General features: G+C 45.4%; 1 protein-coding gene across 2 annotated transcripts; it reads left to right on the forward strand.

Annotated features, from left to right (window-relative positions):
- Positions 1-9,344: 9,344 nt before the first annotated feature.
- On the forward strand, positions 9,345-46,824 carry LOC141272094 (uncharacterized). Of its 2 annotated transcripts, XM_073682404.1 has the most exons (8): positions 9,423-9,472; positions 9,599-9,717; positions 29,394-29,543; positions 29,673-29,852; positions 29,934-30,057; positions 30,141-30,235; positions 32,802-32,895; positions 45,615-46,824. In XM_073682404.1, the coding sequence occupies exons 3-8, from the start codon at positions 29,466-29,468 to the stop codon at positions 46,772-46,774; spliced, it is 1,731 nt and encodes a 576-aa protein (XP_073538505.1). In that variant the 5' UTR covers positions 9,423-9,472; positions 9,599-9,717; positions 29,394-29,465; the 3' UTR covers positions 46,775-46,824. The 2 variants fall into 2 exon arrangements, with proteins under 2 accessions (XP_073538504.1, XP_073538505.1); XM_073682403.1 differs by lacking the exon at positions 9,599-9,717 and having other exon boundaries at positions 9,345-9,472.
- Positions 46,825-72,089: the final 25,265 nt, after the last annotated feature.

Genomic DNA, 72,089 nt, shown 5'->3' on the forward strand with positions numbered 1-72,089 from the left:
AGGATGATGACATGGTTGTCATGGAATAAATCTGTTTTATCTTCCAGTATTCCACTGTTCGTTCTTACCATTTTTCATTGTTTTACATGTTATGCAATGTTGTAACAAGACATTCTTGGCACTTCCTTTTATAAAACTGTTTTGTGGTGAATACAATACTGTTCAGGTTGTTAATAAATGTTAATTTTATGGTTAAAACAAAAAATTCGACAATTTTTTTCCAATATAAGACATACCCCGAAAGTAAGACATAGTGGGGCTTTTGGGGATAAAAAGAAAGTAAGACACTGTCTTACTTTCGGGGAAACACGGTAGCTGGTCCACGCTGGCTGTTGGGCACACATATATTGGCCAATCTATGCGCTAAGTGCTTTCCTTTACTGTAATTTTTCATATTAACATTACAGAATTTTTAAAAAAAATATTTCATGTGCACATTTCATACCACTTTCTTATGTTTCTATTGCAGTAATGCAGTTTCAATGTCTTAGAACAATCACTCTTAGCAATTTAAGAGGCAACTTTGACTCTTTTATAGTATACAAAGAAGCTCTGTATATTATGTCAGTGTACAGATAATACAGGGATCACCAGTGACATTACACACAGGAGCTCTGTATATAGTGTCAGTGTACAGGTAATACAGTGATCATCAGTGACATTATATACAGGAGCTCTGTATATAGCGTATACTGTACAGGTAATACAGTGATCACTGGTGATATTATACACAGAAGCTCTGTATATACTATATAGTGTAAGTGTACAGATAACACACTAAAGCCCCCGTCTCACATAGCGATATCGCTGCTGAGTAACGGTTTTGGTGACTCACCAGCGACCTCACCAGCGATGTCGCTGTGTGTGACACTTTGCAACGATCAGGCCCCTGCTGTGAGGTCGCTGATCGCTGCAAAGTGTCCTGGACCATTTTTTGGTTGTTGGCCTCCCGCTGGCCAGCACACATCGCTGTGTGTGACCAGCGGGGCCAACGATCTAGCTGGTAACTATGGTAAACATCGGGTTACTAGGGGCACGCGCGCACTTAGTAACCCGCTGTTTACCATGGATACCACTCTGCTACGGTAAGCGGAGGCTCCCGCGCACCGTAGCAGAGTGGTATCCATGGTAAACAGCGGGTTACTAGGGGCACACGCGCACTTAGTAACGCGATGTTTACCATACTTACCAGACTGCTCCTGCTTGCAGCAGGCTGGTAACGGGAGCAGGACATCGTGGAACGATCCTTTCCACGATATCGCTGCTCCCCTGATCGCTGGTGAGCCTGCCTGTTTGACAGCTCACCAGCGATGTATTAGCGATGCAGCAACGATCCCTGACAGGTCGTATCGTTGTCGGGATCGCTGCTGCATTGCTTAGTGTGACGGGGCCCTAACTCACAAGTGATATCTCTAGTTGAAGATATTCATCTTTGCTTTTCTTCATCCAGTGCAGACAGCCATCACTTCTTCCAGCCTGGACTCGTCTCTGCAGAAAATAACACACAGTTATCTAGAGCACATTCCCCAACTTCTACACTACTCAGCTGAATACAGACATGCGCACACCATTAATATATGATTAATTATTATGCAACCCACCATTCCAAATGTAAATTGTGAATTTTGGCCCACTCATCTTTGCAAAATTGTTGTAATTCAGCCACATTGGAGGGTTTCCGAGTAAGTAGCATCTATTGACAGGCGTTAGATGCTACTTTCGCAAGCACCGCAGCCATTTTGCTGAAGCTAAAAAAATTCTTTGCTCCAACAAAATGGCGCCCCCACATGATCAGTAACATCTAACGCTGCCGATAGATCCTACTGTGCACGCGTCGTGGTTATTTTGTTAAAGCAAAAAATAATGTAGCTCCAGCAAAAAAGGACGCAGCGCATGTGCAGGAGCATCTATCGGCAAGCGATAGCTAGATGCTACTGCGCATGTGCGGGTGCCATTTTGCTGGATGTAAATTTTTTTTCTTAACCCCACATAGTATATGAATTATGGAAAATAAGAGGCAGGTCACTGAAGGATCAGTGACCTGTCAAAAGTGCATGCCGATGAATATGTAAGCAGAGCATCACATCAAGCCCAGAGGCCTTCCCCCGAAGCACCAGAATCTCATTAACTGAAAACTGCAATCAAAGATTAAAAAAGAACCACAGGACGTATTTCATCAATCTAGGTATCATTTTAACTAGTGTAACGGCGCCTACCTGACAGTGTGAGTAGTTTACTTAGCACAATCCTGCTGACAGGTTCGCTTTAATGACAGGCAAGATAATTTTTTCCTGAAATTGTGTGCCCTTTTTTCTCCACACATACCTTTGATCATTGTGGCCAAAGAGTTCTATTTTAGCCTCATCAGTCCACAGGACTTGTTTCCAAAATGTATCAGGCTTGTTTAAATGTTCTTTTGCATACTTCTGACGCTGAATTTTATGGTGAGGACGCAGGCGAGGTTTTCTTCTGATGACTTTTCCATGGAGACAATATTTGGGCAGGTGTCTTTGAACAGTAGCACAATGTACCACAACTCCAGAATCTGCTAAATCTTTCTGAAGGTCTTTTGCAATCAAGCAGGGGTTCTGATTTGCCTCTCTAGCAATCCTACAAGCAGCTCTCACTGAAATTTTACATGGTCTTCCAGACCTCATCTTGACCTCCACTGTTCCTGTTAACTGCCATTTCTTAATTACATTTCGAACTGTTGAAAGGGCAGCTTGAAAACTTTCTGCTATCTTCTTATAGCCTTATCCTGCTTTGTGGACCTCCACCATTTTCAGAGTGCTAGGCAGCAGTTTAGAAGGACCCATGGCTGCAGTTTTTTTGGCACAAGGTTAGAGGAGGCTGGTTTTATATAAAGCTGGGGAAATTGCATCACCTGGCCTTTCCAAACAATGATAGTGAACAAGCCATAACCCTAACAGGATAATTAAGGTCTAAACCTTGGTCAAAGTTATCTGAGCACAAAAGTTTAGGGTCACCCAATTTTGTGTTTTCCATGAAAACTCATACTTTTATTTATCAAATTAGTTGCAAAATGATTAGAAAATATAGTCCAGACATTGACAAGGTTAGAAATAATGATTTTTATTAGAAAGAATAATTTTCTCCTTCAAACTTTGCTTTCGTCAAAGAATGCTCTCTTTGCAGCAATTACAGCATTGCAGACCTTTGGCATTCTAGCTGTTAATTTGCTAAGGTAATCTGGAGAAATTTCCCCCCATGCTTCCTGGAGCCCCTCCCACAAGTTGGACTGGCTTGATAGGCACTTTTTGCATACCATACGGTCAAGCTGCTCCCACAATAGCTCAATGGGGTTGAGATCTGGTGACTGCGCTGGCCACTCCATTACAGATACAAGCTGCCTTCTTATTCCCTAAATAGTTCATGCATAATTTGGAGGTGTGCTTTGGGTCATTGTCCTGTTGTAGGATTAAATTGGCTCCAATCAAGCGCTGTCTACAGGGTATGGCATGTCGTTGCAAAATGGAGTGATAGCCTTCCTTATTCAAAATCCCATTTACCTTGTACAAATCTCCCACTTTACCAGCACCAAAGCAACCCCAGACCATCACATTACCTCCACCATGCTTGACAGATGGCATCAGGCACTCTTCCAGTATCTTTTCAGTTGTTCTGCGTCTCGCAAATGTTCTTCTGTGTGATCAAAACACCTCAAACTTTGATTCGTCTGTCCATAAAACTTTTTTTCCATTCTTCCTCTGTCCAATGTCTGTGTTCTTTTGCCCATATTAATCTTTTCCTTTTATTAGCCAGTCTCAGATACGGCTTTTTCTTTGCCACTTTGCCCTGAAGGCCAGCATCCCGGAGTCGCCTCTTCACTGTAGCCGTTGACACTGGCGTTTTGCGTGTACTATTTAATGAAGCTGCCAGTTGAGGAGCTGTGAGGCGTCGATTTCTCAAGCTAGAGACTCTAGTGTACTTGTCTTGTTGCTCAGTTGTGCAGCGGGGCCTCCCACTTCTCTTTCTTCTCTGGTTAGAGCCTGTTTGTGCTCTCCTCTGAAGGGAGTAGTACACACCATTGTAGGAAATCTTCAGTTTCTTGGCAATTTCTCGCATGGAATAGCCTTCATTTCTAAGAACAAGAATAGACTGTCGAGTTTCACATGAAAGTTCTCTTTTTCTGCCCATTTTGAGAGTTTCATAGAACAAACAAATGTAATGCTCCAGATTCTCAACTAGCTCAAAGGAAGCTCAATTTTATAGCTTCTCAAATCAGTCAAACCATTTTCAGCTGGGCTAACATGCTTTTGCAAGGGTTTTCTAAACATTCATTACCCTTCTTACACAGTTAGCAAACACAATGTACCATTAAAACACTGGAGTGGTGGTTGTTGGAAATGGGCCTCTATATACCTATGTAGATATTGCAATAAAAACAAGACGTTTGCAGCTAGAATAGTCATTTACCACATTAACAATGTATAGAGTGTATTTCTGATTTATTTAATGTTAGCTTCATTGAAAAAAAAGTGCTTTTCTTTCAAAAATAATGAAATTTCTAAATGACAAACTTTTGAATGGTAGTGTACTTCATACACAAACACCTTTGCTACATACACATCATACCCAATCAGCTCTGCTTTAAGTATATTATACATATACAGCTCTGCTACATGCACATCATACAAATAGCTTTGTTCCATACTCATCATACACAAACCGCTCTGCTACATGCACACCATACACATCATACACCCATAGCTGTACTCTGTAAACATGAAACACACACAGCTCCACTCTGTACACCTCAGTCATACATGGCTCAGCTCCATACACATCATACATTCATAGTTGTACTCTGTAAAGATCATACACTCATAGCTCTGCTCCGTACACATCGTACACACACAGCTCCGCACACATCATATACACACAGCTCTGCACACATCGTTCACACAAAGCTCCGCACACATCGTTCACACAACTCCACACACAGCTCCGCACACATCGTACACACACAGCTCCGCACACGTCGCACACACACAGCTCTGCTCTGCACACGTCGCACACACACAGCTCTGCTCTGCACTCATCGTTCACACAACTCCACACACAGCTCCGCACACGTCGTGCACACACAGCTCCGCACACGTCGTATACACACACAGCTCTGCACACGTCGTATACACACACAGCTCCGCACACGTCGTATACACACAGCTCCGCACACGTCGTACACATACAGCTCTGCTCTGCACACACAGCTCCGCACACATCGTACACACACAGCTCCGCACACGTCATGCACACACAGCTCCACACACGTCGTACACATACAGTTATGCTCCGCACACGTCGTACACACACAGCTCCGCACACGTCATGCACACACAGCTCCACACACGTCGTACACATACAGTTATGCTCCGCACACGTCGTACACACACAGCTCCGCACACGTCGTACACACACAGCTCCGCACACGTCGTACACACACAGCTCCGCACACGTCGTACACACACAGCTCCGCACACGTCGTATACACACAGCTCCGCACACGTCGTGCACACACAGCTCCGCACACGTCGTGCACACACAGCTCCGCACACGTCGTTCACACACAGCTTCGCACACGTCGTGCACACACACAGCTCCGCACACGTAGTATACACACAGCTCCCCACACGTCGTACACACACAGCTCCGCACACGTCGTGCACACAACTCCGCACACGTCGTACACACACAGCTCTGCTCTGCACACGTCGTTCACACAACTCCACACACAGCTCCGCACACGTCGTGCACACACAGCTCCGCACACGTCGTGCACACACACAGCTCTGCACACGTCGTATACACACACAGCTCCGCACACGTCGTATACACACAGCTCCGCACACGTCGTACACATACAGCTCTGCTCTGCACACACAGCTCCGCACACATCGTACACACACAGCTACGCACACATAGTTATGCTCTGCACACGTCGTGCACACACAGCTCTGCACATGTCGTGCACACACAGCTCTGCACATGTCGTGCACACACAGCTCTGCACATGTCGTGCACACACAGCTCTGCACATGTCGTGCACACACAGCTCTGCACATGTCGTGCACACACAGCTCTGCACATGTCGTGCACACACAGCTCTGCACATGTCGTGCACACACAGCTCCGCACACATCGTACACACACAGCTCCGCACACATACAGTTATGTTCCGCACACACACAGCTGCGCACACATAGTTATGCTCTGCACACGTCGTACACACACAGCTCCCCACACGTCGTATACACACACAGCTCCGCACACGTCGTATACACACACAGCTCCGCACACGTAGTTATGTTCCGCACACACACAGCTGCGCACACATAGTTATGCTCTGCACACGTCGTACACACACAGCTCCGCACACGTCGTATACACACACAGCTCCCCACACGTCGTGCACACACACCTCCGCACACGTCGTATACACACACAGCTCCCCACACGTCGTACACACACGTCGTACACACACAGCTCCGCACACGTCGTATACACACACAGCTCCCCACACGTCGTACACACACGTCGTACACACACAGCTCCGCACACGTCGTATACACACACAGCTCCGCACACGTCGTGCACACACAGCTCCGCACACGTCGTGCACACACAGCTCCGCACACGTCGTGCACACACAGCTCCGCACACGTCGTGCACACACAGCTCCGCACACGTCGTGCACACACAGCTCCGCACACGTCGTGCACACACAGCTCCGCACACGTCGTGCACACACAGCTCCGCACACGTCGTGCACACACAGCTCCGCACACGTCGTGCACACACAGCTCCGCACACGTCGTGCACACACAGCTCCGCACACGTCGTGCACACACAGCTCCGCACACGTCGTGCACACACAGCTCCGCACACGTCGTGCACACACAGCTCCGCACACGTCGTGCACACACAGCTCCGCACACGTCGTGCACACACAGCTCCGCACACGTCGTGCACACACAGCTCCCCACACGTCGTGCACACACAGCTCCCCACACGTCGTGCACACACAGCTCCCCACACGTCGTGCACACACAGCTCCCCACACGTCGTGCACACACAGCTCCCCACACGTCGTGCACACACAGCTCCCCACACGTCGTGCACACAGCTCCGCACACGTCGTGCACACAGCTCCGCACACGTCGTGCACACACAGCTCCCCACACGTCGTGCACACACAGCTCCCCACACATAGTTATGCTCTGCACACGTCATACACACACAGCTCCGCACACATAGTTATGCTCTGCACACGTCGTACACACACAGCTCCGCACACGTCGTATACACACACAGCTCCCCACACGTCGTATACACACACAGCTCCGCACACGTCGTACACACACAGCTCCGCACACGTCGTATACACACACAGCTCCGCACACGTCGTATACACACACAGCTCCGCACACGTCGTGCACACACAGCTCCGCACACGTCGTGCACACACAGCTCCGCACACGTCGTGCACACACAGCTCCGCACACGTCGTGCACACACAGCTCCCCACACATAGTTATGCTCTGCACACGTCGTACACACACAGCTCCGCACACATAGTTATGCTCTGCACACGTCGTACACACACAGCTCCGCACACGTCGTATACACACACAGCTCCCCACACGTCGTATACACACACAGCTCCGCACACGTCGTACACACACAGCTCCGCACACGTCGTATACACACACAGCTCCGCACACGTCATGCACACACAGCTCCGCACACGTCGTGCACACAGCTCCGCACACGTCGTGCACACACAGCTCCGCACACAGCTCCGCACACGTCGTGCACACACAGCTCCGCACACATAGTTATGCTCTGCACACGTCGTACACACACAGCTCCGCACACATAGTTATGCTCTGCACACGTCGTACACACACAGCTCCGCACACAGTTATGCTCTGCACACGTCGTACACACACAGCTCCGCACACGTCGTATACACACACAGCTCCGCACACGTCGTACACACAGCTCCGCACACGTCGTACACACAGCTCCGCACACGTCGTATACACACACAGCTCCGCACACGTCGTGCACACACAGCTCCGCACACGTCGTGCACACACAGCTCCGCACACGTCGTGCACACACAGCTCCCCACACATAGTTATGCTCTGCACACGTCGTACACACACAGCTCCGCACACATAGTTATGCTCTGCACACGTCGTACACACACAGCTCCGCACACGTCGTATACACACACAGCTCCGCACACGTCATGCACACACAGCTCCGCACACGTCGTGCACACAGCTCCGCACACGTCGTGCACACACAGCTCCGCACACGTCGTGCACACACAGCTCCGCACACATAGTTATGCTCTGCACACGTCGTACACACACACAGCTCCCCACACGTCGTATACACACACAGCTCCCCACACGTCGTATACACACACAGCTCCGCACACGTCGTATACACACACAGCTCCGCACACGTCGTGCACACACAGCTCCGCACACGTCGTGCACACACAGCTCCGCACACGTCGTGCACACACAGCTCCGCACACGTCGTGCACACACAGCTCCGCACACGTCGTGCACACACAGCTCCGCACACGTCGTGCACACACAGCTCCCCACACATAGTTATGCTCTGCACACGTCGTACACACACAGCTCCGCACACGTCGTATACACACACAGCTCCCCACACGTCGTATACACACACAGCTCCGCACACGTCGTACACACACAGCTCCGCACACGTCGTATACACACACAGCTCCGCACACGTCATGCACACACAGCTCCGCACACGTCATGCACACAGCTCCGCACACGTCATGCACACAGCTCCGCACACGTCGTGCACACACAGCTCCGCACACGTCGTGCACACACAGCTCCGCACACGTCGTGCACACACAGCTCCGCACACGTCGTGCACACACAGCTCCGCACACGTCGTGCACACACAGCTCCGCACACGTCGTGCACACACAGCTCCGCACACGTCGTGCACACACAGCTCCGCACACGTCGTGCACACACAGCTCCGCACACGTCGTGCACACACAGCTCCGCACACGTCTTACACACACAGCTCCGCACACGTCGTGCACACACAGCTCCGCACACGTCTTACACACACAGCTCCGCACACGTCGTGCACACACAGCTCCCCACACGTCGTGCACACACAGCTCCCCACACGTCGTGCACACACAGCTCCCCACACGTCGTGCACACACAGCTCCCCACACGTCGTGCACACACAGCTCCCCACACGTCGTGCACACACATAACTTTGCTATATCCCTCACATAAACTTCAGCACAGCAGAGTCCTGCATACACTGATGCACCTGATCATGTGACCCCTGACTCCTCCCCTCCTGTGACATCATCACAGGTCCTGTAAACAAAGAACAGCCATATATCTGGTGTGCGGCTCTGCAGGTGGAGGTATGTGGAGATTCCCCATTATAGGGCGCAGGGGAAATTAACCCTTTCATTGCTCAGTCTATAGGTGTTTCTGTGTTGCTACTTTCTGAGAGACAACTTTTTTAATTTACTTATCCTGTGATGTAGATATTTGAGATGAGCAAATCAATGGGCAGGATGCTGGTCCAGAGGCCACCTCAGTGCCGGATCAGAACCTTGTGAAGCTGCAGTACCTGCCGGAGTCCCTGTTGCCTCTATTTTTATATGTAAGCCTGGCGCCATTTCATCTACATGGCATGATGCACAAATATGACATTGGGGAAATTAGATGTACTTCAGCTTACCTGGAATCGGAGGGTCGCACGGCAGCTTTGGAGGCAGGAACTAATTCAAAAGGAATGGAAGTCAGGATGATAAATCAATCCAATTTGAATATATTTAGATTGTTTGTCACAAAAGGTTACGCAAAGTGTAAACAGGTAGTACAGTAACGTTTTAGGCCGCTATGGTCTTTAGTCATAGCATAAAGATAAGTGCAAAACTAGGGACTTAAAAGCTGTAAGGCAACCAATTCCCGGGACAAACAAGATCATATGATTAAATTGCCTATATCTGATCAAATAGCATAGAAATCCGGTAATTAACATATGAATTAATAGTGTAATAATTTTGATGGCCAACGGGCAGGTCCTTGAGAGGAGTTATGTATCACCGAGGTTGGTAGCTTCAATGATGTAAACCCGGGAAAAGCATGTAGTGCTGAGAGGGTTAATTGGGCTTATCAAGGCCCGGTTTTTACAAGCAGTCATAAGAATTGGGAGGGATTGGCTGCTCACATATCCCCACCCCAGGGTGTGTAAATAAAATGGAGACCCAGTGTTTGAGGCTGGAGGTGTGGAGACCTCTAGAGTGTTTTGTGCTAAAGGACACTGACCGTGATTTGGCAAACCTGCCATATTGTATGGACTGTTTATTTTCTGTTTTTTGTTACTCTGTGCCAGGCAAGGCTGTCTTTTATTTACTTCTAAAAAAGTGTGGTTTATAAAGTTACAATAAACCTGCCTTGGGCGTTTTTAAAGAAACTGTTTCCTGTGCCTACCTATATCGCGGCTGAGTGAGTACCAAAACCGTTCCAGTTGATGGAGAATGCAGGCACGAATAACAAGGTGACTGCTACAGGAAACCGTTTATGTCCTGGGTGAAGGCTTCCAGCCAGCAAGGGACGTCCAGCAGCATGGAGAAGCTGATAAAGCAACTGGTGCAAGCTAATCTCCAGCAGCATCAACAGCCGCACAAGCAGCAGATGGAGCTCCTAGCTGAGGTGATTCGTGGCAGGGCAACCACCCCACCCCCAAGTCCAGGTGATGACACACGTCAGGAAGTCGGTAAGGAGAGCGTTACAAAAGATGACCCCAGGTGATGACGTCGAGGCGTTCCTGACTGTATTTGAAAGGGTGGAGAAATTGCCTCTGGAGCAGTGGGTGGAGGTTCTGGCGCCATATTTAACAGGCGAGCCGCAGAAAGCCTATTATGACTTGGCCTTGCAGGACGCAAAAGAGTACGCCAAGGTAAAAACTGAGATCTTGGCGCGCTTGGGAGTGATTCTGACTGTCAGGGTGCAATGGGTGCACCACTGGGCCTATTGCACTGACAAACCTCCCCGGTACCATATGTTTGATCTCCTACACCTGGTCCAAAAGTGGTTGGAACCTGAATCTTCCTCCCCAGCACAGATGGTGGAGAGGGCCGTCTTGGACAGGTTCATCCACTCCCTTCCGAGGTCTGTGCAATCCTGGTTTGCCCAGTGAGATCCCCGTAATGCCGATGACTTGGTGGAAAGGTACCAGGCGGTGGAGAGTTCCTTGGGAAAGCCAGGGGTCGTAGCATCTTCATACTGGGGTTCCCAAAAGGGGGCGCACACCCAAAAGAGGGGAACTAGACCCACATCTGAGGGGCATCCTAGAGCCCAGGAGGGGTCTGAGTTGCTTCCAAGGGTCCCGCCAAATAACATAATATGTTGACGATGTCACACCTCAGGTCACATAGCTGCCCGTTGCCCCATGACAAATGAGCCAATGGACTACAGGATGACGCTGTTCGTACTTTGCATGTTTTGCCTGTAGTGCTGTCCCTCAACCAGGCGAGGGACCGCAGGCATGCCTCGTGTCAGTGAATGGAGTGCAAGTGACTGCTCTGTTAGAGTCGGGAAGTTTGATAACCCTATTAAGGGCCACAATTCCTGATCGACTGGTTCTGGGGAAAAAGGTCGGTGTCCGTTGTATCCATGGGGAAGCTAAGGACTACCATGTGGCCCAAATGGTCATAGACACAAACTGTGGCGCCAAGTCCCATGAGGTGGGCGTAGTCAAGGACCTGTTGCACCCTGTTATAATAGGGCGGAACTTTGCCTTGTTTTGGGACTTGTGGGAGAATGGGAGGAAGCCGGGTTGTCCGGACAACAACCAGGTCGCACCCAAAGAAATCTCATCGCAGGCCGCAGCCGACGGGTTTCCCTTTTGTGTGCCAGTTGGGGATAAGGATGAGGCTGCACCCCCGGAAGCCAACATCCCTAAACTGGAGGTGTCCAGAGGAAACTTTGGACCCGCCCAGCTCAGGGACTTAACTCTAAAAGGGGCGTTTGATAATGTAACTGTTCTTAATGGTGTTGCTCAAGAGCCGGGGACTGACACCCGATATCCATACTTTGCCATAAATGCGGAGTTACTATATCTGGTCACCAAGCTCAGAGGGGAGGTAATCGAGCAGTTACTAGTGCCATGGCCATACAGACGCAGGGTGTTAGATATGGCCCATACACATATGTTGGGTGGTCATCTGGGGGTAGAGAAAACCCAGGAAAGGGTCCTCCAGAGGTTCTATTGGCCTGGTTGTCACCGAGAAATTGTAAATTATTGTAGGTCATGTCCCACCTGCCAGCTGATCTCCTTGGTGGCTCACTTCTGTAGCCCCTTAATGCCCTTGCCGATCATCGAGATTTCTTTTGTTCACATAGCTATGGATCTAGTGGGACTCCTTTTCAAGTCCGCCAGAGGACATCAGTATATTCCGGTGGTATTGGACTATGCTACACAGTATCCAGAGGCTGTGCCAGTACGTAACTCCTCTGCCAAATGTATAGCCCGGAACTTGGTCCACATCTTCTCTAGAATGGGGTTGCCTAAGGAGATCCTAACAGACCAAGGGACCCCATTTATGTCAAGGGTGATGAGGGAGTTGTGCAGGACCCTGCAGATCACACAACTCAGGATGCTGAGTCTACACCCTACAGGAGTGTGATCGAACATGTGCCGCAGATGCAAGAGAGGATTGCAGAGGTAATACCCTTTGTGAAAGAATACCTCAAAGCACAAGAGGCACAGTTGAGGGTGTATAATAGGTCAGCGAGGGTAAGACACTTCAACCCTGGGGATCAGGTACTGGTGCTGGTACCTACGGTGGAGAGCAAATTCCTGGCTCAGTGGCAGGGTCCCTATGAAGTAGTGGAAAAGGTTGGTGATGTTAACTATAAAGTCCACCAACCAGGGAGAAGGAAGCCCTAGCAGGTGTACCACATCAGCCTGATTAAGCTATGGCGAAAGAGGGAGCCCGTGGAAGCCCCGTGTTTGGTGGCGAAGTCTGAAGCCGATGTGGGAGAGGTCAAGATGGCAGAGTCGCTGTCACGTGCCCAAAAGCAGTGCCACGAGTTGCTACAGCGGAACAGGAACCTGTTCTCGGATCTACCAGGGTGTACTCAGATCATACAGCATGAGGTGCTTACGGAGCCTCATGTCTGAATAAACTTGAAGCGATACCGAATTCCTGAAGCTCGCCGAGAGGTAATCTCGAAAGAAATGAAGTGCATGCTGGGTCTAGGAGTCATTGAAGAGTCCAAGAGTGGCTGGTCCAGTCGCATATTCTTAGTGCCGAAACCTGATGGAGAATGGCGGTTCTGCAATGACTATACGAAACTCAACGAGGTCTCGAAGTTCGACACCTACCCAATGCCCAGGGTAGACAAACTGATTGAAAGGTTAGGATCGGCCAGGTACATTACCACCCTTGACATCACAAAAGGATATTGGCAAATACCCATGTCCCAACATGCCAAGGAGAAGATGACCTTCTCAACGCCAGGCAAATGTTTCCAATACACAAGGATGACGTTTGGGTTGCAAGGAGCCCCGGCTACCTTCAAGAGAGCCATGGACTGGATCCTAGCTCCCCACAAGAAGTACGCAACAGCCTACCTGTATATCATCATGATCTACAGCCAGGATTTTTTTTTTTTTTTTTCACTCTGACAGTTTTTATACTTTTATACTTTGTCCCACTATGGGACTTTCACTTTTTTTATTCTGATCGCCTGCATGGCACAGGGATGCCTGCATAGCACAGGAATGGAGCACCATCCCTGTGCCATGCAGGCAGTCAGCGCTGCACAGTGAGAAGATAGTTTGGTCATGCACTGCGCATGACCAAAAAATCTTTCTGCTGTCTGGTGACCCGGATGTTGTCATGACGACATCGGGTCGTCATGGCAATATCCGGGAAGCCGCGGCAGACAACGCTGGAGGCCGGAAGAGGAGGTGAGTATCGCGATCACCTCCCCTTAGCCACTGCAATGCTGCGATCGACTTCGATCTCAGCATTGTGGGGGTTAACGTGCCGGGAGCGGTCCTGCACATTGTCACAGCTGACACCTGGTACTATCAGCTAGCACCCGGCAGCGATCGCTCCCGCACAGCCTGTGTGCGCGCGCGATCGACATGACATATTAATACGGGTCAGGCTCTTGAAGCCCAGGGCACAGACGCGTATTAATACGTCATGGGCTTTAAAGGGGTTAATTCCTCTGTGGCTTTGGTTTTTATTTTAGTTAACAACTACCTGCCTGTATGTTCTTAGCCCCATAGTTAAAAGTAAGTCAAATCCTGGATAACCCCAATATTAAAATTGGATTATGCTTTACTTATTCCGCTCCGAAAACAATTGTACATTTTTGGATTTATTATGCATAGGTAATTTAGTTACCAACAAGAGAGATACCGTCTCTTACCATAAAGAAAACCTAGGTAATGCCATATTACATACGACTTTGTGTCACCCACTGCACATTGTTAATAGTGCATCAGTGGGTGAACTGCTTTGCATGAAACATAAGGCTAAGTGCCCACGATGCAGAAATACTACGGAGCGTTTCTGCATCTCCCTGGCAGAAAAAACGCATGCGGATTTTACATGCGTTTTTTCTGCCAGGTAGAAGCGTTTCTGAAGCGTTTTGAACATGCGATTTCGCATGCGGGTTGTCAAGCGCTTTTCCAAACGATTTTAGCATCACTTGGAAAAGTGCTTGACAACTTGGTCACACTATATAAATCCATGCAACCGGTATGGATTTATATAGTGTGACCAAGTTACAATGCTGCATCAATAGTAAAAAAGAGAATAAAAATGGTGAAAAAAAAGCATTATACTCATCTTCCGATGGCCAGTGGTCTCCTTCTCCGGTGCGTCCGGTGTCTCCGGCTGCTTGCGGTGATGTAAAAGGACCTTCCATGACGCCATGTATTCATGTGACAGGTCACGCGACTGCCAACGTCAGAGGTCGCGTGACCTGTCACATGATTAAATGACGTTATGAAAGGTCCTTTTACCACCGCGAGCAGCCGAAGAGCCAGCAGCACCACCGGGAGCAGACGGGGCCATCAGAAGGTGAGTATATGGTTTTTTTTTTAATTTTAATTCTTTTTTTAACTAGAGGTACTATGGTACCCGGGTCTGGAGGAGAGTCTCCTCTTCTCCAGACCCGGGTACTATCCGCGCATTGAATCACATAATATCCGTCTGTGTACGTGTAGTCATGCAGATGTTATGCGTCCAATGCAAGTCAATGGCGGCTATTTCGCCATGATTCCGCAAAATTAATGGTCGTGCTGCGGATTTTTTCGCAATGATAATCCGCAGCGGAAATTTCCGCAGCATGTGCACAGCACATGCGGATTATCATTGGGAAACATGGCAGACAACTTAGCATGCATTTTTAATGCGTTTTTGCGGCGGAACTGCAGCCGAGGAAACGCATTATATCCGTATCGTGGACACACAGCCTAATTGTTCAACAGAAATTACCTTCAGAGAGGGAAGCAGAAAAGCATGCAATTAATTTTTACAAACTCCAGTACAATGAAGAGGTTGTTCCCTGTCATTTAAAGTTAATCCCCGAATGCATTCTATTATGAAGAAACAAACCGAACCATACTCCTCCCCCCCCCCCCCCCCCACCCTGGTCCACTGACGAATCTCACCACTGCTCCCTGTGTGTGGCATTGGTTGCGGCGCTGATGTCATGTCACCAGCACGGCAGCCAATCAGTGAGCTCATCAACTGTGACAAAACACCCTGCTCAGAGCTGCTGAGCTTAGTGATTGGCTGCCAAACTGTAAACGTGACTTCGGCAGACAGAAGGAGCTAAATACATAGCCAATAATAGAGAGCATACTGATATGAATTTCGCCAAAGCTGATATTTTTTACACCACTTTTCCGTGCCTCACATTTTCTACGGCTTATAGTCAACAATATAATAAAATATGACAAGTTATGCAAAACGATCAGTCTTTTTGCATAAAAAAAAAAATTTGCATCCCTTAAATACTATGCATGACATAATTTTGCAATATTAATGATAGTGGGCCAGTGGTTCGGTTGTTACCACTAAAACAATTCATATTATGATTACCGTATTTCTATTTCATTAGATCATGTAGTAAACTGGATCGTGTTATCTTGTCTGACACTTGGATTGGTTGCATTGCAGCTTTTAAGTCCCTATTTTTGCCCTTAATTTTATGTAATGACTAAAGGCCATAGCAGCCTTTAACACTTAAGCTACTGTGCTACATATTTACGAAACATTTTGTAAAATGCTTTTAAATCAGAAGAAATAAAAATTGGAGTGACTTTATCATATCCTGGACGCTGGCATTCATTCTATTTGGATGCCAAAAAGAGGAAGGAAAGAGGTTGTGCATGATATATATGCACTGGCCATATATTACCATATGGTAAGACAAATTTACTGGGATAGAAAAGAGAATAAATATATAATAACACAGACAGACAAAGCTGTGATACAAAAAAAATCCACTTTTTTTTTAAACGCTGAAATCAAGCACAAGGCTAAAATACACCAACGTGTATCATAAAGAACAGGGCGGATACTGCACAACAAGTATAATTATCCAAAGCTCCCACACCCCTGCCTAGCATTGCATTGACATGCATATAGAAAATACTCACAATTCATAAAACTTAATGGGAGCCGGCTATCGCCGACGTTAAACAAGAATGGAAGCAAGCATACAACTAAAGTGGCTACAAAAAATATCTACACACCCCTGTTAAAATGACAGGTTTTTGTCAAGTAAAAAACCATAACAATAAGAATAATTTTAGAACTTTTTCCAGCTTAATTGTCCCCTATAATTTGTACAATTCAATTGAAAAAAACAAAGTCTTTTCTTGTGGAAAAAGATAAATAATCAACCAAAAAAATGTGGTTGCAAAATTATGCACATCCTTACGCTAATACTTTGTTGAAGTACCCTTTAAATTTTTCACAGCATTCAGTGTTTTTGGGATCGGAGTCTATTAGCATGGCACATGTAGAATTGACAATCTTTGCCCACTCTTCCTTTTTGAGATTTTGAGTTTTGGAAAACTCTTCAGGTTCAACTTGCAGATTTTCCATTGGATTCTGGTCTGGGCACTGCTTAGGGTCGTTGTCATGCTGAAAGGTAAAATTAGTCTTCATTTTTAGCAGAAGTATGAAGGCTTTGATGCAAAATTGACTAATATTTCAAACTGTTCAAAATTTTTCACCTTGGCTAAAGCCATCCAGCTGCCAAAAAACAGCACCAAAGAATAATTCTGCCTCTACCACTCTTCATTGTGGGTATTGTGTTCCTTTGGTCATGTGCAGTGTTGGCTTTGTGCCAAACATACTTTTGGAATTATGTCCATAAAATTCAACTTTGGTCTCATCAGACCATTACCAACCAGAAAGAATTAAACCACCCCTTAAAAATTAATTTTTATTAGATTGTATTAAAAGTTTAAACTAAATAGTACATAAACACTATCCTTAAAATAGGTATCTGTATATGTATATTGGGGTAGGGTGATGGGGTAAGTATAAAGACACAGGCAAACTTTCCCTTGGATACCCTAGTAAGGCTGTGCCCTGCCTACCAGCAGGTGGGACCATGTTAAGGAGAAAACCTTAGTAGGTATAAGGGCAAGAGAAGAGACAACAATGTGTCTCACAGTCCACAGATGTCCAAGCCTCCTTAACATGGTCCCCTGATGAACCCTACACCAGGAGGGGGAGAAACTTGTTGGAAAGGAATTACTGATACCTCTGGTACTAAGGATGTGCATTTCTGGATATATTGGCTACAGGCCACATCATCCCATATCTGGAGACTATTTGGTCTGGGTTAACGCTGAATCTATGGACAACAGATAAGTCCTTTGTTTTGACTAGTTGTAACATTATATAATACACCATCAGTGTCTATTTCTATTCCAGTACGTTTATAGTCCTATATCTTGGCTGCTTTGAGTATATAATGCTTTAGTTATACCTTGATACCTTGCTAATACTGTAACATGGGACCTAATTTTTGGCATATTCAATGGTATCTGTAACGGGTCCGGGAGGTGGAACCTCTGAGCTGCAATACAAAGGGGAAGTCCTTGTAAGGAAGCGGGTGACTCCCAGGGAAGGCAAGCAGGTAGTCACAGCAAGTGACGGGGACAGTCTCTGGGTAAGCAGGCAGGTGGTCACGGCAAGTGACGGGGACAGTCTCTGGGTAGACAGGCAGGTGGTCACGGCAAGTGACGGGGACAGTCTCTGGGTAGACAGGCAGGTGGTCACGGCAAGTGACGGGGACAGTCTCTGGGTAGACAGGCAGGTGGTCACGGCAAGTGACGGGGACAGTCTCTGGGTAAGCAGGCAGGTGGTCACGGCAAGTGACGGGGACAGTCTCTGGGTAAGCAGGCAGGTGGTCACGGCAAGTGACGGGGACAGTCTCTGGGTAGACAGGCAGGTGGTCACTGTGAGTGACGGGGACAGTCTCTGGGTAGACAGGCAGGTACCTTCAACCCAGCGGGCAGATAGACACGGCAGGTACTGGCAGGTGCTTCCGGGTAAGCAGGAGGATAGCCGCGGCAGGTGCTGGCTGGTGCTTCTAGATAAGCAGGTAGATGAACTCAGCGGGTGCTGGCAGGTACTTCCAGGTAAACAGATAGATAAACTCAGCGGGTGCTGGCAGGTGCTTCCAGGTAAGCAGGTAGATGGACTCAGCGGGTGCTGGCAAGTGCTTCCAGGTAAGCAGATAGAAATCAGGCTGGACTAGTCAGGCTAGCGGAGGGACCTGAGGGCTGAAGCAGAGGTGAAGACACAGTGCGACAACTGTTGCTCGGGCACCTCCATTTTGGAGGAGGTACCTTAAATGTGGGAAGTCCTCTGGCCATTGGCCGGGGACTTTTTAGGAAGACGCGCGCAGTCCCTTTAAGAGGGGGGGGGAGTGCGCGCGCGCGCGCCCTAAGCACTCTGCTGGAGGAGGGACGCGTGCCGGCCACAGCAGGGAACGGAGCGCAGGGAGAAGCTGCGCCAGGAGCCGGGGGGCGAGAGAGATGGTGTCCCTGTCTGACATGGGGCAGGGACGCCGCTGCGACGACAGAGAGAGCAGCGCTGGAGGGGCCCACGTGAGGAGCGCGGAGGTGAGAGGGACGGCGTCCCTGCCTAGCAGAGGGCTGGGACGCCGATGCTACAGTACCCCCCCCCCTTTATGCCCCCTCTTCTTTAGGCCAGAAAGAAATTTATCAAGGATAAGCGGGGCATGGATGTTCTCCCGGGGCTCCCATGTTCTCTCCTCAGGACCAAACTCCTTCCAATCCACTAGAAAAAAGGTCTTTCCTCTTACCCTCTTGGTGGCCAGAATGCTGAAACTCGTTTTCAGCGGAAACCGGAGCAGGAGGCATACCTGAAGACTTGAAAAAGGAGTTAAGTACCACGGGTTTGAGGAGAGATACATGGAAGGAGTTGGGGATCCGCAAGTTGGCCGGGAGTTTCAATTTATAGGCCACCGGGTTGATTTGTTTGATAACTTCCAGTGGGCCGATGAACCGGGGCCCTAACTTGTAGGAAGGAATCTTGAGCCGGACATATTTGGACGAGAGCCAGACCTTATCTCCAGGACGGAATTGGGGCGGATCCAAACGTCTCTTGTCAGCCTGTCTCTTCATCCACTCGGAGGACTGAAGAAGTGCGGATCTGGTACTCTCCCAAATGGTGGAGAATTCACTAACAAGAGATTCCGCGGCCGGGTTGTCCACCGAGGCGGAGACGGGAAACGGGATCCGGGGATGTTGGCCGTAGACTGTAAAAAACGGGGATTTGGAAGAGGATTCGCTCTCGTGATTATTGTAGGAGAATTCGGCCCACGATGTGAAGAGGAAGACCATGGAGACGGAAAATATGGTGAATAAAGTCCTTAGCCAACTCAGATGCAGACGGAAGACCCGGCAGGGGAATGAAGTGGGCCATTTTAGAGAAGCGATCAGCGACCACCCAAATGACCGTACAACCAGCAGAGACAGGGAGATCCGTTATAAAGTCCATGGCTAGATGCTGCCACAGGGCAGCAGGTACGGGAAGAGGCAGAAGGCGGCCGGCTGGCAGATTTCTAGGAACCTTGTTGCGGGCGCAGGACGCACAGGCTGAGACAAAGTCTATTACCTCCTTGCGCAGGGTAGGCCACCAGTAATGCCGGGCAATAAGCTGCAGGGTCTTCTTTTGGCCAGCATGGCCAGCTAGCTTAGACGAATGTCCCCAGTGCAGAACCTTCTCACGATCAGGTACTGTCACGAACGTCTTACCGGGTGGAAGACTATTCAGATCCAAGGGAGCCACTTGCATTACCTTGGCGGGGTCGATGATGTGCTTGGGCTCCTCCTCTAGATCGGAGAACAGAAAGGATTGGGACAAGGCATCGGCTGTGATATTTTTGTCTGCCGGGCGGAAATGAAGAATGAAATCAAAGCGGGCAAAGAACAAGGACCACCGGGCCTGGCGCGGGTTAAGTCTTTGGGCACTCTGGAGGTAAGCCAAGTTTTTGTGGTCCGTATAAATTATTACCGGGTGAAGAGCCCCCTCGAGCAGGTAACGCCACTTCTCTAGTGCCAGTTTAACGGCTAACAATTCTCGGTCTCCTATAGAATAATTGCGTTCAGACGAGAAGAGCTTGGAGAAGAAGCCGCAGGTTACCATTCTCCCGGATAGCGACTTTTGGGTGAGCATCGCTCCGGCTCCGGAGGAGGAAGCATCTACTTCTAAGAAGAATTGTTTGTTGCCGTCCGGACGGTGCAGCACAGAAGCGGAGGAGAAAGCTTGTTTCAAAGAAAGAAAGGCCTCTTCAGCCTCGGGCGGCCATTCTTTGGGACTAGCGCCCTTACGGGTGAGCGCGGAGATAGGGCTGTCTGGGAGGAGAAGTGCGGAATGAAGAGGCGGTAGTAATTGGCGAAGCCCAGGAACCGCTGAATAGCCTTCAACCCCTCCGGTCGGGGCCACTTCAGGATGGCAGAAAGTTTCTCAGGATCCATTCGTAGGCCGGTCTGGGAGATGACGTAGCCCAGAAATGGAAGCGAGGTCTGCTCAAAGAGGCACTTCTCAAATTTTGCGTAGAGGTGGTTTTGCCTGAGCCAGAGCAGGACCTGAGGAACGTCCCTCCGGTGTGTGGGAAGATCCGGAGAGAAGACCAAGATGTCGTCCAGGTACACTACCACGCAGAAGTAGAGAAGGTCACGGAAGATGTCATTGACCAATTCTTGAAAGACGGCGGGAGCATTAGAGGCCGAAGGGCATTACGAGGTATTCATAATGGCCATCCCGGGTGTTGAATGCCGTCTTCCATTAATCTCCCTGACGGATACGGACCAGGTTATACGCCCCACGGAGATCCAGCTTGGTGAAGATTCTGGCACACCTCAGACGGTCAAATAATTCAGGAATGAGCGGAAGGGGGTATTTATTCTTCACAGTGATCTGGTTAAGACCTCTATAGTCTATACAGGGACGGAGTGAGCCATCCTTCTTTTTAACGAAGAAGAAGCCTGTTCCCGCCGGGGTGGTTGATTTCCGGATAAATCCCCGGGCCAGATTTTCCTCGATATATTCAGACATGGCCCGGGTCTCGGCAGCGGACAACGGGTAAATACGCCGACGGGGTGGAGTAGCGCCGGGTACCAGGTCGATTGGGCAATCGTATGGTCTATGGGGGGGTAATGTCTCTGCTTCTTTCTTGTTGAAAACATCAGCATAAGACCAATAAGGAACCGATAGGCCGGGAAGATTGGCTGGAGTAGGAGAAGGACGAGCAGGACGAACAGGAACTGAACAAGTCTTATGACAGTCCTACCCCCAGCGAAGGACTTCTCGGGTCTGCCAATTCAGCACGGGTGCATGTCTCTGGAGCCAAGGAAGGCCTAACAAAAGGGCGTGAGAGAGTCCAGGTAGAACATGGAACAAGATGCTCTCAGAGTGCAGCATTCCCACCTGCAGAGTTATGGGTTCGGTGATGAGTTGGATGGTTAGCGGTAAGAGCCGTCCATCCACGGAGGTGACAGATAAGGGTACAGCCAAAGGTTTAGTGGGAATGCGGTATTTCTCTACCAGGGACTGGGAAATAAGGTTTCCGGCAGCTCTAGAATCGAGTTGAGCTAGTTCAAAGTAGCGGTTCTCCCCGCAGATGATAGAGACCGACAGCATCAGAGATGGAGAGGGTTTACTCTTGTCTAGGACGACCTCTCCGAGCGATCCTAGACACAGGCGTTTCCCGGCCTCTCCGGGCAGGAACGGATCCGGTGCTCCTTACTGCCACAGTAGAAACAGCTCCCCTCGGCACGGCATGACTCTTGACGGGTTTTGACCATCTTGGTCGACCTGCATGGGCTCTGGCGAGTGCGCCCGGGGAGTTACAGAGGAAGAGACGGGTCTCTGGAAAGTGGGAGCAAGACGGGGAAACCTCCTCTCACGGGTGACCTCTTTGGTACGCTCCTGGAACCGGATGTCAATCCGGGTGGCAAGTGTTACTAAGTCATCCAGAGAGGTTGGAATGTCCCGACCGGCGAGTTCATCCTTAATCCGGCCGGATAGGCCTTCCCAGAAGACAGACACCAGGGCCTCGTTATCACAGGCAAGCTCGGAAGCAAGGGTACGGAACCGTATGGCATATTGGCCCACGGTGAGACTCCCTTGGTGGAGGCGTAGCAGAGAGGAGGCGGATGAGATCTTTCGTCCTGGTTCATCGAAGACTTTCCGGAAAGCCGTGAGAAAGGCTGGCAGGTTGGACACCAGGGGGTCTCCTCTCTCCCATAGGGGATTTAGCCAAGCCAGTGCCTCCCCAGTGAGATGGGACATGATGAAGGCCACTTTGGCCCGGTCGGTGGTGAATTGGTGTGCCAAAAGTTCGAAGTGCAGGGTGCACTGGTTAATGAAGCCTCGTGCCAGGCCGGGGTCACCACCAAAGCGGGGCGGATAGGCGGGGACCGGGAAGGGATGCCATGGTATTGATGGGCAGCGACGCTGCCGGGGTAGGAGTCGTGTGACTGGAAGCAGGTCCCGATGAGGCAGTCAGTGTGTCCAGGCGGGAGTTAACATTACGCAGGTGGCTCAGGATGGACTCCTGTTGGGACCTCTGACGGGAAAGTTCATGGCATAGGTCCGGGAGCGAGGGAGCTTGGGCGCCACCGGGTTCCATGGCCCGAGCAAACTGTAACGGGTCCGGGAGGTGGAACCTCTGAGCTGCAATACAAAGGGGAAGTCCTTGTAAGGAAGCGGGTGACTCCCAGGGAAGGCAAGCAGGTAGTCACAGCAAGTGACGGGGACAGTCTCTGGGTAAGCAGGCAGGTGGTCACGGCAAGTGATGGGGACAGTCTCTGGGTACACAGGCAGGTGGTCACGGCAAGTGATGGGGACAGTCTCTGGGTAGACAGGCAGGTGGTCACGGCAAGTGACGGGGACTGTCTCTGGGTAAGCAGGCAGGTGGTCACGGCAAGTGACGGGTACAGTCTCTGGGTAGACAGGCAGGTGGTCACTGCGAGTGACGGGGACCGTCTCTGGGTAGACAGGCAGGTACCTTCAACCCAGCGGGCAGATAGACACGGCAGGTACTGGCAGGTGCTTCCGGGTAAGCAGGAGGATAGCCGCGGCTGGTGCTGGCGGGTGCTTCCGGATAAGCAGGTAGATGGACTCAGCGGGTGCTGGCAGGTGCTTCCAGGTAAGCAGGTAGATGGACTCAGCGGGTGCTGGCAAGTGCTTCCAGGTAAGCAGATAGAAATCAGGCTGGACTAGTCAGGCTAGCGGAGGGACCTGAGGGCTGAAGCAGAGGTGAAGACACAGTGCGACAACTGTTGCTCGGGCACCTCCATTTTGGAGGAGGTGCCTTAAATGTGGGAAGTCCTCTGGCCATTGGTCGGGGACTTTCTAGGAAGACGCGCGCAGTCCCTTTAAGAGGGGAGGAGTGCGCGCGCGTGCGCCCTAAGCACTCTGCTGGAGGAGGGACGCGCGCCGGCCACAGCAGGGAACGGAGCGCAGGGAGAAGCCGCGCCAGGAGCTGGGGGGCGAGAGAGATGGTGTCCCTGTCTGACATGGGGCAGGGACGCCGCTGTGACGACAGAGAGAGGAGCGCTGGAGGGGCCCACGTGAGGAGCGCGGAGGTGAGAGGGACGGCGTCCCTGCCTAGCAGAGGGCAGGGACGCCGATGCTACAGTATCTTTGCGCTATAACTTGGTGTGTTGACTACAGGGTCTCTTGAGGCCTTTCTTTTGAGGTATATCTTCATGGCTTATACAACTAATAGCACTATTGCACTTTCTCTTTTTGAATTATGATGGTCTATTGTGCTGCCTTTTAAAGATCAGTGCTTAAAATTTGAGTGATATAAACCTGTACATATTAATTGACTAATGACACTGATTACATCCACTAGTGTGTATTGTACTTTACCAATCCCCTTGTTTCATATGGGAGAGACTATCAACATATTGTTTTTTCTATAATCATCTCAGCATGGTGTAGCCTTTTCCAGAATCTTTCTGGTCAGTAATACATGTATCTACCCCACTTTCTATATTTTACCAGAATTCTTTCTGGCCAGTAATACATGTATCTACCCCACTTTCTATATTTTGCCTTTGGCATTAGGTTGTCTCATCAGACCATAACACATTATCCCACATGTTTTTGGGAGACTTAATGTACGTTTTAGTAAAATATAGCCAAACTTATGTTTTTCTTTACAATAAAAGGTATCCTATTTGCCACCCTACCCCACAGACCAGACATATGAAGAATACGGGAGATTGTTGTCACAAGCAGTTCACGACCAGTACTTATCAGAAAGTTCAGTAGCTTCTTTAATGTTGCTGTAGGCCTCTTGGCAGCCTTCTGGACCAATTTTGTTGTCATTTCAACAATTTTTGAGGGACGTCCAGTTCTAAATAATGTCACTGTTAAGCCAAATTTAAGCCACTTCTTGATGACGTCTTCACAGTATTCCATGGTAGATCTAATACCATGGAATTTTTTTGAACCCTTCTGACTGATAACTTTCAGCAACGATATCCTTTTGCTGTGTTGTAAGCTGATAATGAACCATGGCTTTTGGTGTTAAATGCAACTAAGAAAATGTCAGGAAAATTCTAATAGACCAGCTAAACTCTATATGGGGTTAATCAGAATCACTGTAAGGGATGGCAGTGGTGTACTGACTACTATTTAAAGGGGTTATTTTTTTTTTTTATTAAATGCTAACTACCTGCCCATTCTGCCTGCCCCACATGCAGACCACTCTTGCATGTGATTCTGCAGCTTTCTCTAATGTCACGTTAACAGAGCAGCTGCTTCTCTTCCACTCTGCTGACAGGGCATGATTGGCGATGTCATACTGAGTAACAGCCATCTCCCTGTACCTAACTGCAGGGAGCCAGCTGTCACACCCCATCGTGAAGCGGCAAAATTGCAGGCAGGAGCTGTCCATGACAGAACAGGCAGGTAGTCAGTTCTTAGGCCCATAGTAACAAAAATAAACTAATCCCCGATAACCCCTTCAACATGAGTTTACATAGGATTGGCTGTTTATGAATACAATCACATCCCCAATAAGATTAAGCAACCACATCATTTTAGTTTTGTACTTTTTATTTCCCCCTGAAAATGATTTCAGTTTGTTTCTCAGTGGATTTGTACAGATTATGGGTGACATTAAAAGTGGAAAATATTCTCAAATGATTCTTCTTGATATGTTTTTTTTTTTACTTGTCAAAAACCTGGCATTTTAACAGTGGGAAATGTAAACTTTTTTATATCCCTTGTACTTAACAAGATGAGATAAGTTGGCACTTAAGACAAATAAGTAGAAGATGCAAGGTGGCTGCGTAAAGAGGAGGTTGGGCCCAAAATGAACATTACACATTGTTACCTTATGTGACTTTGTCATGGCTGAATTTGAAGTGTGCATGCTGTAGGGATTTGTACACACTGAGCCGTGTTGGAGGTAGGCACAGGTTCACACAGTGATGCAGTCCGCGGGTTCAAACAAACTGGTGGTTTATTTAGTGTCCATACACCAGTGAGGAAACAAAAGTAACAGCCTTTTCCTGGCACAAAAAGGAATAACAGAACAAAGCTCAAAATAACAAGTCCATGCAGCACGGCCTCAGCTTTTTAAACAAAGTGCTTTTCTCTGCCTCCTGCAGAGTCTGAGACGCACGTGCAAGGTCTGCTCACCTTGCCCAACACACACAGACAGACTGAGACAGGCGCAGCTGTCTTAAATCAGCCTTCCAAGACCTGGACTGAAGGTAAGTGAGCAGCTGTCACCCCCCCACCCCACCCCACCCCCAGCTCTTTCAGCTGCTTGTAAAACCTGGCTCTGTAATCCGGGCCCATTAAATTCCTCTCAACACTATGTGTGCTGGAGCCTGCTTCTCCGGGTCCTACATCACCGAAGCTTGGCACTTGGGGTGGCACATACCTCCCGTCCACGACCGGTCCGGCAGCCACCTTACAATGCATACACTTTATATAACAATAATTACTATCAATTACCTGCAGCCGAGCAAAATGGAAGTGTTTCGTTTAGTGAACAGTCAGGATGTCCTCCCCATACAGCAAGCCGGCGACGTATAGACACTCAATCATGGCACAGACACACACACTTGGATAGAAGTCATACTGGAGAGACCTGTGAACCACTTCCTAACTGCTGGAATCCAGGCAATTTTTTATTTGTAGGTGTGACGCAATGTCATGATTGCGACATGACTCATGCATTCCCCCCATTCATCAGCCACAGACAGCTTGCGTGGCAGCTGGACCAGGGTCCTTCAAATTGATTTGCTTATCTCGAGTAGATACATACATTCCAGCAGTGAAAGACGGCAAACATGGAAACATACTGCACACACAGTAGTCGTTTCCCAAAACATCATGCCCTAACAGCACAACCCCCACACACAGTAAGATTCCATAAGAGGCCTTAGATAAAATGGAGGAGGCTCTAGCTCTGTCAGTGATCTCAGATTTAATGGAGGAGGCTCTCTCTGTCAGTGATCTCAGATTTAATGGAGGAGGCTCTATCTCTGTCAGTGATCTCAGATTTAATGGAGGAGGCTCTATCTCTGTCAGTGATCTCAGATTTAATGGAGGAGGCTCTATCTCTGTCAGTGACCTCAGATATAATGGAGGAGGCTCTATCTCTGTCAGTGACCTCAGATATAATGGAGGAGGCTCTATCTCTGTCAGTGACCTCAGATATAATGGAGGAGGCTCTATCTCTGTCAGTGATCTCAGATATAATGGAGGAGGGTCTATCTCTGTCAGTTACCTCAGATATAATGGAGGAGGCTCTATCTCTGTCAGTGATCTCAGATATAATGGAGGAGGCTCTATCTCTCTCAGATATAATGGAGGAGGGTCAAAATAATTAACCCAATTGGTAAATATAATTTCCGGCATGATATTTACCAATTTGGTTAATTATTTTGATTGGAGTTTTCCAAACTCGGCGATACCACATATGTGTATTCTTTTTTAAGTTTTTTTATTATGTTTATTTTCAATGGGTGATTTGAACTTTTAGGGTTTTTCATATTTTTTCATATTTTTTAAAACATTTTGTTTTTACTTTTCACTGTAATCGTTAGTCCCCCTAAGGGACTTTAACTTGCGATTGTCCGATTGCTTGTACTTTATATGGCAATAGCACAGTGTTGCTACATATAGTAAAAATCACAGTCTCCTTTGAAGCCCGGCCACATTCTGGGTTTCAAGGAGAACTCCGTAATGACAAGCATAGAGATCTTCAACAGATCCCCGGCTGTCATAGTAACCCATCGACTCTATGTTAACTGTTAGCATAAACACTGTGCCAGCATGGGTGGATAAAATGGCGTGCCCCCATGCCGACTCACTGTTAATGTTAACAGGTTCACAAACGCAGGCGGCGCTTGTTGGAGGAAGGTCCTGGCCGTAACACACATCCATTACCTGTCGTGTATGGGGTGAGCCCGCTCCATACAGCCGCTGCTGACTAGTGCCATACATGTACGGTGGATGTCAATAAGGGGTTAAATATACTTTAGATAAACTTTAAGATGCTCTCACTTTGCCTTAAAATGGAGGACCTTATCTTTCTGTCTTCTTCAGCTCTATGAGAGTTTATATTTTGGTCGTATGTGTTACTGGTACTATTTTAGTGAGTGTAAAAAAAAAATAAAAAAATAAAATTATAATTTTTTAGTGAGACAATGTGATAAAAAAAACAGAAATACTTGCTTTTTTTCTGATTTTGTAATGGTGTTCACTAGGCAGGATAAATAACGTGCTCATTATATAGTTTAAGTCGTTACAGACCTAATAGTACCAAATATGTGTAGTGTATTTATATTGTTACTTTTTACAATAAAACCCAATTAAAAATATGTTTTTATGCATTGATGCGCATCCTTATTGTAAGAGCTATAACTTTTTTTAATTTGAGAGTTGTGTGAGGGCTTATCTTTGGGGTGACAAGTTGTCGTTTTATTCTTATGACTTTGGGATTTATGTGACTTTGTCATAACTTTTTATTCAATATATTTTGAGGACATTGGACCAAAAATCATCCATTGTGGCATTACTGGGTAAGATGAATAGCATGTTCGTTTATATCAACACAGCAATGTTAAGTATCTATATTTTTTTTTAGAACCGATCCTCTCAGTTTTACCTCTTAGATGCCATTGTCAATAGCGAGTACCACATCTAGATGCTTGACATAGGAAGGATGTCCCCTTTCTATCTCCATTGCCACCCCATCCCAAGAAGTGATCATGGACTGCAGTGGTTACCATGACAATCTGGAGCCTAACACAGACCTCTAGGTCTTCTAGTTATGGAAAGTGGGGTTGCGATGGCAGTATAGAGGAAGTACCTTCTCTATGTCAATAAATGTGGCCGTCGCTATTGAAAATGGTATCTAAAAGATTAAACTGACAGGATCGGTTCTAGCACCATCCCAGCATTTGCAGCAGGACGTCCGCTGTATGTAACGGCTCCTGAGCCAGCACAACGCAACCTATGATTACTTTGTTAATAAACTGCAGTACTTATGCAGTGCAGTGTATGATCTCTGCCTGTGTTATATCATATTAGACCATGCTTTAGGACCTAATGGAACTTCGTACAAGGTGGACCCAAAGACTATTGTTAAATCTCCAGATACCATAGTAATCTAGCAGCACCCCACAATCATGTTTTGGGGTAATCCATCCCTCTGTTAATCTTCTGAGATGGGATTCTTTATGAGTTTCTATAGGTTCATCTTCTTCCCATTCAGGTCTCTACAATATTGGATCCTCTCAGTGGAGATCTTCTACATAAGAGAATTTTCCTTATTGACCTATCAAGGATGGATATGAACAGGGACAAGATGGCGGAAAGTATATTAAACCTCACCCTAGAGATTCTTTTTCGGCTTACTGGAGAGGTGAGAGATTCTGATGACGTCACATTACATCATTCTTATCTATGGGAATAACAGATGGACAGAACTGGAGCGGTGAGGACTCTGGAAATGTCTGTATTGAGATTTGTTTATGTGTTTCTTCATAACCAGGATTACACAGTAGTGAAGAAGACCTCTAGTGAGCGCTGTCAGGTTCCTGTGTCCAAGGAATGGACAAGACCACTGAGCTCAATCATGGGGCCTCCACCTCATCCCCTGATTCATGAGGACATTAATGACCAGAAGATCTTAGAACTCACCTACAAGATGATTGAGCTGTTGACTGGAGAGGTGACACTGTTGGGAATGCTGGGACATTATACCATAGCTATGAATGGAGAGGGGGGTGACTGTATCATTGTATGTTGCCAGGTTCCCATAAGGTGTCAGGATGTCGCCATCTATTTCTCCTTGGAGGAGTGGGAGTATTTAGAAGCACACAAAGATCTATACAAGGACGTTATAATGGAGGTTCCCCAGCCCATCACATCACCAGGTAATATACAGGACTAAATACACATGTCCTAAAATTATATGTATGTAAAGAATTATTTCAGTCCCTGTATATGTTTCCTACAGTTCTATCTAGTGAGAGGACAACACCAGACAGATGTCCCAGTCCTTTTTTTCCAGAATGTTTAGAAGAAAATGACAATGTTCCTCAGGATGATCAGGTAGATGGAGAGCAGGTATCATGCTACTTCACCCTATGATATTTAAAAGACTGTGAAGGTCTTGTGTTCAGTCTTGTTTTATCCACCATAATTATACATTGGTCAATTTATTAGAGACATCCAACAGTTGCGCAAATTACCGCTGATTACAATGCTGATGAGTGACCTATAAAGGCATCTGAAAGTCATTCTTTTTCTTTAGCATGGATGGCTATAATGGCAGACAATCAGTGCCGTCTAAAAGAAACAATTAAGCAAAACTTTGATCTCTGATCATTGTAACATCATTACCTGGTCAGATGAATCCAGATTTCTCTGGCACCATGTGAATGAGAGCATCAGGAGATTGCATAAAGATCATGAATCCATTAACCCTTACTGTCAGGCTGGTGGAGAAGTAATGGTGTGGGAAATCTTTTATTCCCACACTCTGGCTCCTGTGATACATGTGTGGGGGTTTTGGATCTTTGGGCTAACCTTAACATTGTCACCAACCAACTTCATCACTCCTTGGCAGCTTATCTGGTAGAAGAAAAAAGGACCATATCACAAAGGTCATTGATTAGTTCTAGAAACAGGACAGCAAGGTTTTTCTTAATTTTTTTTTTCAGAGTCCCTAGATCTTAATCCTAAAGAGCGTCAGTACCTTTTTTAAGTTTGTGGCAACTGTGAGAAGTTATCCTGTCAACATGGGCCTATGTTCCTGCAGAACGATCTCAACACCTGGTAGAATCTATGTTATGACAAATTGTTGCGGTTCTGATGGCCAAAGGAGGCTTGATGTGCTATTAGATTGGTGTCTCCGGGGTCGAAATGACCTGCAGCAAGAGGAATGGCAAGGAGGAGGGAGTGATACAAATGGAACCTCAAAATGGTGCACGTGCATCCTGTGGGAGGAGGCAGAGGGATATTGGTGGGGATATGGCTGCCAGACTGGATCATTATACCCATAGGGCGCAGAATTCTACTCCCAGAAGCCAGAGGTCGGCAGTGTCCATGCATATGCCCCTAAACATGTCCCCAACAGGGTCTACATATACAGATTTTGCACAAGAGTAGGATGAGGAGGATGATGGTTTCCCTGAGTGGGCCTCTACTTCATAGGTGCCTCCTGGGGCCAGAAGATCCCCTAGGGGAAATGAGAGTGCTCCTGTAAGAATATCCTTGAGTCTGCCTCTTTGATGGACATTCTCAATGCGGTCAATATGTGCAATTCCACTCTTTCTACACTAACAGGCCAGGAGTGCTTCATTCAGGAAACTATTTTTATAATCGGTAATGATGTTCAAAAAGTGGCTGTCACGGGTGTATCAGAGGTGACAGACAGTCGCCCTGCAGTTGGCTGCAGGAGATCTCTACGTTCGGCATTACAGACATCTTCTTAGATGAGAGGCTGTCTCTAGAACTTAGCAGCTACCACCCTCTTGTTAATTAGCTCTCTGGCCTGGGTGTATAAATGCCTGGTGTCTGAGATGGAGGTGCCGGCTATATTAATTTCTACTTGTGAGGCTTTAGCAGGAGCAGTGCTTCGTCCTCTTTAGAGCTTGAGGCCGTGTGCACATTTAGAGTCGTCTAAAGCTAAGCAATCCCCCCTGTTTGTCTACCCTTGTTGTCTATAGAGTTTAGCAGAGATCGACTAGTGCTCATCTCCTCCCATCCTTAGCCTTAGCCATACGCCAGGGAAAGTCAGGGCGAGGCATGCATGCAGCGATTGTTGCAGAGCCAATATAGGGATGGTAGTTGAGACAGGGTGACACTAGACCAGACTAGGAGGTCTCCACTTCCCCCTTTCCCTAGTGTCTGGGCTCCCTTTCCCTAGTGTCTGGGCTCCCTTTCCCTCTGTGTTGCACTAAGTCTTTTCCACACCAGGCGTTACAGTGGTGTAGCGCAACACGGCTGTAGAGGGTCGAGTTAGTGAATTGGAGGACTCTATGCCTCTTGTCCGGAGAGACATTCAAAATCATACTCAAGTGGTGGCGGCTCTGATGGCTAAGGTCCATGACTTGGAAAATCACCTAAGACGTAATAGGATAATGCTGGTGGGGGTACCGGAAACGGTGGAAGGGAGATATCCTGATAAAAGTGGCTCCTGTACACCTTTGGCAAAGAGGCGCTCACTCCTTTGTTTGCAGTGGCGAAATCTCATACGATCCCTACAAGACCTGGGCCACTCTACTACAAGGATCAGGACATAATACTAAAGAAAGCACGGGAGAATCAGGATAGCAGGCTTGGCGGGCAGAGGGTCTGATACTTTCTGAATTTCTCAGTGGAGGTCAAGCATAAAAAATTGGTGTCTCTAATAAAGTGGCCTTTCAGTGTATGTTTTATACTTGGTGGAAATGACGGGATTAAAGCTGAATATAGACATTAGATGTCTGAATCTTCTCACAATTTTCTGGCTATGGAGACTGCAGGTTAGACTTAAGATCCAATAGGTTGAATTTATACAGGAGACTTGCCGCTACTGCTGTCTAGTCGTCATGCCAATTAATGACCTTGTCTGGGCTTCGAAAATTATTTTATGTGACTTCTAGATCTGTGATTTTTATAATATTTGTTTCAGGGTACAGATCTGTTCCACATTAAAACTATAGAGACATATGTGAGTGAGGGTGATGAGTGGTGTAAAGAGGAGATCCTTACAGATGACCACATAGGTGAGTAGCAACCAAGGTACAATTACTGAATTTTTGGGGTATGTTGGGTTTTTTTTTCACAGGAATCTAAAGGAAAAAAAAATCTGATAAAGAACCTGTATAAAAATGCTTTCTATTAATTCAATTTTGGTGCACAGTTTCAATTGGGAAAATTGACACACATTTTGTAACATTTTGTAACAAGCAGAACAAATGCAGCTGAAATCGATTTTCATTCGGTTTTGGCCATACAAACAAGTGACTGCTGCAGCTAATCTCTGACTGTAGCGGAGGGGCATGTTGGTCTCCATTTTGCAACTGTCACTTGTGTATCAAGCTGGACGAAACCAGCAGGGTATCAAGGTAGTGTTAGAAAGTGGTGTGTTAGGGATATCAATGAGGCGAGTATGCTTTATTTTAATGCATGCTGGATGGTTTGTAAAAAAAAAAAATAGAAGCATACAACTCTCTTAATGTTCCACAGATTCCAAAATATTGCGATGATGCGATTTGTTAATGACAATCGGCTCAAACTCTGCTGCGAGCGTGAGCTAAGTGTCTGTGCTCTGTGTTCCAATGCAATGGTTAATTAAATCCATACTTTAATAGGTTGAACTTGTATGAATGTGGCGATACCAAGTAAAGTTTTTTTTTCCTTTTAATTTTAAACAGTGGATATGTTTTTTGTTTTTTTTTATGTTATATTTCAAAAACCATAGGGACTGCATTGATCACTTGTACTATATATCGCAATACCTACAGCTGAGCCTTATGGGATGAATAAGATGACAATAATGGGGTTCTTCAGCAGACCCTTAGCTGTCTCAGTAACCCATCAGTCCCTCACAATCGCGTTGTGGGGGCTGATGGAATCGTATGCACGCAAAGGCATCCTCAGCTGTTAAAGGGAAAATGTAAAAAAAAAAATGTTTTTTCAACAATTAAAATGTAAAGTATTAATGTTTTGATTTTTTTTTTAAAATATCATTTGCTTTTAATGAAGTAAAATATGAAAAATAATTTTAAAAGTTTTGGCATTTCCACTTTTAAACACTAGGGGGAGCAGCTGCTGGAATTTGCCATGAAAGCCTAGTATACAACTAGCTCACATTACGACTGCAGTAAATGTGGGCTGGACGAACTCTCATGAGTGTGATTTCGCTGCTCTCCTCCCCTTCTTGGTGTTTGCAAAAAGATAAGAAAGAATTAAGTGTAGGATCACAGTGCGGATCCATTTTGTTGGTGACTGCCAGTGATACTGACAAGTAAAGTGTCACCGAGGATGGCCGGCAGCACCGATTCTTTTAGATGATGCTGCTAGCTGTATCATAAACTGAAGTTAAATACATGGAGTGTATCACACACTGGGATTATTCACAGCACATGATACACTACACTGAGCCCTGTATCTAGATACGTGTAGTGTATCACATGATGGAATTAGATACACCGGTCTGGGGAGTATTGCACATGACGGGATTAGATACACCAGTCTGGGGAGTATCGCACGTGATGACGGGATTAGATACACCAGTCTGGGGAGTATCGCACGTGATGACGGGATTAGATACACCAGTCTGGGGAGTATTGCACATGACGGGATTAGATACACCAGTCTGGGGAGTATCGCACGTGATGACGGGATTAGATACACCAGTCTGGGGAGTATCGCACGTGATGACGGGATTAGATACACCAGTCTGGGGAGTATCGCACATGATGACGAGATCAGATACACCAGTCTGGGGAAGTAGCTCACATGATGACGGGATTAGATACACCAGTCTGAGGAGTATCGCACATGATGACGGGATTAGATTCACCAGTCTGGGGAGTGTCGCACATGATGACTGGATTAGATACACCGGTCTGGGGAGTATCGCACATGATGACGGGATTAGATACACCTGTCTGGGGAGTATCGCACATGATGACGAGATCAGATACACCAGTCTGGGGAGTATCGCACATGATGACGGGATTAGATACACCAGTCTGGGGAGTATCGCACAGGCTGGGATTAGATACACCGGTCTGAGAATCAGGGGCATACCTAGAGGGGGGCAGCCGTAGCATGTGCAGGGGGCATATTTATTAATTGTGCAGGGGGCATATTTGTTAATTGTGCAGGGGGGCTATTAATTGTGCAAGGGGGCATATTTGTTAATTGTGCAGGGGGCCTATTTATTAATTGTGCAGGGGGCCTATTTATTAATTGTGCAGGGGGCATATTTATTAATTGTGCCGAGGGGCATATTTATTCAGTGTGGTGGGGAGATTTAATCTGTGGGGAGTGTATGCGGACACAGTATGGGAAGCGAGGGTGATGGGATGTGTGCGGACACAGTATGGGGAGGGGGGGTGTGTGAGGAGGAAATATTAGGAGGCAGGGGAAACGTGTAAGGAGACTATTTAGAGGAATAGTGTGAGGAGACAGTATGGGGGAAGTGTGAGTGGGGACAGAGTAGAGACTGAGTAGTGGGTGGGCGATAGCATGAGGGGGCAGTGTAAGGTCACAGCCAGGAGGGAACAGTATGCTAAGGAGGGGGAGTGTGATGAGGGGGCATAGTATAGAGAATGAGCCCTATAGGAGGGACACTGTGAGAGAACAGCTTGAAGAGGGGACCCAGTTTGGTAAGGAGGGGTTGGTGTGGAGGGCATGTACCATAAGAGGGACAGTGTGGGGATGATATTTTGTGCAGAGAATATAGTGAGGGGTAATTATTCATTCAGTGGCTCAGCGTAGGGCAGATATTTTTATTCAGGAGCATTATAATGATTATAATAATCTTTCATGGCATCGTGTGGGGGTGTGCTGCTGAAGACCGGAGAAGATGGAAGTTTGCAGAGACGGGCTGTGGATGAGAAAAGTCTTCATGACGTCTGGGCAAGAGGAAGAAAAGAAAGAGAACGACTCCAGAGACAACATCATCTATCAGGTACCTGGATGTAAATGTTTTTTATGATGCTGACATTTTTTTTTTATTTATAATAGGAGCATTAACTATGTTGTTCACGTTTATGATGAGTCTGCAGTCATGCTATGTGACTGCAGACTTCTGAATTCTCACAGTGCGCACTGCACACTGTCAGGATTCTCATACCAGCAATTTGTATACATGCAGTCACAAGCCGACTAGACATGCGTGGCCTCACTCAATGAAAATGAGTTGAGGGAGGCTGGACATGTCTAGTTGGAATGTGGTCAGAAGTATACAAATCACATACTTGTGCTCACATGACCGTCCACTGTTGCCACGGCAAGGGAGAATCCTAAAAGTGTGCAGTGCATGCGCTGTGAGAATTCAGAAGCCTGCAGTCACATACAGTGACTGCAGTCTTTCATCTCAAACCTGGACAAGCCCATTAGTTATAAAATGAAGCCCTGTAGCCTATCCTGACAGCATTTAGTATACTCACTGTCAGGATTCAGCTCTGCTTGCAGGTTCCATTAATCATCATATGGCCACTTCACTCATATGAGATTTTCATAATTACGGTCAAGTGAAAACGAGCTTTTCTTCCTGCTTCTCTCAGAGAGAATTAGGAAGAGCAGCTCGTCAGCACGTGACTAAGGTCACGGCCCCATTATTAGTATTTGGTCAGTATTTTTACTCAGGAGCAAGAGCCAAAACCGGGTGAGGAACAATCAGAGAAAAGGTATAATGGAAACAAGTCACCAATTCTGCATTTATCACCCACTCCTGGTTTTGGCTCCCACTCCTGAGAAAAAATACTTACCGAATACTGACCACATACTAATAGTGGGGCCGTGGCCTTAGTGTGCAAATTTCATATGTGCTGAGGAAGGAGTGGAAGAAGGGGGGCGCCAAACTGAATTCTTGCCTGGGTGCTAGAAGACCTAGATACACCTCTGCTGGAGAGTATCGCATATGATGATGGAATGATATACACCGGTCTGGTGAGTATCGCACATGATGACGGGATTAGATACACCAGTCTGGGGAGTATCGCACAGGCTGGGTTTAGATACACCGGTCTGGGGAGTATCGCACATGCTGGGATTAGATTTTTTTTTTTATATACTGTATTTCTTACTTGAAGCTGCGATCATCTGATCCCTACTATACATAGCAAAATGCACATGCGCTCATACAGACAGGAAAATAGAAAATTTGCAAACACAGAAAAATGTACACGCACGCTCACACACACAGAAAAATGCACGTTCACACACACAGAAAAATGCACATGCACGCTCACACACACAGAAAAATTCACACGTGGTGTAATACATGACCCCGCTCCGTCCACTTCTATAGGTGCAGTGGTGTAATAAGATAGGCCGTAACAGCAGCCACTCCGGGGCTCCATGAGACTCGGTGGTTGTGAAGAGCAGTGATGTCAGTAACTACACCGCTCATCAGAGTCACCGAGCCCTCTGTATAATGGCCCCTTATAAGTGCCCCACAGTATAATGGCCCCACATAGTCCTCCAGTCAGTATAATGGGCCACACATAGTGCTCCATACACTCTAATGGGCACCATATAGTCCTTCATACAGTATAATGGCCTCACATAGTCCTCCATACAGTATAATGGCCCCACATAGTCCTCCATACAGTATAATGGCCCCCACATAGTCCTCCATACAGTATACTGGGCCCCACATGGTCCTCCATACAGAATAATAGGCCCCACATAGTCCTCCATACAGAATAATAGGCCCCACATAGTCCTTCATACAGAATAATGGGCCTCACATAGTCCTCCATACAGTACAATGGCCCCAACATAGTACTCCATACAGTATAATGGCCCCCACATAGTACTCCATACAGTATAATGGCCCCATATATTTCTTCATACAGTACAATTGAGCCCACATAGTCCTCCATACAGTATAATGGCCCCATATAGTGCACCATGCTATACTGTGCCTCACATATTGCTCCACAGTATAATGGCCCCATATAGTGCATCCTGGTGTGTATGGCCCCCATTATCCTCCTCCCGGCGTGTATGGCCCCCATCGTCCTCTTCCCGGCATATATGGCCCCCATCATCCTCCTCCCGGTGTGTATGGCCCTCATAATCCTCCTCCCTGCATTTATGGCCCCATCATTCTCCTCCCTGCGTGTATGGCCCCATCTTCTTCCTCCCTGCGTGTATGGCTCCCATCATCCTCCTCCATGCGTGTATGGCCCCCATCATCTTTCTCCCTGCGTGTTATGGCCCCCATCATCTTTCTCCCTGCGTGTTATGGCCCCCATCATTCTCCTCCCTGCGTGTATGGCCCCCATCTTCTTACTCCCTGTGTGTATGGCCCCCATCATCATCCTCCTTGCATGTATGGCCCCCCCATCATCCTCCTCCCTGCGTGTATGGCCCCCTTCTTCTTCCTCCCTGCGTGTATGGCCCCCATCTTCTTCCTCCCTGCGTGTATGGCCCCCATCTTCTTCCTCCATGGTTGTATCGCCCCCATCATTCTCCTCCTTATATATGGCTTGATATATTCGATAAAATAAAAAACTCTTGTACTTACCTTCTCTGCGCTACCACGCAGCGCTGCGTCCTGTTCATTGTGTCCAGGGCACAGCAGATGGATGATCTCCCTGCTGTGCCCTGAAAAGGTCGGCGGTGATCTGCAGCCTGTAGTGTAACAGTAACAGGCTGAGATCACTGCCGCACATACTCAGTGCTGCCACCGCTTGGGACCTCCTCCTCGGCTGCCACTGCTCCTGTCATTGAACGCCCTGAGAAAGGCGTCCTCCCCACAACTGTGACCTGGACGCCCAGAAGGGATTTTTAGTGATAATTTATAGCTCGTTACCTATATCACTGGCCACTGTGCAGTCTCAGGATACATAGGCACGGTCCTCCCCTAGAGATTCTACTTGTTACATCCCTGTGTGTTGCTGTATGGAAAGTGATGAGTTTGAGTGTATATCGGTTTCCTCTTCATCCTGACAGCAAGACAAGGCTCTTGGCCTATAATATTCTTACTAAGTATGCTAATAAAAGCTTAAAACACTCTTAAGGGTCAGAGTTCAGGACACCATTATATAGTGTCCAGAAGTTTAACCGGTTCAGGACCGCCCACTGTACAAAAACGTCGGCGCTGCCTGGGCTCTGTGCAGAGCCGACGTTTAAAAAGGGTGGGTGGTCCCGCAGCGCTCAGAACCCCCAGGGTTCTGCAAGCACTGCGGTTCCGGTGCAGAGCGATAGCTCTGACAGGGGACATCATCGGGACCTGATTGGATCAGGTCCCAATGATGTTAACCCTTTTCTATCTTCTATATGCCGCGATCTATAGTGATCGCGGCATATAGAAGATAGTGAGAGGAGAGGGGGTCGTCCACTTACCTCTCCGACGGCCCCCTGATATCTTCCAGGACCTGCCGTTGTTATGGCAGCTGGAGGTCACATGACCGCCTCCAAATCTGCCATATATGGTGTCCTGTTAGACTCAGCCTGCAGCTGAAGCCTGGCAGGAGACACTGACTGTGAAACAAGTCAGCAAAGATGTCATGCAATGTAATACATGTTTATTACATTGCATGACATCAGTGATTAGAAAAATAAAAATTAATGTCCCATACTGGGAATAAGTAAAAATGTAAAAAAAAAAGTCAAAAAAATGTTCTCAAACTGTTAAAAAAAAATCACAAAATAAATAAAAATAAATAAATAAAATATTAAACCAATAAATCTGTATATTTATGCAAAAACAAAAAAAAGAACACATATTTGGTATCGCCGTGTCCGAAACAACCCGATCTATAAAACTGTCACACTAATTAACTCCTTCTGTGCACACCGTAATAAAAATAAATAAAAAACGGAGCAAAAAACTATGCTTTTTCATCATATCGCCAAACAAAAAGTGGAAAAAAATGCGATCAAAAAGCAAAATGGAAATAAAAATGGTACCGCTGAAAACGTCATCTTGTTCCGCAAAACAAAGCCGCCATACAGCTCCATCAGCCGAAAAATAAAAAAGTTATAGCGCTCAGAATAAAGCAATGCAAAAAATATTTTTTCTATAAAATTGTTTTGTTGTGTAAAAGCGCCAAAACATAAAAAAATATACAGTAAGTGTAATATCGCTGTAAACGTACTGACCCGAAGAATAACGCTGCCTTATCACTTTTACCACACGCAGAGGGCATAAAAAAAAAACCTTAAAAAACAATTCCTGAATTGTTTGTATTTGTTAATTTTACCTCCCAAAAAACGGAATAGAAAGCGATCAAAAAATGTCACGTACCCCAAAATAGTACCAATAAAAATGTCAACTCGTCCCGCAAAAAACAAGCCGTCACATGACTCTGTCAGCCGAAATATGGAAAAATTATAGCTCTCAAAATATGGCGATGCAAAAACTAGATTTTGCAAAAAAAATCGTCTCTTAGTGTGTGACAGCTGTCAATCTTAAAAACCCGATATAAATCTGGTATCTCTGTAATCGCACCGACCCGAAGAATAAAGTAATCTCATCACTTATACCGCACAAGGAACGGCGTAAAAAATAAATAAAACCAATTCTTCACCTGCTACTGATTTGTTTATTATGTCTCCCAAAGATCGCAGTAAGGCTCTGCTTGCATTTATTCTGCGCTGAGCACTTACACCAGAGTTTCCGTGTAAATCTCTGAAATACGTGATTCAGACGGAACCCATGATTCCCTGTAATGAGGCAGATATAGGCCACAGTGGATGCCATCTGGCCTGTGATCCCATGGTGTCAGTTTTTTTAGGCGTGCATAAAAGTGCGGTTGGCCACAGTTTTGTGCACTTCTGAAAAAAAGGACACCGCTAAACATAGGCCAGACGGAGTCCAGAGTAACTCTGCTGCCTCATTACAGTGAATGGATCCCGCAGGGGTTTCATCTGAATTACATCACTTGGAAATTTAGATGGAAACCCCGATGTAAGTGCTCAGCCTCGAGCGCCGGATAAATGTTACGTAAAATGTTCCCAATAAAAGCTTCAACTCGGTCCTCAAAAAAAGCTAGTCCCCACTCAGGTCTGTCATCTGTTAAAAATATTCCAAGTTACTGGTAGCAGAAAGGCTCTGGAAAAGCGAAATGGCCCTTGCCCCCCCAAAAGAAATTCAGAAAATTTTGTGCTCCCAAATCCAAATGCCTATTCTACAATAATTTGTTCTCCAATTGTCAAATAGCACTTGGTCCCTCCCAGATCTCGCCATATGGCTAAGCGGTACGATACAGCCACATATGGGGTATTGCCACTTTTAGAAGAAATTGTGTGACACATTTTGGCACCATTTTTACCCATTGCCCTGTGTGAAAATGTAAAATCTGAGGGTAAAACATTTTTTTGAGGTAAAAATACAATTATGTTTTCTTCACTGCCCAATGGTATAAATTTAAAAATTAAAAAATACTCACTACTTCCCTAGATGAATTCCTTGAAAGGTGTAGTTTACAAAATGGGGTCACTTGTGGGGGTTACGGCATGTCAGCGACTCTTCAAATGTGACATGGTGTCTGCAACCTATCCCAGCCAACATAGCTCTCCTTTCTCTTCCGAACCCTGCCATACACCAAAGCAGTGGTTTTCCCCCACATATGGGGTATCTGCGTACTCGGGAGAAATTGCACAACAAATTTCATGGTACAATTTCTCCTGCTATCCTTATGATAATGCAAAATTAGGGATGAAAAACGTTTTTTGTGGGAAAAATGTGAAAATTTTATTTTTACGGCTCAATATTATAAACTTCTGTGAAGCACCTGGGGGTGCAAGGTGCTCACCACACATCTAGATAAGTTCCCTAAGGGGTCTAGTTTCCAAAATGGTGGCACTTGTGGGGGGTTTCCACTGTTTAGGCACATTAGGGGCTCCCCAAATGCGACATGGCGTCTGCTAATTATTCAAGCAAATTTTACATTCAAAAAGTCTAATGGCGCTCCTTTCCTTCCAAACCCTGCCGTGCACCCAAACAGTGGTTTTCCTCCACATATGGGGTATCAGCGCGCTAATGAGAAATTGCACTACAAATTGTGTATTCCATTTTTTCCTGTTACCCTTGTGAAAATAAAAAAAATTGGGTCTAAAGTAACATTTTTTGTGAAAAAAAGTTAAATGTTCATTGTTTTCTTCCACATTCCAAAAATTCCCGTGAAACACCTGAAGGGTTAATAAACTTCTTGAATGTGGTTTTGAGCACCTTGAGGGGTGCAGTTTTTAGAATGGTGTCACTTTTGGGTATTTTCTGTCATAAAGGCCCCTCAAAGTCTCTTCAAATAAGATGTGGTCCCTAAAAAAATGTTTTTGTAAATTTTGTTGGAAAAATGAGAAATCGCTGGTCAACTTTTCTCCCTTATAGCTCCCTAACAAAAAAAAATTTTGGTTCCAAAATTGTGCTGATGTAAAGTAGACATGTGGGAAATGTTATTTATTAACTATTTTGTGTGACATATCTCTCTGATTTAAGGGCATAAAAATTCAAAGTTTGAAAATTGCAAAATTTTCGCCAAATTTCTGATTTTTTCACAAATAAACGCAAGTGACATCAAAGAAATTTTACCAAAATCATGAAGTACAATATGTCACGAAAAAACAATCACAGAATCAGGGGGATCCGTTGAAGCGTTCCAGAGTAATTACCTCATAAAGTGATAGTGGTCAGAATTGAAAAAATTGGCCCAGTCACGAAGGCAAAAACAGGCCTGGGGCTAAAGAGGTTAATATGTAATGTTAGAGGATAAAACATGAAGAAGGTATAAAGTGGGAGAACTACATGTTCCAGCACACAAAGGCTGTGACTACAGAAGACATTACAGGTAGGAGGACTAGGGAGTGAATTACATGTCTAAGCTGTTATTATAGGACATTAAAGTAAGTGGTATCAGGGAGAAAACTACATGTCCCAACAGGTTCAGGCTCTTATTGATAAATTTCGAGTGATTACAAGGAGGGGGTAGATGAGGAGAAACTAAAAGTCCCAGCATGTCCAGGCAAGTTATGGGTTAGCAAAGAACCATTAATGGAAGTGGGTATACAAGAACTAAAAGTCCCAGAATGTCTGGCCAGTTATTATAGGATATCAGAAGACATCTGACATATGAGAACTGGCAGTAACACAGGACAGACACAGAACTGCTGATATTACAGCTGATACAGGGGAGAACTACAAGTGCCAATGCACCCAGCACTCTCTCTCACAGCTGCTTCATGACCTCTTAGTTAGCTCTGCCACTTATGTGCCTGGTCACATGATGGTGACATCTTCACAGGTCCTACAGTCACTAGGACCAAGCAGCAGCTTGAGTTTCTGGTCAGAGTATATACAGGTGCATCTCACTAAATTAGAATATCATCACAAACATAATTTATTTAAGTTCTTCAATACAAAAAGTGAAACTCATATATTACATAGAGTCATTACAAACAGAGCAATCTATTTCAAGTGTTTATTTCTGTTAATGTTGATGATTATGGCTTACAGCCAATGAAAACACAAAAGTCATTATCTCAGTAAACGTCTTGAAAAATGTTTTTAAAATCCGAAATGTTGGCCTACTGAAATGTATGTTCAGTAAATACACTCAATACTTGGTCGCGGCTCCTTTTGCATCAATTACTGCATCAATGCGGCGTGGCATGTAGGCGATCAGCCTGTGGCACTGCTGAGGTGTTATGGAAGCCCAGGTTGCTTTGATAGCAGCCTTCAGCCTACTGAAACAGATCTTTTTAAATGCTTAGGAAGCTTTTGCTGGTGTTTTTTGTTAATAATTCTAATTTACTGAGATAATGACTTTCGTGTTTTCATTGGGTGTAAGCCATAATCATCAACATTAACAGAAGTAAACACTTGAAATAGATCACTCTCTTTGTAATGACTCTTTATAATATAGGAGTTTCACTTTTTGTATTGAAGAACTGAAATAAATTAACTTTTTGATGATATTCTAATTTAGTGAGATGCACCTGTATGTGGGTACAGCTCCTGCTGCCTGGTGCACAGTGCTGCCGTGTGTGCCTCCGCTCCTGTCATTGCACGCACTGACAGTGGAAAATGAAGTCCACACTTACATCTGGGCTTCAATAAAATGGCCACTATCTCCTCCCCACAGCTGTGACCTGGATGCCCAGGGAGCGTGCCCAGGTTGCAGCTAGAGGCAGGAGGAGCGGCCTCTAATGTTACGCATAGGGTTGGTATCCGACCGCAGAAGCCTATGCCCCAGCGGCTGCTGTAAGTGAGGGTGTAAATGTCCTGCTCAGACACTTATACCCTCACAAAATGAAAATGGCAGCCCCCAGTGGCTGAAATAAAACTTCATAAATAAAAAACTATTAAAGCATTACATTTAATTTTGTATTAAAAATAATTTATTATATAATCAATAATTATTAATACAAAATTAAAAATCGCAGCACCTTCCCTTTAAGAGACCGCTGCCAGATATATAAAATAGCTTCATTTGCAGGGAGGTCAGTTCCTAAGTCTTCTCCACACCTTAGGACCCCTTCCCAGGATGTGATGGCAATGTCCTTTTGTGGGAAGAGGTTAAGCTAAATGATCTACCAAAGAACCAGGTACTAGCACCATGGCTTGCCCCACATATATTTGTGATTGAAAATAATGTTTTCAGCAACTTTTAACACTTATAAAGGAGTATATGTGGCCTCCTTTTTGTATCCACTCCTACTAATAAAAAGAACCTTGCATGTGATAATCCAACCATACACTGGCTGAAAAGCCATAGACCATTTTTACATGACCATACTGCGCCTCCCATGTGTCCTGCTCCATAGTAGACTGCATTTAGCTGTCAGGGAGTGCGTGAGACTGACACTACTGAATAACAATGCCTTCCAGGCCTCTTATGATTCTCTACTGAACATTTACCTAGAAAACAATGATGAAAAAAATTGAATTGTAAGAACACATCCTAATCTATTACTTACTTTGATGTCTCCAGTTTCTGTCACTGTATTACTCAGATGATAAATTAATTTTACTACAATTTGCATACAAATGTTATCTATATATATATATATATATATATATATGTATATATATATATATAATCGTCTTATCCCGTCTGTCTGTCTGTCTGTCCAGGAAATCCCACGTCGCTGATTTGTCCGGCCGAGGCCAATCAGCGACGCGGGATTTGAGAAAAAGATGGCGGCCGTTAGGGGCTCATCTGGCGGACGGAGGTCAGCGGGGATGCAGCCTGGAGATGAGCGGCGCTAGCCGCTCATCTCCCCGCTGCTGGCAGCACAAGTACCCCGACGTGCGGCGCCGCTGATCTCCCGACGGCAAGTGTGAAGGGAGTGACGCGCCGCTGCCCGGTCCTCAGTAATACGGTTCGCTGATTGGTCGCGGCCGCCTGCCGGCTGCGACCAATCAGCGACATTGGCGCTAAATTTAAACAACGCTCTGCTGATTGGTCGAGGCCGCGACCAATCAGCGATTTTGGCGCCAAATTTAAACACTGCTTTGATGATTGGTCGCGGTCGCGACTAATCAGCGATTTTAGCGCCAAATTTAAACAAGCTCTCCGGTCCTCACTAACACAGTTCGCTGATTGCTCGCGGCCACCACCCATGACCAATCACCGATATTGCCGCCAAATTTAAACACCGTTTTGCTGATTGCACCTGTTCGGCCGCATACATATTCTAGAATACCCGATGCTTTAGAATTGGGCCACCATCTAGTAAAATGTATAATAACATACTTAAAATATTTCAAAGCAAAGCTATTGAAAAATAATAAAATTATCTTTATTCTTGGCAGATGACTGTACCAGGAGCCCTGAGGGATTTCTAATATTTTCCGATTATACAGCAGATTATAGTATCACACCAGATACATACGAAGAGCATGCCACTATCCCAAATATACCTCCAGCCCTTAGCAGCAAAACTCCATCATCTGATCCATTTGAACTGATCATATCTTCTGATTCCTCACAAACCATTATGCAAAATGAAGATAAAAGAAGTGATGTTGAACATCAAAAAGCTTACATGACGGAAAATCGATTTGCATGTTCAGAATGTGGGAAATGTTTTACCGAGAAATTCTATCTTGAATCACATCAGAGGATTCACGGAGGGAAGAAACCATTTTCATGTTCAGAATGTGGGAAATGTTTTAGCCATAAATCGGGTTTATTCAGACATCACAGAATTCATACTGGGGAGAAGCCATTTTTATGTTCAGAATGTGGAAAATGTTTTAGCGTTAAATCAAAACTTGTTACACATCAAAGAATTCACACAGGGGAGAAGCCATATTCATGTTCAGAATGTGGAAAATCTTGTTCTCAGAAATCTGATCTTGCTAAACATCAGAGAATTCACACGGGGGAAAAGCCATTTTCATGTTCAGAATGTGGGAAATGTTTTAACCAGACATCAGATCTTGTTAAACATCTGAGAACTCACACAGGGGAAAAGCCATATACATGTTCAGTATGTGGAAAATGTTTTTATCGGACATCAGATCTTGCTAGACATCGGAGAATTCACACAAGGCAAAGGCCATATTCAGAAAGCGGAAATAATTTTAACCAGAATCGAAATCCTGTTAGACGTCAGAGAAATCACACAGAGAAGAAGCCATTTGCATGTGCAGACTGTGGGAAATGTTATTCTAAGAATTCTGATTTTGTTAGACATCAGAGAATTCACACAGGGGAGAAGCCATTTTCATGTTCAGATTGTGGGAAATGTTTTAACCAGAAATCCGCTTTAGCTAGACATCAGAGGATGCACACTGAAGAGATGCCATTTTCATGTACACTGTGTGGAAAGTGTTTTCTCCACAACTCATCTCTAATTGGACATCAAAGAGCTCACAAAGGAAAACCATTTTCATGTTCTGAATGTGGTAAACGTTTTACCTACAAATCACATTTTCTAAAGCATCAGAAAAATCACATTGGGAAGTAACCATTTTCTTTTCTTAATTCTTTTTTTTTTTTTTTTTTTTTTTTTTACAATATACCAATAAGATGAACAGTTGCAGGAAAAGTCACATCATACAAGAGGTAATGAAAGCAGTGCTTTAGATCTGATAATTTCTACCACTAAATGAGTCTTAAGCTCAATGCAATTTAACATCTATTATTGTAAACTAGAGTAATAGAATCCAACATAGTTATATATTGAAGCTGCCCTTGAAGGAAGTGTGTCGGACATTCTTTGGCCTTCAGAACTGCAGCATTAATTTGTCATATAAATTAGTGTTCAAATCGTTCTGTAGGGATATTGGCTGCGAACAGTGTACCCTATTGCAGTCATTGCAAAAATTGGATCATTGCCTACTGGGATCTTTTTCTTGGCCTTAGACACCACTGGCACCAGAACTTGTTATCTACTGTAATAGTTTGTGTGCTAAGGAATGATGTGTTGTTTTTTGGACATTAGAGTCTTGTGTTTTGGTGGCAACTTGCTTCACTATGTAACACCTGTTCAGAATGATTCTTAATAGTCTCTTCTCCCCTTTCGTAATCTTTTACATCCAAAGGATCCCCTTTTGCAGGATATTTTTTCCTTGATCACATCATTATCATGTTCTCTTATGTCAACAAAAACATTTCACAAAGATGTCAGTTGTTTAAAACTGTACCAGGCTAGTCTAGCCCCAATGACCATGCCTCGTTCAAAGTCGGTCAGATAACTATTTTTTCCTCAGTAATGTGAATTCACACAGAATCTGATCCATGGAAATATTGCTTTTATGCTACAACTATGTGGTGTCTAATTTCTATTCGGGAAATCTCCAGTTGTAAAAAGACAGATGTCTGACATAAAGTTGCCATTCTGTGTATTTCAAATATGTGCATCAAGTAATTCACATACACTGCATTACTGCATGTTACAGAGGTTGTCCTGCACCTCTTTTATCTGTTTTTACTTCACTAATGGAGAGGCACTGCAATATGTGATCGGGACAGTTGCTAAGACAATCATGTGATACTCGGACTGTTACTTCAAATTAATAGGGCGTCCTATTAGACAAGACAAGCTGGGCTTTGAATGGTGGGTTCAGCAACTGTCCCAATTGCTTACAGTAGTGTCTCCTTAGGGTGCTTTCACATTGTGTTCAGGCAGTCGTTCTTTGGCCCCATCAGTGCTTGCGTCCGTACCCCCCAGAAAAAAATGATTTGAGCGTATGCGCCGATGGGGCCATAGATTATAATGGGGCCGACAGAGTGAACGTGTTCTCTGTCGTGTATCATTTTCTGGTGTGTACGCCTTCTGGATGCGGACACTCAGACGTAGTAGACTGCATCTGGGTGTCCGGCTCCAGTAGGCGTACCCTCTTGAAAATGATGCACGACAGAGCACACGTTCACTCTGTCGGCACCATTATCGTCTATCGTCCCATTGGCTCATACGCCTGAATCAAGTTTTGCGGGGGGTTTGGTCGGCAGCCCCGATGGGGCCAATGAACGTGTGAATGCAATGTGGAAAGCCTTTATACCTGATGTCAGATCAGATGGTAGAGCGAGAGGCATCAGACAGCCCCTTTTAAAACTTTTTAAGTATCATTAATAAACATTGTATAAACTTATATCCTTGTGTTTGGATCTATATTTTTTAATTCTTTAGATGTTACAATATTGCTAAAATGGAGTTAAGGTAGAGCTAATAGTCATTTTATATAAAAATAGGAAAGTGAGAGATGCAGTATGCAAAATTTTGTTTTGAAAATATCCTTTCATAAGGTAAATTTCTTTCATATTAAAGAAGCATCATATCATATAGCACTGTGTACTTACAATTGCTCATTTTGCCCTTCTACCCAGCTAATTCTTCTCTCTTCTCTGCTCTATGTAGAAACCGGAAATCTCTTTTTCCCTGCATAAATCCCTCTTCAACTCCTGACCCAGCTGCTTCCCCTCCTTCCCCCTGCCGGGGACTTTTGCAGTGACTCATGACTCATGTGAGACTTCCTGTTTCTACATGGAGCCAAGAAGGATTCAGCTAGTCAGTTTTTAATCTTGTGATGACATAGACCAATGGAAAACAGAATAATTAGCTGGGTAGAAGGGCAAAACGAGCAATTGTACGTACACAGTGCTATATAATATGACGATTGTAATATATTAAGAAGATAAAAACTTTGATGGGAGTGCTTCTTTAAGTGAAAAAGACTAGAGAATCTCTCATCTATCTCATCACTATGGTTTTCATGCCAGAAAATGTTTTATATAGCAATATATATGTATGATGTTGCCACTGCTCATCATTAGGATTATCCAAAAGGCATACCCCGAGAGTAACAGGAACTAAAGGTCTAAGAACCTCAGGAAGAATGTCAGTAACTTCAGTCCAAAAGGTACTATACAAGAATAGAACAATAGTAGATGCCTTAAATCAGCATTTTTTTCTTTGCATCTATGCCATTGTGAAGTTGGAAGCTACTGTAAAAAAATGTAAAGGTGTGAGAAAGCAGTGATGCACAATGTATAGAAGAATATGTTTACTGTTCGTTGCGGGACAAACAGTTTATCAACCTCTATTCTAATTTGTAAGGTAAAGCATTAGAGTTCTGCATCTAAATTCTTTACAAGTTGCCATTTGGGGCCAAAGGCAATAATATCTGCTCACTTCACCCCGTTCCCCTGATGCACTCCTCTGCTCTGCAGAGTGTGGACTGAGGCTCTGCACAGCAGGCTCGATTTAAAGAGGACTTTTCAGCAGTTTTATCATGTCAAATTGGCCTTAAAGTGAAATAGTGGCTGCAAAGCTGAATAAAACATAATTTTTAATTTTTATTTCTCATTTCCGCTGCGGAGATATTAGGTTGTAAAGTTTAGATTCTAATTTACTTTAAATCTGATTGGGCGTTCCATGACATTTGTCTCTTTCTCTCTTTCTCTGCATGACGTTGACCAAACATAAACAGTAAGCTTCATACAAGGAAAAAAGAACATGTTCCTAGAAGGTCAGAAGAACATGACTTCTGTGAGATGTAATGAAAAACAGCCCTGATTTCTACAGATACTGTGCAGTATTAATGAGATCCAGGTTTGATTACAAATACTTCCAGGTTTCCTCTAAGGAGAGTCAATGTGCAGGACTGGAGACTATAGCAGCTGAGTGTGATTACAAACAATCCCAAATCTCCCTTTACAGTAGTTAATGTGGGGGGAGGGAGAATATAGCAGAGCTAATTGTGATGATAAACTCTCCCAGGTCTCCTCTCACTGAAGTATGTGTGTTGAAAGGGCAGAGCTATGAAAGGAGAGCTGCTGTTGCAGAGGTGTTTGCAGTGATCCATAGCTCAGTTGTGCTGTATTCACCATTCCCCACATCGACTGCCATGAAAAAAAGCTCTTGAAATATTTGCAGTCATACTCAGATCTGCTGTATTACCCCTTCCCTGTCACTGGCTGCAGTGAGAGGACATCTAGAAATGTTTGTAATCGCACTAATCTCTGACTTATAGTTTACAGTAGCTGCAGAGATCCGGGCATGTTCTTTTTTTCCTTTGCATGACAACTCCCACTTGTGATTTGTCAACATCATGAAACGGGAAAAGTACACGCCGTTCGAGAAGAATTTCTGGTAACACCCCCTTGGAATTGCCATAAATTATAACCTAAACTTTACAAGCTAATATCTTTCAACTGATTTAAAAAAAATAAAAACTATGTTTTACTCAGCTCTGCAGCCACTATTCTATAATGTGTCTAGTTAAACATGCTAAACCTGGTGAAAGGTCCTTTAATGACTTCATGGCATGTACTGCACTGATACTCAGACACGCAGGCTGAATGGTGGAAGAGGGAGCTGTTATCTCTCGTCCATCTTTCTATTCATCTACATCCTGAGGATGCTGATGTAGTTGAAATCAAAACGTTGTGCATACAGTAGGTAACTGGTACGGCATTCAACTGTTTCCAGGAATTTGGATGTTCTGACCCAGGGGTAAGACAGAACCATCCAAAGTACCGAATGTGGCTCACAGGTCACAGTTTGCCCTGAGCTGATATATACTTAGTCCCTATTTCTAAGTGCTGATTAAAATTTCAAGGAGTGATAAAAATTGATATATAGTATATGTACTGGAAATTGCTATTCTTTGACAATAGCAAAAGAACAGAGCAGTTGTCTGCAACTTCCAATCTTATTATCCATCACTTTGGAAGCAGTATCATTGATGTTAAAAAATGGTGAACATCTGCTGCCCCCAACATGTTTCAATGCCAAATCAGTGGGAACAATGTGGCACTAGCCAGAGACAGTGAGTATGAAGGGCTTTTATTACTTCTGTGTACCATCCACTGACAACTATTGCCAATCAGGAGGCGAGAATCAGCCGTGTTTATACTAATATGCTTGAAACACATCAGCAAGGACCTTGAGGAAACACACAAAGGTCCTTAGAGTGGCGAATACTTCATGTACAGTGGGGAAAAAAGTATTTAGTCAGCCACCAATTGTGCAAGTTCTCCCACTTAAAAAGATGAGAGAGGCCTGTAATTGACATCATAGGTAGACCTCAACTATGAGAGACAAAATGAGAAAACAAATCTTGAAAATCACATTGTCTGATTTGGAAAGAAATGTTTTTTCAAATTTTGGTGGAAAATAAGTATTTGGTCAATTACAAAAGTTCATCTCAATACTTTGTTATATATCCTTTGTTGGCAATGACAGAGGTAAAACGTTTTCTGTAAGTCTTCACAAGGTTGGCACACACTGTTGCTGGTATGTTAGGATTTGTTTTCTCATTTTGTCTCTCATAGTTGAGGTCTACCTATGATGTCAATTACAGGCCTCTCTCATCTTTTTAAGTGGGAGAACTTGCACAAGTTGTGGCTGACTAAATACTTTTTTCCCCACTGTATACCTAGTGTATACCACATGTAGACCTTCAGTGTTCCAACACTTAGGCCACGTTCGCACGTTCAGTATTTGGCCAGTATTTGACATCAGTATTTTTAAGCCAAAATCAGAAGTGGAACAATCAAAGGAAAAGTATAATAGAAACACGTCACCACTTCTGCATTTCTCAGCCACTTTTGGTTTTAGCTTACAAATATTGATGTAAAATAATGACCAAATATTGAGCGCGTGAATGTGTCCTTAGAGCAGTGGTTCTCAACTCCAGTCCTCAAGACCCACCAACAGATCAGATTTTCAGGATTATCTTAGTTTTGCACAGGTGATGGAATTATTACCCGTGCAATACTAAGGAAATCCTGATCTGTTGGTGGGTCTTGAGGAGTGGAATTGAGAACCACTGCCTTAGAGTGAGCCGAGAAACTCAACCGCTCACTGCACTTGAGTTAAAGAAGTTGTTCACTACTTTTTAAAATGCCCCTAATGTATTAAACAGTGGAGAGGTTTTTTTTGTAAATACCTTGGTTCTACTTTATTGCCTGTGAGCGGCGCTGTCGCTGACGCGCTCCCCGCGGTGGACGCAGCCCAGCATCCACTGCGCGCTTTCCCAATGAATGCTGGAAAGCGCACGGTGGATGCTGGGATGAGACGCACGGGGAAACCCCGCCCACTGCCCAGCATCCACCGCGGGGAGCGCGTCAGCGAGTCACGCCTCAATTGACGTGACATCAGCGGAAGCAAGAACCACCTGCAGGCGGGGGTCACGTGATGCCTGTGAGCAGTCAGCGATAGCGCTGCTCACAGGCAATAAAGTACAACCAAGGTATTTACAAAAAACTTTTCTCCACAGGTTGAATACTTTGGCGGCATTTTAAAAAGTAGTGGACAGCTCCTTTAAACTCTGTATGTACAGTGCTAGGAAATCCTAACAAAGCGCAAAAGATACACAGTAAAACAAAATGGCATTTGGTACTTTTAAAAAAATATAATATTTTGAGGCAAGTATTCTGGAGTACTAGTAGATGATATTGCTACAGAGTTAAAGTTGAGCAGAGGAAGAAGACAACTCATCCACAACCAGCACAGCAGAGTCCTGCAGACACTGAGGCCCCTGATCATGTGACCACTGACTCCTCCCCTCGTGTGACCTCATCACAGGCCCTGTAAGCACAGAACAGCCATATATCTGGTGTGCCCCCTGCAGGTGGAGGTATGTGGAGATTCCCAATTAACTCCTTCAATACTGAGACTAATTAGGTGTATGCATCAACTGCATTGTAAGATCCAAAACTCTTTGTTTTTCTTACTTTTCCTCTGAAGTAAATACTTCCCAACAGTGAAAGGCAGGGAACAGTGAACTTTCATGATCCCACTCAGTATGATGCCCTTCATCTCCCCCACCACAGTATATTGTCCCACAGTACAGTGCCCCTCATCCCCCACACCGCAGTATATTGTCCCACAATATGGTGCCCCTTATCCCCACACCGCAGTATATTGTCCCACAGTATGGTGCTCAAATACAAAAAATATATAAAACCCAGCACCACCTTATGATAAGACATATACCTGTGCCAAAATCCCTGAAAAGTGGATGAGACAAAAAAAAAAAGCAAGGTACGGTGCTCCTCATCCTCCACACCGCAGTATATTGTCCCACAATATGGTGCCCCTTATCCTCCACACCGCAGTATATTGTCCCACAGTACGGTGCTCATCATCCCCCACACCGCAGTATATTGTCCCACAGTACGGTGCTCATCATCGCCCCCACCGCAGTATATTGTCCCACAGTATGGTGCCCCTCATCTCCCCCACCGCAGTATATTGTCCCACAATATGGTGCCCCTTATCCACCACACCGCAGTATATTGTCCCACAGTACAGTGCCCCTCATCCCCCACACCGCAGTATATTGTCCCACAGTACGGTGCCCCTTATCCCTCACACCGCAGTATATTGTCCCACAGTACAGTACCCCTCATCTTCTGCACCGCAGTATATTGTCCCACAATATGGTGCCCCTTATCCACCACACTGCAGTATATTGTCCCACAGTACAGTGCTCCTCATCCCCCACACCGCAGTATATTGTCCCACAGTACAGTGCTCATCATCCCCCACTCCGCAGTATATTGTCCCACAGTATGGTGCTCATCATCCCCCACACCGCAGTATATTGTCCCACAGTACGGTGCTCATCATCCCCCACTCCGCAGTATATTGTCCCACAGTACGGTGCCCCTTATCCCTCACACCGCAGTATGTTGTCCCACAGTACAGTGCCCCTCATCCTCCGCACCGCAGTATATTGTCCCACAATATGGTGCCCCTTATCCACCACACCGCAGTATATTGTCCCACAGCACAGTGCCCCTCATCCCTCACACCTCAGTATATTGTCCCACAGTACGGTGCCCCTTATCCCTCACACCGCAGTATATTGTCCCACAGTACAGTACCCCTCATCCTCTGCACCGCAGTATATTGTCCCACAATATGGTGCCCCTTATCCACCACGCCGCAGTATATTGTCCCACAGTACAGTGCCCCTCATCTCCCACACCGCAGTATATTGTCCCACAGTACGGTGCTCCTCATCCCCCACTCCGCAGTATATTGTCCCACAGTACGATGCTAATCATCCCCCACTCCGCAGTATATTGTCCCACAGTATGATGCCCCTCATCTCCCCCACCGCAGTATATTGTCCCACATTATGATGCCCCTCATCTCCCCCACCGCAGTATATTGTCCCACAGTACGGTGCCCCTCATCTCCCCCACCGCAGTATATTGTCCTACAGTACGGTGCTCCTCATCCCCCACACTGCAGTATATTGTCCCACAGTACAGTGCCCCTCATCCTCTGCACCGCAGTATATTATCCCACAGTACGGTGCTCCTCATCCCCCACACCGCAGTACAGTCATGGCCAAAAGTATTGAGAATGAGACAAATAGTAATTTTTCCAAAGTTTACTGCTTCATTTTTTGTAATGGCAATTTGCATATACTCCTGAATGTCAAAGAGTGATCAGCTTAACAGCAATTACTGTACTTGCAAAGTCAATGAACTTTAACCTCCAAAACACATTTCAACATCATTGCAGTCCTGCCTTAAAAGGAGCAGCTAACATCGTTTTAGTGATTGATCGCCAGCCCTGTCCTCATCAACACCCACACCTGTGTTAATGGATCAATCAGTCATGATTAAGTAAGAATGACATCACTGGACACTTTTAAAGGAGGCTGGTTCTTGGTATCATTGTTTCTCTTCAGTTAACCATGGTTATCTCTAAAGAAACACGTGCAGCCATCATTGCACTGCACAAAAATGGCCTAACAGGGAAGAGTATCGCAGCTACAAAGATTGCACCTCAGTCAACAATCTATCGCATCATCAAGAACTTCAAGGAGAGAGCTTCCATTGTTGTCAAAAAGGCTCCAGGGCGCCCAAGAAAGACCAGCAAGCGCCAGGACCGTATCTTAAAACTGTTTCAGCTGCGGGATCGGACTACCAGCAGTGCCGAGCTTGCTCAGGAATGGCAGCAGGCTGGTGTGAGTGCTTCTGCACGCACTGTGAGGCGGAGACTCTTTGAGCAAGGGCTGGTTTCAAGGAGGGCAGCAAAGAAGCCTCGTCTCTCCAGAAAAAACATCAGGGACCGACTGATATTCTGCAAAAGGTACAGGGAGTGAACTGCTGAGGACTGGGGCAAAGTCATTTTCTCTGATGAATCCCCTTTTCGATTGTTTGGGACATCTGGAAAACAGCTTATTCGGAGAAGAAGAGGTGAGCGCTACCACCAGTCTTGTCTCATGCCAATTGTAAAGCATCCTGAAACCATTCATGTGTGGGGTTGCTTCTCAGCCAAGGGAATCGGCTCACTCACAGTCTTGCCTAAAAACACAGCCATGAATAAAGAATGGTACCAGAATGTCCTCCAAGAGCAACTTCTCCCAACCGTCCAAGAGCAGTTTGGTGCCCAACAATGCCTTTTCCAGCATGATGGAGCACCTTGCCATAAAGCAAAGGTGATAACTAAATGGCTCATGGAACAAAACATAGAGATTTTGGGTCCATGGCCTGGAAACTCCCCAGATCTTAATCCCATTGAGAACTTGTGGTCAATCATCAAGAGACGGGTGGACAAACAAAAAACAACAAATTCTGGCAAAATGCAAGAATGGACTACTATCAGTCAGGATTTGGTCAAAAAGTTGATTGAGAGCATGCCAGGGAGAATTACAGAGGTCTTGAAGAAGAAGGGGCAACACTGCAAATATTGACTTGCTGCATTAACTCATTCTAACTGTCAATATAACCTATTGGTACTCATAATATGATTGCAATTATATTTCTGTATGTGATATAAACATCAGACAAACACTAATAAAAACAAGAGGCCAGCAGATCATGTGAAAATATAATTTTGGTGTCATTCTCAAAACTTTTGGCCATGACTGTATATTGTCCCACAGTACGGTGCCCCTTATCCCCCACACCACAGTATATTGTCCCACAGTACGGTGCTCCTCATCCCCCACTCCACAGTATATTGTCCCACAGTACGGTGCCCCTCATCCTCCGCACCGCAGTATATTGTCTCACAATACGGTGCCCCTCATCCTCAGCACAGCAGTATATTGTCCCACAATATGGTGCCCCTTATCCACCACACCGCAGTATATTGTCCCACAATACGGTGCCCCTCATCCTCCGCACCGCAGTATATTGTCCCACAATATGGTGCCCCTTATCCTCCGCACCGCATTATATTGTCCCAGAGTACGGTGCCCCTCCACCTTAGTCAGAATGGAGCACTAATGGAGATGATCTTTTTTGAGTCTTGATCTTTTCAAAGCTCTTATCCACATTGGCGAATATGATGAACTGAGTCATGAATAATATGCTTATGTCTATGCACGTTTAGTTTTGTCACTATTAATAATTATGAATCATGACACTTATATTGGATTAATTGTTGCACGTTGCGCAATAATTTCTTGATATAAATTATCTGATATAATTATCGTGTTTTGATTTTAGGAAAGTAATTTCTCTTGCACTGTCACTTTATACTCGTATGCACTTTAAGTAGATATTTATCGTTACATGAATTTTTTATAAGCACTGTTACCTCATTAATGGATTTTATATTTTCTGGTGATTTTGTTAATTATTTTATTAATATTGATATGAATCATGGCTTAGCACATTTTATATTTTTTAAATTGTCACATCTATTTACGCATCGTTTTTTGCACTATGAATTATCTTCTAATGCACGGCCACTTTATTAATGGATTCTTATAGTGTTTGATGACTTTTCGACTATTATTCTAGTAATATTAATAGAATTATGATGCTGCACGGTCCTACATATTGCATTAATCAAATTAGATTTTCACTCATTTATATAGGCATCGTCTTTTGCACAGTCACTTTACACATGCATTCACTGCCATTTTGTTTTGCCCTATTTTTTTACTTTCATATTCATATTTATTTTGGGACATGATATATATATTTTCACTTTTTAGATTCACTTTTCATTTATTATTATGCGCAGTGATTAAGTACATATTCAAATTTAATAGTGGACAATATAACTGTGTTTTTCTTTTTCCTTATATACACTCCTCTTATTACCTCCATCGCTGCTCTGACCTGGTTGGATGTGCGCATGCGCAGGTTGCCGAGATGCTAAGCCCTGCAAGCCGAGGTCTATGAGTGCGGTTTACGCCTCTCTTCCGCTTGATAGGCGGAAGGACTGCGTCATCCTGCACGTGACCACTGGTTTGGGGACTCCTTCATAAGCAGCGGCTTCACCTGCGCATGCGCCGAGCGATCCATTTTGGTCGCGTCATTTAACGCTCCCCCTCCCTCACCTTGTGATTGGTTACTGGTACTATTTAAACGCACACACCCCCCACCTTGACACGCCTCCCGAAGAAGCTACGGCGAAGCGTGCGCGTCGGGGCAGGAAGCAGGAGCCTCTATGTTAGTGTGGACCACTTGATATAGGTGAATATAACTATTTAAGAGCTTATGTCAATTAGAGATTATAGCTGATACCTACCATTATTAGTCAGTGTCAGAGTTACTATTAAGCAAGAAGTGTTTATTTAATGTTACTATTTATAGAGGTAATTATGTGCTGGATCTATGTGTCTTTTATGACCTACAGCACTATTATCATCTGATGTATTACTTTGGCCATACCTCTTGCTGTATTAAGCTCTGACATAGTTTTGACAATAATTCATTGTTAAGCATATCTGGGCTGTTTAGTGTCCGAATAATCAAGATGAAATGCCATGTTGAAAAAAATTTTTTTGTACCTTTCATGGACTGAGTACTGTATTATCTTCAGTATATACCTACTTGGTGTTAATCAAGTTTATTTTTTGAATATATGAATCAATTTTGAAGTAATTTATGGCAGCTGACAAGTGAAACACATTGTGTGTAAAAAGCTTTATAGTTTCACCTTTTTTTTTTTTCTCTGAATATAAAAAGGTTCCATTTTGTCTTCCTTTGTTTTGGTACCTTTTCCTATTTAAATTATTTTTATCATGTTTAAAATAAAATATTTATTTTAACACATTTTTGTTACTTCCATTTTCTTGCGTGGTGACTATCGTGCACTGTGTAAAAGTTCTGTGTGTAAATTAGTCAGAATGGTGCAATATCCCATGATACATGAAGAAGATCTATAGGTCATCTCCACTCTGTGCTGCGGATGGATCGTGCAGCTGGTGATATATAGTGACATCATTGGACATACAGTAATGAGGCACAAAGGGCACTGAACACAGATACAATTGAAATTGGTACGTAATACTAACCACCTCGGACAGCTTCCAAAATTTGTGGATGTCCTGCTGGATCTGTGATGGGTTGGGAGGTGCGATAGATGTATGAGGAGCTGTTATTTGTATTATGAACTTTACATTGTAATAGAAGTATTTTGGATGCATAGAATTCCAGAAGCTAGCACTTTTTTCGGCTGATTCATTTAGACTGGTGTTGGGCATGCAAGTCCTAAAGGGGATATCCAGGATTTGATGTTTAAGCACGTTTTTTTGTTTTTCACAAACAGTCAGGTTGTTGCAACCTACCTACGTGTTATTCCCGGCCCCGGCACAGACTGCTCCAGCCGGGGATTCAGCTGCCTCTGCTGACGTCACGTCAACAGAGCTGCGGCTTCTTTTCCACCTTGCTCTGGTGACGGGGCGTGGCTTCCTACGTTATTCTGATTGACCGTTGGTTCCCCCAGTTTGACAACTGAATTCCCTCTGCCTATCAGAATGGGGTCGAAGTCACTCCCCGTCAACAGAACGGAGTGGAAAAGAAGCTGCCACTCTGTCGACGTGACGTCAGCATAGGCAGCTGGATCGCCGGCAGGAGCAATCTGTGACCGCTCTGTGCCGGCGATGAACAACTACCTGCCTGTTAGTGCTTAGGCACATTTTTTATTTTTTACAAAGTCCCGGATATCCACTTTAAAGAAGGGGCTTGCTGTAATACAGTGCAATTAATTCATTAAAGGGAACCTGTCACGTGAAAAAACACTAATAACCTACAGATATGGAATTGATCTGCAGGTTAATAGCATTTTGAAACTGCCCGATGCCCGCACTTACACCCCCGCTGCTGGTAGGAAATGAACTTTATTCCTCCGGGCAGCATACGGTTACAGCGGGTGGCGCCGGTGTGGTTTCAGTCACCATTCTGTGTATAGAACATGACAGTTTTGTAAATAAATATATTGCATCAGCCGTCTCGTTGCCGTTTCTAGACCCAAAAAAAAATAATTCTGGACTGGTGTGTGTTTTTTAGTAGTCTGGGAAAATAAATAACTGGCATCAACCGTCTTGTTGCCACAAAACCTTACTCTCGTGTACGCAGGCGATCGGATGTTATGCGTCCTTTCGTAGCCCCGAGTAATGCTGCACGAATGATGAGGCCACAAGATGTTGAAAAGGTGTTAGATTGGATGGCTGAGAGTGCCTCTAGTTCCTTTGCATTATCTTCCACCCGGTCCACTGCAGAAAGTGCACAGTTGACACTTGAGGACCATGTTCATCTGACTTCTACCTCACACCTTTGCAAATCAGTCAAGCAGTCTGAGCCCCAAGTCATTCAGCAGTCTCTTCTGCTTTTTGATGACTCTGCTGGCTGTGGTTCCGTAGCCCATCCACCTAGCCCTGCCCCAGAAGTGGAAGAGACTGAGTGCACTGATGCCCAAGCACTTTTTATGTTGGAGGATGAGTACATGTGAGGGCTAGTGCACACAGTGAGTGGAACACTGCAGGACATGTCAGATGATGATGAAACTCAGTTGCCAACTGCAGTGTCTTTCTGCAGTGTGCAGACTGGCAAGGAGGGCAAGGTTTAGGAGTCGGTGGAAGACGATGCGAGACTTGATGAGGTCTTAGACCCCACATTGAGTGGAGGCCATCCTACTGACATGCACAGTTCGGAGGAAGAGGAGGTGGCAATGCTGCCACAGCAGCACAGCAAAGGAGGGAGCAGTTTGCAAAGGCACAGCGGGCGGCCCCTAGCCAGTACGTCAGCTGCTACTGCCCACCGTGCCGGCATTTCTTCAGGAAATGTGCTGTTGACAAGCGACAGATGGTTTGCACTCTGACAGATCTCAGCCTCCTCCTGTTCCCTCTTCTGCTGCGGTCTCTGCCTTTTCCTTCCGCTCGCTATCAACAGGGCCATGTGTCTCCCCGCAAAGAGAGTATGTGACAGCATCACCACCAGTGTCACTGAGCATCTCCACACCATCCCATGGAAGCGTTCAGCTTTCCATTCCCAAAATCCTTGACAGAAAGAGGAGATACCCCCCCCTAGCCACCCACCAACCATGTTCCTGAATGACAGCATTTCCAAATTACTGGACTTTGAAATGCTGACATTCAGGTTGGTAGAGATGGACAGTTTTAAAAACTGATGGTGATAGCTGTCCTGCAGTACGTTGTTCCCAGCCGCCACTACTTTTCCAGTGTGGGCCATCGCTGCCCTTCACAAACATGTTGCGGAAGGCGTTCTACCTCATGTTCTACCACCAAATAGTATTGCCGGACATTTATCTGTCCAGGTTGGCTCCTACTCTCCTTCTTCCACAATCGGTCACAGGAAGAGCTGCACCACCAACTTGAGCACAGCCATGGGGAAAACGACAGCAGGCTGTTCTTAAACTCCTCTATTTGGGGGACAAATCCCACAATGCGCAGGAGCTGTGGACTGGGATCAAACAGCAGACAGATGAGTGCCAATGAACCTCAAGCCCGTCCTGGTGGTGTGCGATAACGGGCAAAATATCGTAGCAGCTCTGGTTCTAGCCGGTTTGACACACATCCCTTGCCTAGTGCATGTGCTGAACTTGGTGGTGCAGAACTTCCTGAAAAACTAACCACACATGTCAGAGCTGCTGCTCAAAGTGTAGGCAGTGTGTGCGCACTTTTGTCGTTCTCACCCTGCTGCTTGCCTGTCTGCGCTGCAGCGTCATTTATTTATTTTACTCACTTATATAGTGCCATTAATTCCACAGCGCTTCACAGACAATATCGGCACTGTCCCCATTGGGGGCTCACAATCTAAATTCCCTATCAGTATGTCTTTGGAGTGTGGGAGGAAATCAGAGAACCTGGAGGAAACCCAGGCAAACACGGGCTTCTGCCTTTCCGCTCACCGGCTGATATGCGACGAACCAACAAGGTGGAACTCCACCTTGCATATACTGGAGAGACTGTGCTAGCAGGCAATAGTGGAGTTTCAGCTGCAGCACACACGGCTGTGTCGCTCTGCAGAACAACACCACTTCACCACTGTGAAGCATGGGATTTTCAAAGATGATAGTCTTTGATAGATGCAGAAATTCCAAAGGAGTTTATTTTAAGCAGTCTTCTTCTTCAGCAAAAGAAAGTAACAATCCACATTTTGCTCAACATCAGCCTTTACATCAGGTGTTGCAGCTCCATTTATCATGAACATAAAACAAGACCTCACAACTATCCACCCTGATTGCGGTTAATTGTGACCTTTTATACACATGAAAACTCCCACAATTCTTTGCAGTATTCACTGTATAACACCAGAAGGCCTGACTCCTATAATGTCAGAGCAGACACACCCTGCTGCCCCTCGACCAGTGAAGGTAAGCAAATTTGTTCCATATAAACACTATTTAAACAGATTGTTATACATACATATTTTCCTTGGTATTGGTACATTGTTCCTAACTGAAAACACAGAAAGAGTAGAAAGAGTGCATTAGGTGACCAGCCTAGTAGGAAAAGTAGGAGATAAGACACACACATTCACACAGAAGCTGTCAGACTAGAAAAAGTCATGTACCACTACCAGGTTTAAAAACATAAAATAAAATTCTACTTCTTCACATTCTTCCCTCCTTAAGAGGAAGCTTGCCATCAGACAGCTTTTACTTCAGCACCATACCTAGATAAATGATCTGCATTCTGGTGCTCCTTCCCTGATCGATATTTTACTTGAAACTTAAATGGCTGTAGCGCTAAATACCATCTTGTAATTCTGGCATTTTTGTCTTTCATGGTATGGATCCAGGTAAGAGGATCGTGATCTGTTACTAAGGTGAACTCTCTTCCTAATAAATAGTAACGCAATGCCTCTAAAGCCCACTTAATTGCTAGTCCTTCCTACTCTATACTGGAGTATTTTTGTTCACAAGGAAACAATTTTCTACTTAAAGAATAGAGTGTTCTTCACCATTTACCTCTTGGCTATAAATGGTCTTTCCATGATCTGCTAAAAATTACAGCATCGTCTAGATAAGCAGCACTGTACTCCGTATGATCTTTCAAGAGTAGGTCCATAGCTCTCTGAAAAGTAGCTGGAACATCATGAAGACCAAATGGCATATTTTTGAACTGATACAAACCACTAGGCATCACAAAAGCAGTTTTTCCTTTGACTTCTCTTCAAGGGGAATTTGCCAATGACCCTTACACAACTCTAGGGTAGAGATATAAGCTGCTCTTCCCAGTTTATCAATTAGGTCATCAATGCGAGGCAGAGGGTAACTGTCAATATGGGATATAGCATTAATTTTACGAAAATCTATACAAAATCATATTGTTCCATCATTCTTCCCAACCATCACTACAGGTGAAGACCAAACACTTATTGATGGTTCAATGACACCCAGTCTCAGCATTTCCTTAACTTCATTTTCTGCTATGTTCTTTAATTTTTCTGGTATTTGATAAGGTTTTTGTCTAATTGGAGCATGATTTCCAGTATCTATTTCATGACAAATTAAAGACACATGGCCTAGCTGACTATTGAAAACTTGTGAACTTAACCTAATAAGATTTCTCAAGTCACCATGTTGCTCCTCTGATAACTTTGGATTCAAGATTACATCTGACCACTTTGCAGAATTGTTCAAAAAATGATACATTTCTTCCGACATATCTTCTGAGGACTGCAACAATAGTACAAGCGTTGTTACTTTCTACACTACGCTTTGGTTCCAGCTGCCGTTTCAATAAATTAACACGATAAACCTTGCTTCTTGTTTTTTTATCTGGCGTTTCAATTTCAAAGTCTGCAGGTCCAGTCTGTCTAACAACCCTTGCCACCTTGCCATCAATTTAATTTCACTGCTAGGAAGTAAGAGTAGAACCTTATCCCCTACTTGAATACATTTATTTCTAGCATGCTGATCATACCATTTCTTTTGATAGCTTTTGGCTTTATGGACATTATCGTGAGCTACCTGAATCAGTTTCATTAGTTTCTCTCTCTGAAGACCAGTTTTACCTTCCCAGACTTCTTTGATAATATCCAAGTGTCCCCTGGGTCGTCTACCATATAACAATTCAAATGGGCTAAACCCTGTGGATTCTTGTGGCACTTCACAGTAAGCAAATAACAAAAATGGCAACCATTTGTCCCAATGTTTTGGATCATTTTGTGCAAATTTTCTAAGCATATTCTTTAAGGTTTGGTTATATCTTTCCGTCAACCCATCTGTTTGTGGATGATAGGGAGTAGTTTTGAAGGGCTGAATACCCAGAAGTTGATAAACTTCTGACAGGAAAGAGGAGGTAAAGTTAGTACCATGATCAGTCCGGATATGCTTAGGTAATCCAGCCCTGCTAAACATATTCAAAATTACTTCTGCAACCCTTTTAGCAGTAACTGTTCGCATTGGAATGGCCTCAGGATACTTTGTGCCATATTCTACAATAGTAAGTATAAACGGTCACCTTTAGAACTTTTCTCTCTATCCCCTCATTATTTTCAGCAAACCCTATCTACTGATACATCACAAACAGTTAAGAAAAATTAAAAGAACAGAAGGGAAGGTGAACATCAATTTTCATGTACACTAGAGAGGCCATTTTCAGGTTCAGAATGTGGGAAATGTTTTACCTACAAATCATATTTTCTCAAACATTAGCGAACTCACAAAGAGGTGAAACAACTTACATGGTCCAAATGTGGGAAATATTTTACAGAGAAATCTAAACTTTTTAAACATCAGAGAAGTCACACAGGGGAGAAGCCATATTCATGTTCAGAATATGGGAAATATTTTACAGGGAAATCAACTCTTATTACTCATCTAAGAAGTCACACAGGGGAGAAGCCATTTTCATGTTCTGAATGTGGGAAATGTTTTATAGAGAAATCGCATCTGGTTACACATCAAAGAACTTACACAGGGGAGAGGCCATTTTCATGTGTAGAATGTGGAAAATGTTTTACGCAGAAGGCACATCTTCTTAAACATCAAAAAAATAGCACAGGGAAGAAGCTATTTTCTTTTCTTTCTTAATCATTTTATTGACAAATAGTAAAAGAAGAAAAATCCAACAGTTAAGGCCCCCATACATATTAGATGGCTGACGAAGGACAACCATCCAGGTGTCTCTCCCATACACAGGTGCGTATCTTTGGGCTGTGTTCTTTATGAGAAAGCCACCAACAGACATCTCTGTCAGCGGCTTATCTCCGGAAGAACAAAGTGATTGTAAGTCTAAAATCTGACATGACCAATCAATATCTCCCCCCGACAATTAATTGGTAAGCGCCCTTGTAAATGTTGATATTGGCAGGTGCAGCCAACACTAGTTTAATGTGTATAAGGGGGCTTTAGAATCAAAAGTCATACAAGAATAAGGGAAAGTATATTAGTGCACTAAATGATGACTAAGAAAAGTAAACAATTACCAATAAACACTTGTTATCGAAAAGCAAATAGTTTTCAACAAACACATGTGTAATTGAATTATGAGTGGAAAATATTTCAGATTTGTCAGATATTTTTTGCAGAGATGGGTGAAGCTAGTAAGTGGCAGGTTAGTAACATTTAAGGGGTTGCCTGGAATTCAATATCTATACCCAATCCACCGTGTTTTAGGGAGTGGAGAGATGAACATTGCTGTGCTGTTGTGATCCGGCCATGATTTCATTACGTCAATCAGTCACTTGATCCTAAGTAGCCCTGGCTCTACACTGCCTGAGACAACCAAATTGCATGGTCTACTCTGCATGTGCAGACGAAAATGACAGCCGCTTGTTCCGCTCTTGCGCTGTTACAATAGTATAGTAAGAGGGCAAGTCACTAAGTTCATTGCTGCGTCTGTTTGCCACTATAGAGCAGTAACACACATCAATGAGCCGATACAAAGGGAAAGAGGGAAAATGATCTTCGGAAATACTTTATTTTACACTTTTTGAGGATATTGAAGACGTCTTTGGGGGGGACAGGGATCACGTCTCAACTTTTTGGCTGCAGCAGTGACATCATGTCGACAGTGTGCATCACCACTTTAGCCAATCACTGAGCTCAGTTGCTGTCCTGTCTACCTTGGCACATTCTCTGGGCTCAATGATTGGCCACAGCAGTGATGCCCACTGTCAAAGAGACATCACCACTGCAGCCAAAACACCAAGCAGTGGGGAGCCAGTGCTGGATCTGGGAAGTGTGAGAACTTGCTTTACTTGTATCTTAGAGCATTTGGAGTCCACTTTCTTGAAAGTGTAATATCCCTTAACAGAAAAAGGACCACTTATCTCAGATAGTGAGTTAATAAGACAGGAATTTTTAACATTTTATTCCAGTCTTACCCTTTCTAGGGATAAGCCCTAGGTGTAAAATTGACAGGAATTCCTTCATGAATTTCAGTTAGGGCTCATGCATGACTTTATTTTTGATCTAAGTGCTATCCGATGGCACTTGGACCAATGTTATTCAATGGGGCAGTGTAGATGAACGTTTTTTTTTTCACTGACTGAATAATCTGCATTTGAAAAAAATGAGAGCATGCACGATTTTCCTCTGAAAATTGGAAGAGACTAACCCATTCAAGTGTGTGAAAAAAGTTGGATGCCATATGGAGCCACAGTAAAGCATCCGATCTTTATGGATACATTGCAATTCTTTAACATAGGAAACTGTAAATGGTCTTGTAAATTATGAATACCTGCCGGGTAAAAATAAGCAGATTGTATACAGATGACAAGTGAGAAAAAGTCCCACTAATCTGGATGAAAATTGGACTAATGAAAATATATTTAAAAGAATTTAAGTCAGAATTGATAGCCTTATATTGGGGAAAAAGGTTGGGTTGCAGCTGATATATGCTAACAACATTCCAGAAAACAGGATGATGTGGGTATGTTTGATCATACTTTTTAACCTCCTAGCTTCACTATTAGGGCTCATTCAGACGGCCGTAAAACACAGACGATCGCTTCGCAATGCTCAGACTGGCTGGTGGCTCTCCTGATCCGAGCGTGACAGCATGTATTTCTATGCTACTGTCACGCTCGGGTCAGGAGAACTGCCGGACAGTCCCTGCACTGCGATGCAATCGTTGTCCATATTATACTGCTCTCTGACTGCGCCCTTAGGTGGATCCAGAGATTATTTAGCATTAATAGATACCTCAAGCCACTACTGTATCTTCAAGTAAAACTATCCAATGTTTGGTCAGTTTTAGAGTTGGATACCTTGAATAAGAGGAAACATAACTATTTATCCAGAAAAGCAAAAGCGAAAAGTCTTAGTTGCTTACCGGTAACGGGATGTTTCGGAACCCATGACAACATTACGAGAGAAGGGATCTGCCCACCAAGGACAGGAAACTGACAGGCTAAAAAGGGCGGCACCGCTCTAATGCCTCAGTTGGTTTATAGAGCATGAGAGGACCGCCAAGGTTATAACAACAACTTAACATATACCAAATGACACCCCAGAGCATGAGACCATAATAGACTAAAAAGGGGGTGCTCCCACAAACGTGACGGGAGGGAATATAAGGGTGTTGTCATAGGTTCTGAAAAATCCTGTTACCGGTAAGTAACTAAGACTTTATTCAATCACCCATGACAGCACAATGAGAGAATTGCAGAGATTAAATATTCTAGGGAGGGAGCACAGCCTGGAGCACCCTTCTCCCAAAAGTGGGATCGATAGAGACACCCATATGTAGTCTATAGTGCCTGTAAAAAGTAGAGGGAGAGGACCAGGTAGTGGCCTTACATATCTTTTCTATGGAGACATCTGTCTTCTCCGTCCAGGAGAATGGGAACTTAGACCTTCCGGTACTTCCTCACCACTTGATGAATAGGCGAGAGAAATGGCATCCCTTATCCACCTAGTGGGTTTAAAGGCCCTACATCGTTTTCTAACACCATGGTGATATACGAAGAATGACCCATCTTTCCTGCAGTCCTTAGTGACCGAAAGATACTTGATTACGCGTCTCCTAACATCTAACGTGTGTAACTTTTTCTTCTTTCGGTTTTTTGGATTGGAACAGAAGGAGGGCAAAACTACCGTCTGAGTCCTATGAAAGCGAGTTGCTACCTTAGGGAGATAGGCCGGGTGGGGCTGAAAGATCACTCTATCCTCTAAGATCTGGGTAAAAGGTGGGGCTGTAGATAGGGCTTGGATGTCACTAACCCCTCTGACCGAAGTTAATACTACCAGAACAGCCGTTTTTAGGGAAATGACTTTACAGGTCGCTGAATCCAAGGGTTCAAATGGCGGGTTGGTCAAAGTTGTCAAGACCAAGTTTAAGTCCCACTTCATCAGATTAGCCTTAACAATGGGTCTAGATCTAAAAGATGCCTTAATAAACTGCGAAACCCAGTAATTTTATGACAATTCACAGCTAAATAATGCCCCGAGCACTGACACCTCAACCTTTAGGGTGCTGGTGGATAACCGTAATTCAAGGCCTTTTTGTAGGAATTTTAAGATTTTACCTATAGGAGCCCCATTCTCAATTTTAGCTCCTGAAAAGGACAGAAACTTCCTCCGGGTTCTTGCATATATTCGGGTTATCATTGCTTTTCTGTTATGTAATAGGGTGTTTATAAGGTTAGACGAAAAACCTCTTCTTCTTAACAATGCCCTCTCAAGTTCCACGCTGTCAGATGGAGACCGGGCGCTCAAGGATGGAGTATTGGCCCTTGAGAGAGGAGATCCGGGATCTCTGGTAGAATCCACGGGTCTGAAACTGACACCCCCCTCAGGGAAGAGAACCAAGGCCTCTTGGGCCAGAAGGGGGAGATCAGCATGACTCGCGCTTTGTCTGTCCTGATCTTTCTTATGACTACTGAAAGTGATGACACTGCAGGAAAGGCATAAGCCAGACTGAATTTCCAGGGGATCAGGAGAGCATCCACGGCTAGGGGATTTTCTCTTGGGTTCAGGGAACAGAAATCTTTCACCCTCCAGTTCCGCCTGGTGGCAAACAGATCCACCACCGAAAGAACCCATTTCTGAACTATCTGAGTGAAATCTTCTTGTTTCAACACCCATTCTCCTTCTCTGCCATTTTCCTTTCCCTTTATGTGTAAGTCAGTAAGGGAGAGGAGATGACTTTCTGCCTTTTGCAATAAAGAATCTGAAACCTTCATCAGAGTTTTTGACCAGGTTCCCCCTTGGTGGTTTATGTATGCAATGGTTACATGGTTATCCGAGAGAACCAAGATTTTCTGGCCCTGTAAGGATACAAGGAACCCGCTTACCGCTCGTTCCACTGCTAATAATTCCTTAGTATTAAAAGAGAGCATTTTTTCTTCCCTTGACCAAACTCCTTGGATTACTTCTCCACCTAGATGGCAGCCCCCGCCCTGTGGGACTTCATCTGTGGTGATTACATGCGTAGGATTTACCACCCAGGGGACCCCCCTGGACAAGTCCTGACTTTCCAGCCACCACCGGAGGGATTGTGTTGAGCGAGGGGACAATGTCATGCTACCTTCCAGATGCCCCTTGAGGATTGATTCCCTATACCAGTGCTGGCGAACCTATGGCTCGCGTGCCAGAGTGGGCACGCAGAGCCCTCCCGGTGAGCACGCACGCTCGCGCCGCAGCACTGGCGCTACTGGATCAGGCCCGGCGGGTGAGAACTCTGAGCCGACCGAGTGCCGACGCTAGCCCTGCTACTTCAGCTAGATGAGCGTTCTCGGACGCACATCTAGCTGAAGTGTATTGTGTGGCGCCCTGCTGCGCATGGTGCCACAGAACCCAGAGGGGTGCACGAACGGATTTCTCCACAAGAGGCCCTCACTACATGCAAACACCTCCACCTTCCACCTCATACCAGCAGAGGGAGCCCTGATAGGGATATATAAAGGGAAGGTGGAGTCAGCAGTTAGTTAGTTAGTTAGTTGGAGTTGATCAGTACAGTGCGCTCAGACAGAGTGAGAGCAGCACTTAGGCTGCTGTGTGAGGCAAGCTAGGCCTCCAGCAGCACTGAAGCCTAGTGAGGGCCCCGAGCGTGGTCGAAGGCGAGAGGAAGGAAAGAGTGACAAAAAGGGGGCAGAGGAGCATACCAGGCTAACTCCAGTATATATACCGGACACCGGGTCCGAGCCTACAGGGACCCTTTACACCCAGTAGGGATAACCGAAATCCAAGGAGGACTACAAGTCCGTGGGAAGCTAGACACATACAGGACCAGGAACCACGAAGGCCCCGACGTCCAGGGAAAGTGGTTACCAACTGGAGGTCCTACTTCAGAGCAACAGGTGGAGTAGAAAAAATCAAGACACATAAGCTAGGCCCAGTTGCAGGCTAGCCAGGAGCTTACATAGAGGCAGACACAGATCAGGAGGCCTTATACCCGCTCCCTGGGGAGAAGACCAAAAGTGCGCACTTCACCCTAGACCGTATCTACCAGCTGTACCAGTAAAGGTAATGAAGCAAAACCCCCTGTCTCTGTCCGTTACTCCTGCTGCGTTCTCTACCTGCACAACAACGCCCAGCGCACCCACCATCTATCTATCTACACTGCCCTGAGGCCCACTCCACCTGTGGGGAGCTGTACCATCTTTAGCTGCCTTGTCACCTGCCTCAGAGGACTGCTGCAGCGCTGGTGACCTTCACCAGACACCACAGGTGGCGTCACGAATTTCTCTGAACTTTGTTAGTAATCGCTACCCCTTTTGTGCACTGTCCGCCCTGGGCCAGCCACCGTGATATATATATACTGTCCCCAAACAGTAAGGCCCCCGGGGGCACGACAATTGCAGCGCACAAACTTGCCAGGCCCGTGCGCCGCAATACATGCTGCTGGCCAATTAGAGGACGTCAGCATACCAGCGACTGGGCGCATGGCAGTGACGTCATGCGCCCCGTCGCTAGAACGCTGGAGTCAGCTGTCGGATACAGGAGAGGACGCTGCGCGGGAGAGGAAAGAAGGTGAGTAGGAGTGTTATTATTTTTTTTTAATATGCGATGAACAGCGGCGCTAGCAGGCTGGGGGGTGCATATATACATGGACTGGGGGGCATATATACATGGACTAAGGGGGGGAGCATATATACATGGACTGGGGAGGAAGCATATATACATGGACTGGGGGATGGAGCATATATACATGGACTTGGGGGGAGCATATATACACAGACTGGGAGAGGGAGCATATATACATGGACTGGGGGGGAGAATATATACACGGACTGGGAGAGGGAGCATATATACACGGACTGGGGGAGGGAGAATATATACACGGACTGGGGGAGGGAGAATATATACACGGACTGGGGGAGGGAGAATATATACATGGACTGGGGGAGGGAGAATATACACTGCTCAAAAAAATAAAGGGAACACTCAAATAACACATCCTAGATCTGAATGAATAAAATATTCTCATTGAATACTTTGTTCTATACAAAGTTGAATGTGCTGACAACAAAATCACACAAAAATCATCAATGAAAATCAAATTTGTTAACCAATGGAGGCCTGGATTTGGAGTCACCCCTAAAATTAAAGTGGACAAACACACTACAGGCTGATCCAACTTTGATGTAATGTCCTTAAAACAAGTCAAAATGAGGCTCAGTATTGCGTGTGGCCTCCACATGCCTGTATGACCTCCCTACAATGCCTGGGCATGCTCCTGATGAGGTTGCAGATGGTCTCCTGTGGGATCTCCTCCCAGACCTGGACTAAAGCATCTGCTAACTCCTGGACAGTCTGTGGTGCAACGTGACGTTGGTGGATGGAGCGAGACATGATGTCCCACATGTGCTCAATTGGATTCAGGTCTGGGGAAAGGGCGGGCCAGTCCATAGCTTCAATGCCTTCATCTTGCAGGAACTGCTGACACACTCCAGCCACATGAGGCCTGGCATTGTCCTGCATTAGGAGGAACACAGGGCCAAACGCACCAGCATATGATCTCACAAGGGGTCTGAGGATCTCATCTTGGTACCTAATGGCAGTCAGGCTACCTCTGGCGAGCACATGGAGGGCTGTGCGGCCCTCCAAAGAAATGCCACCCCACACCATTACTGACCCACTGCCAAACCGGTCATGCTGAAGGATGTTGCAGGCAGCAGATCGCTCTCCATGGCGTCTCCAGACTCTGTCACGTCTGTCACATGTGCTCAGCGTGAACCTGCTTTCATCTGTGAAGAGCACAGGGCGCCAGTGGCGACTTTGCCAATCCTGGTGTTCTGTGGCAAATGCAAAGCGTCCTGCATGGTGTTGGGCTGTGAGCACAACCCAATCTGTGGACCTCGGGCCCTCCTACCACCCTCATGGAGTTGGTTTCTAACCGTTTATGCAGACACATGCACATTTATGGCCTGCTGGAGGTCATTTTGCAGGGCTCTGGCAGTGTTCCTCCTTGCACAAAGGCAGAGGTAGCGGTCCTGCTGCTGGGTTGTTGCCCTCCTACGGCCCCCTCCACGTCTCCTGGTGTACTGGCCTGTCTCCTTCAGCCTCTGGACACTGCGCTGACAGACACCACAAACCTTCTTGCCACAGCTCACATTGATGTGCCATCCTGGACGAGCTGCACTACCTGAGCAACTTCTGTGGGTTGTAGAGTCCGTCTCATGCTACCACGAGTGTGAAAGCACAACCAACATTC

The sequence above is a fragment of the Phyllobates terribilis genome, unplaced genomic scaffold (genome assembly GCF_046119375.1).
Source record: "Phyllobates terribilis strain yellow unplaced genomic scaffold, ASM4611937v1 Scaffold_5__5_contigs__length_657084704, whole genome shotgun sequence".
Taxonomy (NCBI): Eukaryota; Metazoa; Chordata; class Amphibia; order Anura; family Dendrobatidae; genus Phyllobates; species Phyllobates terribilis.

Bases quoted from the DNA above. Each gene is read 5' to 3' on its own strand.
- LOC141272094 (XM_073682403.1), top strand. From the start codon at position 29,466: ATGGATATGAACAGGGACAAGATGGCGGAAAGTATATTAAACCTCACC. The intron at 29,853-29,933 runs GTGACACTGTTG...GTATGTTGCCAG, and splicing joins TTGAGCTGTTGACTGGAGAG to GTTCCCATAAGGTGTCAGGA. The intron at 30,058-30,140 runs GTAATATACAGG...TGTTTCCTACAG, and splicing joins CCAGCCCATCACATCACCAG to TTCTATCTAGTGAGAGGACA.